Below are 70,093 nucleotides of genomic sequence, written 5' to 3'. Positions count from 1 at the left end.
AAGATTCTGCTGTATATTGCACTGTTACAAACCTAGAGTAACTCCAACCAGTTTTACACCAGTGAAATTGTGATCAGAATCTGGCACCATGAGCGCATTCCTGAACAGGATGCAGCCCCCCAGAAGAGGAGGGGAAATAGAATGCTTTCTGGATGCAGCCTCTAAGACTAGGAGAACCTGAAATGGATGTCAGGGCCCACTAGGAATGGATTCCAGCTGCATCTTACGGGCAATGAAGAAGAGGATCGTTCAGTCATTCAATCCTTGGCTTCTGCTGAGGCAGCCAAGAGAAGAGTCAATTAACATCATTCGTAATAGGGAACACCTGTCTACTAAAAAGAGCCCCTGCCTCCTCACAAATCAAGTTTTTATTTGTATTATAGTAGCACCCTCAGTAGGAGTAGAGAGGTTATTTTACCTCTGCATTCAGCAGTGGTGTGACTGCTGCTGGAATACTGTGTCCAGTTCTGGAGACCACAGTTCGAGAACGGTAATAATTGGAGAGGGGTCAGAGAAGAGCCACGAGAATGATTAAAGGATTCAATAACATGCCTTGTAGTGACAGACTCAGAGAGCTCAATCTATTTCGCTTAACAAAGAGAAGGCTAAGGAGTGTCTTGATGACGGTCTATCAGTATCTACATGGGGAACAAACAGTTAACAATGAGCTCTTCACTCTAGCAGAGAATGGTGTAATATGATCCAATGGCTGGAAGCAGAAGCTAGACAAATTCAGACTGGAAACACTGCAAACATTATTAACAGTGAGAGTAATTAACCATTGGAACAACTTACCAAGGGCTGTAGTGGATTCTCCATCACTGGCAAGTGTTCAATCCGGATTGGCTGTTTGTCTAAAAGATCTGCTCTAGGAATTAGTCTGGGGACTTTCTCTGGCCTGGATTATGTAGGAAGTCAGGCTAGATGATGACAATGGTCCATTCTGGCCTTGAGATCTATGGCGCCCTACTGAGATTGGGACTTCATTGTGCTAGGCCCTATGCAAACACCTAGGAAAAGACAATCTCTGCCCTGAAGTTTTGATCCTCCAAATAGGCAAGACAGACAAAGATATATTATCATCCTCATTTTACCAATGGGGAGCTGAGGCGCTGAGAGATGAAGTGACTTGCCCAAGGAGGTCTATGACACAGCTGGAAATTCAACTTATCTTGCCTGAGCCTGAACCTAGTGCCTTCACCTATAAGACCATCCTTTTCTCCTTTTGCACATGCTATTAAATGTCCATCCTGTGTTGCAATATGGAGCTGTCACAAACTAAGAAGGGCTGGACTTGTCCAGACTTCTAAGGAACACTGAAATGGTGCCAGCGGTGGCACTGGTGATCCCCTCTCACCCTGCTGTTGGAGGGTATCTAAAACTGACGTCCTGATCACTTGCAGTCATTTGGGTTTTAAGAGAGAGAAGGAATCATGGCAGTGTAGGGCTGGCCTGGACCTTGAGAAATCATCACGACTGTGGTCCAGTGATTAGGATTTGGAAGACTCTGGTTCAGTTCCCTGCTCTGCCACAGACTGCCTGTGTCAACTTCTATAAGTCACTTAGCCTCAGATTGCCATCTGTAAAATAGCCCTGCCCTACCGCCCAGGGGTGTTGGGAGGAGAAGTATGTTAAAGGCGGTGAAGCACTTTGACATCTACCGCTGAAAAGCATTTCAAAAGAGCTAGGTATTGTTGTTTGTCTAGACCAGGTGAGCTGGTGGATCATGTTAGCTAACTCAATCTAACTAGTACCTTTACCGGTCTAGTCACGACTAAGGTGGTGCTTTAGCACATGCAAGCTGGTCAAGCTAGGTTGTAGCTCAGTTGTGTAAGATGAGTCTAGCAATAAGATTGGTGCTACAAGGCAGTACTTCTTTAATTGTCCAGTGCTTTCAGATGCTAGGAATAAAGGTGCCAGAGAATTATTAAATTCCCTCTCCACCTTCAGGCAGCTACAGTATTTTTCACTTCCTGGCCTATCTGGCTGCGCAGTATTTCAATGTACTCTTAAGCTGGTGCTGTTTTCCCCCCAGTGATAAGTAAAGGGAGTTCTCTCTATGCATGAACTACCTCATGGGGATGTTGTGAGGCTTGAGTCATTAGTGTCAGATTCTGCCCCCCTTTCTCACTGAGTAGCATCTTACTCCATGAAGAGCTCCACTGAAACCAATGGACCCACATGTGAAGTAAGGGCCTATGCAGTGTGAGTAAGAGGAGCAGAATCCAGCCCACGATATTTGCATGCACCCACCTCTGTGGTGCCCGAGTACTAATACCCGAGATGAAGTGCTTTGCATCCCAACCCAGGAGTGAAAGGCTCAGCAGCCCATTCCACAATGCCCCCAAGCTGTTCCATTTCCCAGACTAGAGTGAGTAACCCTAAGGTGAAAGGCTGTCCCTAAGATTCCATATTTACCATACCCATCCTCAGAGCGTGTGTCTGTGAATGTGTGTGTGTTTTTGAATGCAATGCCTTGATTTGCCATGCCAGGGAAGTATGATTGAATATTTATATGAACCAAGACTGTGTGCGGGTGTGCCTGAGTGACAGCCTGTCTCCTAGACATTTCTCTCATACCGCTCGTGTTGTCTATTCATCGTGCAGAAAGTCAAGTGGGTTTGCAGTCCCCCTGCCGTGACTGGGAAGATCCCTGTTCACCACCCCCTCACCCAAGAAGACACACCCCACACCGGAGATCCAAACCACACAAACAGGCTAAGGGACAGGGAAGAGGTAATCAGCTTCAGGAATCTGCCTGCTCTCACAACCAAGAGCTCAGCTCAGAGAGAGAGAGAGAGAGAGTGTGTGTGTGTGTGTGGTGGTGGTGTTGGAGTGCCCCCTGCTGGTGCTCTCTCTGGACTGCCAGCTCTTTCACAATCCTCCAAACCCTGCACACTCTCTTACACACACACACACACACACACACACACACATGGTTGGTAACTCTCCTGCAGATAGTCTGGCCTCAATTTGCCTCCCCACACCCACCCCTACACCCACACATTGCTACCATTACAGTCACTGCTGGATCAGTTATGCAAATGAGTCCATCATCCGAAATAACAGCATTAATTATTATGAACAAAAGTGCTACAGTGGGTAAATAGAAAGCAGATATGGAGAATCTGCTTGCCTCCTGGCTCCTCACAGTGGGGATTTCTTGGCCTCAGAGGAAAGTGTGGAGCTTAGAGAGACTCAGAGATGGTTCCTGCCAGATGCTGAGCAACCTTGGCTCCTCTTAATTCCAATGCCAACTGAAGGAGCTAAGTATCAGCCAGGATCAGCCCCTGAAGCAGCATTATCAGCTGGCATTTGAAAGGATGCAATCAGGTCAATTCAGTCTACAGTTTAGGATTGGTGAAACCCTAAACATCAGTGGAAATGTTTTCAGGGATTTTCTTTTGTCAATAAACAAACCCAGGTTCAGTGAACACAGTTTGCTTTCCAAAGGATACTGTTTTCCTGCAGTGTCTGCAAGCCAAACAGCAGAGGATCCTGAGCCTAGGAGAACTGGAGAGTGACACTGACCAGGCCTCCAGTCCGGCAAAGTACTTAAGATGGCTCACAAACAGTAGTTTAGTTCACTGGAGTGGGACTACTCACCTGTTTAGAATTCCCCATGTGCTTAATTGCCTTGCAGGAGGGAGGCAGGCACCTAGAATCAGAAGGGAAACTGACTGCTCTGGCTTCATCCTCCCAGCTAAAAGAAATGCAAAAAATAAACAAACAGCAGCAAGGGTGGAAAGTAAATGGGACTTTTTATTCATTTTTAACTAGGGATGGGCCCTAACCAAAACCTCGTGTATAGACACACCTGACAATGAGAAACTGTGGAGTGATCCCCAAGCTTAGCTCACCTCTTGTTTTAGTAACATAAGGTGTTAGGAGTACCACAGGTTCGGAAATCTGCTTGGTAAAAATATGGGAATGCCAGCTTTACAGTGCTCCCTTAAAAAGCAACTTCCCCTGTGGGAAGCCCATCACTTTAACAAGTGACTTCTGGGCTGCTCTTGAGGAAGCAGTCTGTCTTGCTGAGATACTGGTGTTGAATAGCCTGACTGTGCTGTCACACCAGACCCAGCCACTCATCCCTCTTCCTCCTTGGTCCTGCTGCAACATCCTAATGCTGACTACCCTGCGGCTCCAGAAGGCTGAGGAGGGATAGGGTGACCAGATGTCCCGATTTTATAGAGAGAGTCCTGATTTTGGGGTCATTTTCTTATATAGGCTCCTGTTACCCCCCACCCCCATCCCGATTTTTCACACTTGCTGTCTGGTCACCCTAAGGAGGGACTTGTCATCTGCATCACAACATGGACAGGCTCATCTTTAAAGAAAGCAGAATATCAGGCCCCGAAACCATTCCAGGAGGAAGGAAAGCCAGAGAAGAGCCCCCCTCCTTCTGGACTTGTTAGGAAAAGGGACGCGTAGTCTGGATCCCATGCTGAGCTCAGCACTCGTGCTACAATCTGCTGAACACCAGGGAAAGAGTGACTGACAGAGGATGGGGGTTGTAGGGGCTTTTGTAAATACCCCTGGTATGCTGGCAAATGTCCAGAAACACAGGCAAAGTGATTTGTTAGCCCCAATTACAATTTTCTCCAGGAGTCCACATAAAGCCTCAGACCCAATTCTTCTCCTACAGGATACCAGTAACTACTACTGAAGTCAATAAGAGTTACAGGTATCCTGCCAGGGAGTGATCTGGACCCACTCTGGGGTGAATCTGGATTTGTATAGCCTTGGAGGGAATGCCTGAACTGGATTCCTGAACAGCCTGGAATGGACTATGAGAGGAGGAACTGGATAAGAATCTAAACTGGAGCCCTGTGTCCCTCTGGAATGGCCTCTGGGTGCAGAACCCTGGTGAGAGGGGACTCAGAAGGGGATTTCTGTGGCTTCTTGGCTGGAATGGACATTGGGTACAAGTCCCTTGGGTGCTTTTTCACCCCTTCCACTCCTGTAAGTGTCTGTGCGGTTTCCTACCCCATTCCCATGCTACTTGTGTGCAGACACGTACTATCATGCTGTCCAGCGAGGAATAGAGCTGGTGTTAGAACCCTCGGCCAGTGGTTCTCAAACTTTTTTTTTCGCGGCCCACTTGAAAATTGCTGAGGGTCTCGGCAGACCACTTAATGAGCTTTCCAAATGTTGTTTGTACCATTAGCTAACTATTGTAAAGTGCTTTAGATAAAAACGCTATATAAAAAAAATTTTTTTTGTTCTACAAATAAAAGTACACAACTCATATTTATAAATATATATCAGTAGTCTTACCTTTCTAATGTGATGGATGTGCCCTCTCTCCCCCCACCACAGCTGGGAAAGAGGGGGGGTCTCTCCCTCTCTCTCCTGCCGCAGCAGCCCCCAAGCTGGGGCTGGGAAGAAGGGGGGGTGGCTCCCTGGCAGCCCCTGACATGGGGCTGGGAAAAGTGGCCTCTTTCTCTGGCCACTGCAGCCTTGCACATCCCAAATTCTCCTCACCCCCTCTTCTCACCCCACTGCCCCCTCCCACCTATCCCCTATTTCCCCCAAGCCCAACACCTCACCTTACATGTGCGTCTTCTTGAGGGTCCAGGCACTTAATTAATGGAGTCACACCTGCGGGGCTCCACTAATTAGGTAGGTGACCCTTCGTTCTCTCATATGCGGCCACCCAGGTGCGCACTTTAGAGGGAACTATCCACGCACCACCTGAATGGAGCTCGCAGACCACTAGTGGTCCGCGGACCACAGCTTGAGAACCACTGTTCTAGACGAATGCAGTTGATCTAATCTAATCTGCCTATCTATGGATTTTCTATAGCGCCTACCACCAAAGTCTCAGGGTGCCTGTGTCTACTCCCTCCTTGATTCCTTCTTTGTGCTGCTATTGGCCTGTATCATCCACAAGGTGTGACATTAGGCTGACTGGGATGCAATGGCTTGGCCTGCAAAATGGTTAATGCTTCTGCCAAGTATTCCAGGCTTCATCCGCTGTAGGAGGGCCATGCCAGATCAGCCACCACTGGATGTTTGTGCCTGATGATCTCTGTGTGCAGGACTCCAGAGCAAAGAGGCGGCTCTTTGATAAATTCATAGCTCCTTGGAAATGAGCAGCTCAGAAGGGAGGGTGGGGAAAGGAGGAAAGAGGGAAGGGGAACAGATCAGAAGGAGATAAATATGGAAAAAGGAAAGAAGAGAGGCACTGCAAGGGTTAAGGAGAGAAGAGAAAACTGTATATATGGAGAGATGGTGATAGGAAAATAGACAGGAATCAAAAATGAGGGGAGAAGGGAAGAGATGCAGAGAAGAGAAGATAGGGGTGAGGGAAAGAAAAATGCAGAGGCTGACAGAGAGAATGAGATAGTGAAAGACACAGGGAGCAAGAAAGAGAGGGCATTGGAGGGATTGTCTGATGTCAAATCTGATAGAAAAGAGGATTTGTCTGCAAAAAATAACCCAAATCTAAGCCGCAGCTTCAGAGCAGCTGCATATTTAGCTCCATCGACTCTTCATACCGGTTCATAAAGAGGAGCCAAAGGGCTGCACAATGAAAATCGTTGCTGCTTAGGAAGCAAAACAAAGCGAACAGGGATCAGTATGATGGTCCCTTCTGACCTTAAAGTCTATGAGCCCCAGTTAGGCTGAATGAATCTCTAATAATGACACAGGCTGGGAGGGGATCGGCCAGGTGAGTGGGGTTAGCCGGACTTGGATGTGCTGTCCATGGTGCTGAAGGGGTTTGGCTCCTCAGTCTGGACTGGCCAAGAATGTAACTGACCACACTCCCCCTGTACACCCCTCCACTCACACCCCCACACTCTTCACTCAGAGTAAGAGGCACCAGTTAGAGGGTGCAATGCACTGAGAAGAGGCTCACACATCTGTGATGTTGCACTCCATAATGTTTTATGGAAATATGCTTATGAGTGTGAATATAATGTAACTGGAATATGCTTCATGCAAAAAGTCTCGTCAGGTATCATTACAAAGCTTATAATCTACTGAGTGTGATCATCCTATTTGTTTGCATGTATTATTTCTATGTTTGAAGCTAGGAAAATAAGATATAAACTTGTATTACTGATGTGAACCCATTAAGTGGAAACCATTAAGGGTGCTTCAGAATCAATGATATGTAAATGGCTCTGTTTCCTTGCAAACCTTGCTGGGTATGTCTGGGTCAGCCCTGGAAGAATGGAGGCTGGGGTCTCACAGGACACGTGAACATGTCACCAGATACTGGAATCCATCTAAATCATTTAGTAGGAGAGGTGGGGAGCCAGAGAGACAAAGGATTCCTGCCTTGTGCCAAAGCTATAAAAGGGGGCTGCCAGTCATGAGAACACCCCTGCTTTCCACCTAGGATGTCTGCTGGAACTAACAAGGACTGTACCAGGAAAAGGATTGGGCCCAGACTAAGAAGGAATCTAGTCTGTGAAAGAAGCTTATTGGAACATCTCTGAGGGTGAGATTTACCTGTATTCAGTTTCTGAATGAATTAGGCTCAGACTTGCGTGTTTTTGCTTTATTTTGTGTGGTGACTTACTTTCTTCTGTCTGTTATTACTTGAAACCACTTAAATCCTACTCTTTATACTTAATAAAATCACTTTTGTTTATTAATGAACCCAGAGAAAGCGATTAATACCCGGGGGAGCAAACAACTGTGCATCTCTATCAGGGTTATAGAGGGTGGACAGTTTATGGGTTTACCCTGTATAAGCTTTATACAGAGTAAAATGGATTTATTTGGGGTTTGGAGCCCATTGGGAGCTGGGTGTCTGGTTGCTGGAGAGGTAACCTCCTGAGCTGTTTTTGGTTAAAGTCTGCAGCTTTGGGGGCATGGACCAGACCTAGGTCTGTGTTGTAGCAGACTAGCATATCTGGATTAACAAGGCAGGGTTCTGGAGTCCCAAGCTGGCAGAGAAAATGGGCTCAGAGGTAACTTCAGCACATCAGGTGACAGTTCCCAGGGGGGTCTCTATGACCAAACCCACCACACACATATCATCTTGGACAGAGGCAAAGATTGCCTGGGAAGCAAGAGTGAGTCCCATGATGCTTCTAACAGCTTCTGTGTGAGGATCCAGGGGTCTGGAACCCAGGTCTGCTGGCTCCTGGGTGGCTGCCATGTCCACACCACCCCCAACAGCTCTGGTATAGTGGGGAACAGCACTCTGAGAGCCCTGTGGGGTCAAGCACCACTGGATGTCCTGCCCAGAGAGGTCCTAACTGGTAGAGTATCAGAGGGGTAGCCGTGTTAGTCTGGATCTGTATAAGCAGCGAAGAGTCCTGTGGCACCTTATAGACTAACAGATGTTTTGGAGCATGAGCTTTCGTGGGTGAATACCCACTTTGTATTGACATGCATCCAATGAAGTGGGTATTCACCCACGAAAGCTCATGCTCCAAAACATCTGTTAGTCTATAAGATGCCACAGGACTCTTTGCTGCTCTAATTGGTAGAGACTACTATGATCTCTGACTGGCCCAAGCATGCTATTCAATAAACATCTGGAGGTTGGCTGTGCAACTAGGTGAATCCCTGGCTTTCTGCTGCAAATAGACCCTGCTATGGATTCCTGATGCATTGCCTTGCTCCTGATTCCTGGCCCCAACCTTGCTCTTGATACCTGACCTTATGCCTAGTCCTGATTCCCTGCTCCTTGCTCATGCCTCACTCTGCCTCAGTTCCTAGTCCTTGGCTCAGCTCCTTACACCTCACCCTACCTTTGTTCCGCTAACCCTACTTTGACTGATTCACTTGGCTCCAGGCTGGTGTGGTTCATCGACCTCGACTCTGACCTGATGTTATGGCATGGCATGGATATGGCCTGCTGCTTCTGGCCTTGACCCTCTAGACTGAATTCAGGCCATGTTCTTGAGTCCCCTCCAACCCAGGCTCCAGCCTCTACCCACACCCTTGTAGCCAGGGTCCTGACATCCTGATTTATACCTGGAAGGATTCCATTTCACTGCACAGAGAAACAACATAGGATTCAAGGGGTAGGGGAGGACTAGTGGAGAAGACACCCAGGAATGGAAGGACATGAAGAATGAATTCCTTTCCCTTTTTAACACTGGAGCAGGATCTATCTAGAGACACAGTTGGTGGTCCCAATTGGTGAACAGTGTGTCTACAATCTCCCACTGGGGGAGAGGTGTGTATGTGTGTGCTTACACATACATGTGGAGAAGGGAATTTCAGGATGGAATGAATTTGAACACATGGCCCAGATCCTCAAATGTATTTACGTTCCTAACTTCCATTGAAAAAAATGAGAGTTAGGTGCTTTAATATGCTAGAAATTCTTGGCCTTAGCTCGCCTCTTGCACTGGGTAATCAGTGTTGCACTAGGGAGATGTGTGTTTGTGCATTGTGCAGGCACACGGTGGGGCTAGGGCTCTCTGGATGGGAAGAGCATTGCCTCACAGCAATAGATCTGGAAAAAAACCTCCTAAGTGACCTTTTCCCTCACATTCGCACCTCACCAGCCAGTGCATGATTGTTCCTTAGAGTACCAACTGGGGTTCTCACAAGAGGCAGCATCCTGCCAGATGCTGACAAATAGCCAGAGCTGCTGAACACTGAAGTCATTAGGAGATAAGGGCCCTCAGCACCTCCAGGAGTAGCTCTGAATCTTGCAGAATTGGGCCTCAAAGACAGCAGTGTCCATCTGCATCTGGGCAGATATGGTATTGTTGCCTCTTCTTTCGATCCCAGTATCCCCATCATTCCTCTACTGAGCAGCTGCAGATATTGGGGTCTTGCAGATCAGCTTTCCCATGTGGCATTTGGTATACTCAAAGTCTAACTTGGTATATTTACACACATACACCAGTCCTGGAATAGAGGCAGGACAATCCCTTCTTTCAAGGATCTATCCAACATCAATGTCTGGTTCCCAGGGAGTAACTCAGCCTCAAGAATGAACTCTAATCAAAGAGCATGGCAGAGATCTGACTCGCCTGCCAATCTTACAGCTCCCTCTACCCAGAACCTTGTGTAACCCCCAACAACAACACAACAGACCTGCATTTCTGCCAAGACTAAAAATTTGCTCACACACTATGAGGAAAAACAGCTTGGAAAATTGTGTGTAATTGTGCCACCTGGCAACTCTCACCATAACAGTATGTTTTCTAGCTGTGATAAGAGAGGGCTGGTGACGCTCTGGCAGCCACAGGTTCTGTGCTCACCATATCACTATGAAAGCCTGAAAAATGCCTTGCAACAAGAAAGGGAGGGTGGGGTGGGGAGCATGGAAGAGACCCATAAAGAGCTGATGGAGATCATGACTGATAGAGCCCATACGGGTGCCTCTGCCATTGGGTAGGTATCTGAGGCACGCACCATAGTGAGGATTGGCTCAGTCTTTCCCTGGAATTGAATTTACACCCAGATGCTAACTGCCCCAGGGTTTAGTGGGGTTTGGGGCCTGGGTGTTTGGAGCAGCCCATTTCAGATCCAGAGGCCAGTCTTGACTGCTGCTGTGACTCAGAACCAGCTCAACATTCAGAGAGGTTTGGGTGCAAGGCTTCGGCTTGACCCCATCTCCACAATGGATGGAATGGAGCCCAGCAGGGGAATGCAGGCTGGGTAGCAGGCAGTGAGGTCTGTTTGCCTACAGTGTGCTCTCCATAGGGATGTGGAGGCCGTCTAGACCTGGGAAAGCCCCAGAGAACACACTGTCCAGAACAACCCTGTACTAGCCGGGCAGGACAAACTAAATACCCCACTAGGTCTTTCCCATCACTGCTCCCTCTGGTTCGATCTGTGCGGAGCAGCTGCTGCTGGCCGATGCCAGGCTCCATCACAGTCGCTGCTGTTCCCCTCCAGCGGGATTAAGGGTCAGAGAATACTGGCTGTTATTTACCTTTGATTAAAACCAACCCTCCTCCCTCCCGGGCTGGAGAGATCAATGTTGCTGCTATTTACTCTGCTGCCAAGCCTGGCTTTCCATCTCTGCCCTGCGGCACTCACTAAAAGCCAAGGCAGGGCAGGAGCCTTGCGTGGGAGTGACGACGCAGGCCACGCTGTCCCGTTTGTTTCTTTTGCAATTAAGATTTCACGCCAGCTTGACACCGGGGCCAGAATTCCAGAGCTGCCCGTCTCAGTAGCGCACGCTGGGTGAGAGAGCGAGAGACCTTGCAGGGCTGGGGGCTGGCCTGCAGAAGGGACAGAAACTCGCTGCCCTGGCTCCCTGAGTTGGGGGGCAGCAGGGGCTGTTCCTGGACCATACTCTGCATGTTCCCACTTTGCTCCTCTCTCAATTACCCACACTCCCTTCCAGCCTTCCCACCTCACTTGCCTCTGCTCTTCCCAGCTTCCTTCACTGACTCTCATTCACTCTTCCCTGTTGTTCCTGTGCTCTCCCTTCATCCTTTCTTTCATCCTTTCTTTCCTCTCCTCCCCTCTAGCTCATGTTTTCACCCTCCCTCTTTCTGTCTCGCTTATCCCATTTGTCCTCTGCTCCCCCCACCCCCAGTTTGCTTTCATTATCTCCTCCATTTTTCTCATTCCCTCCATTCCCGTGGCTCGGGCTCCCTCTCCCCTAGCCCCAGCTGCTATTCCAGGACAATAGAGCAGATGGCAGGCTGTTTGTTTTATAGGTCCCTTCGGAAACTCAGCTCGGCTCACGAATCTGCCACTATTTCTAAAAACAGACCCCGTATAATGCTGAACAGAGCACTGCAGGGATTGGGAGGGGGGCTCGACTCTCCCCCCATCAGCTGCATAGGGGCATCCTCCCTCTCGCTCCTCTGGCCCACACCAAGCCCCTGGTAAAATAAGTCTATTGCAGTTCCCAAGCGGCTGCAGCAGAGCACAGTCATAAGTGAAATGAGTTTGGCCAGCCTCTGCTGCAGGGATTCCAGTGATAGGAGACTGAGTTTAAGGGCCTCTCCCCGAACATCAGTGTTCCTGGAGACTGTGCTCGCTCCTTCCAAAAAGAAACCGAGCTGCGTTTCACATAGCAACAGGTGGGCAGGACCCCGGCTTTTGATCCCAGGCTCAGCCGTGTGAACTTGGCACAGCGTTTCAGCAATCCGTGACATTGTTCCCCCCTACCTTCCCATCTAGTCCATTTACCTGTAAGCTTTTGGTTGTAGGGATGGTCTCTGGCTTGGGACAAGGCTATACTGCACACTGTTGCTGGCATAGCTATGCTGGTCAGGGGTAATCCCTGACCAATGCAGCTGTGACAGCACAAGCCCCTAGTGTAGACACCGTTTCACCAGCAAAGCTCCATTTTTGCAGCCCTAGCTTATTTTGCTGCTGGGACAGGGGGCCTGGAATAATGAGGCCAGGCCAGGGCCCTGAGGGGGCACCAAATGTCTTCTCTCTCTCAGGTGCTTGGCTGGCTGCTTCTTGCTCACGTGCTCAGGCTCTACCCACACGTGTGGTCGAGAAGGACTCCTCCCCCGCCCCAGGTCCCTTGCAAGTCTTTCGCCTTCCTCTACAGTGTGTGGGTGTAGGTGTCTGATCTGGGTATCTCTCACCCATTTCATCACTGCAGGGACCTCAGGAATTGGTGCACCTCAGTTCCTCTGCCGCTCTCCCTGCAGCACATATCAAGTCTTCTGTGGGCTGTAACACTTTGGTCGAAGTTTGGCTGTTGGGTTCCGTGTGTGGGTGCTGGGGGCGTGCGATACACAGGAGGTCAGACGAGATAATCGGGTGATGTCTTCTAGCTTTAAACTCAATGACGCTAATAAGCTGTATCACCAAAAGTGCAGTTTTGCCCACCCTGGGAGCCCTTTGCTACTGTATCAGACCATCAAAACACTCCTTGTGTAGGTGTGGCCCACGTGCTTGCAAAGTGCTAGCACAATGGGGACTATAGGTGCAAATGCCATACAAACACTAAACACACATCAACTCTAGCATACAACCCAACTGCAAACTGAACAGCCAGCCCGCCTAGCGCTGGGAGCTCGTCAGCTCTTCTGAGCTAATTACGGTTGAGCCAGGTCACTGCTTCACCTCCAAGGACCAGGCAGGTACGGCACAAACTCGGTGCGGGTGGTCTCCTTGGTGAGCCCCGTACAGTCCAGCGTGGAATTATGACCCCTGGGATGGGGAAAGTCCTGGATTTTGGCTGAGACATAAGATCCTAACCCCTCTGTTGGCCATTAAAGAGCCCAGGCATTTTTTGTAAGAATGTTCGCCTCATTCTCCCCATCAAATTCCAACTCAGCTAATTACATTGGCCAGGATCCTCAAAGGGATTTAGGCACCTAATCACCATTACAATCAATCGGAGTTAGGTACCTAAATACCTTTGTAGATCTGGGCCTAAGGGGATTGAGAACTATGGGCCAAGGAGCCTTTCAACGCTTGACACCGGTTCTAATAACTGGCAATATGTCTCCCACTGGAGAAGCAGATCTCCAACAGCAAAAGTATCCCCCCACCCTCCAACCAGTGGCAAGGGGAAGGAGAGGCAGCTCCTGGGTTTCAGTGTTACCCTTCTAGCTGCAGCAGCGCTGGGCTGGCATCGGAGCTGTGGTGATCTATCCCGGAGTGATGTTGTTGTGACTCTCCAGCCTGCACCGCTGGGTGCCAACAAAGTGAGAGGCATGTGTGCTTTGCAGAGCACAGCTATCCCGCCCCAGCCGCACAGCCGCTGCAGAGAATGAGTGTAAAAATGACAGCGCCGGCACAGGGAATGGCTCTCCAGAGCAAGAGAAGCACCTCATCACTTAAGCACCGCCCGACCTGGGTAAGGGATGAAGACTGTTCTTAACTGCAGGATTGGCCTGACTGTCTGGGGGAGACCAGCCTCTCACCCTTTTCCTTCACAGGCTGCATCTCCCGCCCCACACTCACTCATGTGTTCTCGCTCCTTCCCAATGGGACAGATCCTCAGCTGGCATCAATCAGCAGCTACTAAAGTCAATGAGGCGACACTGATTTTCACAAGCAGAAGGTCTGGCCTTATCTTGGTCCCTCATTTTGACTGTCTCCTCTTCCCCTCCCTTACACTCCTATGCCAGCAGCCCCTTGGCCCCGTTTCTTTATCACCCCATCTTACTGGCCTGCCCCACAAATGAATCTGGCGTTGGGTAGGGGAAGGAGAAGGAGAAGGAGAAGGTTGCTCCTGCTGCCCTTCTGAGCACTATCCAATTTCCCCACTCTGACTGTCACTCCCAGACCCTTTCTCAATCTCTCCCTTACCTCTCTGCATAATCCCAAAGGACACTCTGCCCAGGGGCCTTCAGCAGCAGATTCTCTTCTCCCTGCCAGCTCTGGTTGTGATTACACGGGGGTCACAGCGGTCTCTCCCCGCCCCACAGGCCCCTGATCAGTCCCGTCTGCAGCAGATTGCTAACATTTCCAGAAATGGAAAGCAATGGGTGCTGTAATGAGGTGCATTCAGACAAGATGTCTAAATAACTAACTTGGGCTCAGTAAATCCTGGGATGCAATTTAAACATCAGACATAGGCAAATCACCCCATCTTGGGGTCCATAATTAATCACACACATTTTAAACAGTGGAATAAACGAGTTTTTAGCTTTCTTGGATTTCAAGCTAGATCAAATTGCACCAGGCAGAAAATTCAAGTTGTCAAGGGACAGCAGTTAAGAGGGGCCCATCAGCTTAGTCACCGCAGGCCTCTCTGAGTTTATTTTACCTGCTATTGTCACACGTGAGACCCCGGATGATAGTACCTGAAAGAATAAAGGGGAGGAATAAACAGTTGTCACTAGTTTTTCCATCTTGTTTCCTTTGTGTATTCAGTGGTGCTCTGTGCATAGTTAGTTTCACCATTTCCCCTCTTGGAGTGAAATCTTGGTGCCTGTGAAGTCAGAGGCAAAACTCCCATTGCTGTCAGTAGAACCAGGATTTCACCCTTTGTGGATAGTCAGTTAGGCCTTGATCATGTGAATTGTGCCACAAGGAGCCCCCACTCCAGTCAATGGGGTTCTGCTCAGGCAGTTGAAGGCCTGGGGCCTTAGTCAGTTTCACCTCTTTGGGTGAGTTTCTCACAGCAGCAGGTGAGAGATAAACATCTAATAGAGCTGGTCAAAACAGCTGGAGCCTCAAAATGTTGCCACAGAGAACAGTGAAAAAATTCCACAAAAACTTTCCCATTAGATTGTTCCCAATAAAACGGGATTGTAAAACCCTAACTCAGGGACAGGGATAGTTCTTTAACACTGATCACATTTCAAGTTGCCAGTGTCCCCTTAAGCTGGCTTTTTTGTGCTTAAAAAAATGTTCTTGGATCCCTTTGTCTGCTTTGAGGAGCCCTTTTCTTTCTAGTACAGCACCGGAGCAGACTTACCACAGGCCCTTTTGAAGTTCACTTTAACACAACCCCGCTTTCCTCCACATCCTCCTCTTCTCATTAGTTTGCAGGCTCTTCATGAGAGCAGATGTTCTCCACAGAAGCGGTGCTTGCTGGTATGGCGAGGAAATATTCCACCAGTTTTAAGAAGGTTTGGACTCACACACCTGCTGAAGGACTCGAACCTTTCAGGGCCCAATTCTCAGCTGGGGTAAATGGAGCTGGGCCAGTTTACACCGATGAGGCCCTGACCCAGCATTTGCCTCCTATTTCTGCAGCTTGTCTTCCCACAAGACTCAGAGTTTGTTGTTTAGTCGCCCCCTCCCTCACCCCCCCCACTGTGTTGTGCTCTGACTGCCTCTGCACCTGCTGTCACTTCTCCAGAGATGATTGGCTCTTTTAATCTAAGCACTGAATGCATATGAGGTGAGATCTCAAATGGAGGGGGAAGGGAATCCAGGCACTGTAGACTCCTCTCTTGGGCACTAGACTGGCTTAGGCAAGCCAGAAGCTTTTTCCTGTTCTGGTTAACTTGAAGTCCCAAATCACTTCTCTTACCCTAGGGACTTCAAACTTCATCCTTAATCTCAATGGATTGTCACACACGTACTGCTGCAGTGTGAGTGACTTCACTTTCAATGGCTTTGATTCATATGGTTACTGGACTCCCGTCACTGTGCAAGGGAACCATTATACACCCAGGGAGAGATAATTGTTATCAGCAAGCCCTTGTTCCTGGTCATCAGAGAGGAGTTTCCAGATGAAAGAGTGCATTTCTTGTGACAGAAAGCAGGACTTGAGAGCCGTCTGCCTCTTCAGAAGTTGATCACTGACTGGAAGAAATGGTTGGATTGGAAAGTGACAAGAGGCCACTGTATTTCTCTAAAAAAATCAAAGCACGCTTTCAATTCTTGAACCCTCTCTGCCCAGGTGGAAACACCTTTGAAACGTGATTTTTTTAACCCTTCAATATCCTACACAAGGGTCTGCAGTGAAAGCCAGGACAATTGTAGTTCCTTTGCAGGGGGTTGGGCTGACCGGTTTGCAAAATGGTAGACACAGTGGTGCTCTCCATAGGCCTCTACCACACTGACTGCAATAGATGCAGTTGTGTTAAAGATTTCTCTTCCAATCTGTAGGACTCTGCAGAGAGATCACACCGCACTTTCATCTGCATTCTCACAGAACGCCCGAGGTCCCCCTCGTACACCGCTGGCTTTTGAAAAACACCTTCCCCTGAAAAGGCACCCACTTTACATTTCTTTTATTCAGAGCATCCTTTGCCATTGAAAGTGGTTTCTTTGCGTTTTAGCTTTCCCCCAGTCTGCTCTCTGTATGTAAGCAAGGACAAAACGGAACTGCTATTCATTTCCCATCAATTAGGAGTAGAGTGACCAGACAGCAAGTGTGAAAAATTGGGATGGGGGTGAGGGGTAATAGAAGCCTATATAAGAAAAAGACCCCAAAATCAGGACTGTCCCTATAAAATCAGGACATCTGGTCACCCTAATTAGGAAGGACCTTTGGGCAACACACCAAGCCCGGTCCAGGGCAAGAGACATTCCCCCCAACCCCCAGGATCTGGAAACCTTCTGAACAGTCAGCAACCTTGCATGTCCCACCTAAGGGGACCAGATGTCCCAATTTTATAGGGAGAGTCCCAATTTCTGGGTCTTTTTCTTATATAGGCTCCTATTACCCCCCACCCCGTCCCAATTTTTCACACTTGCTGTCTGGTCACCTTAGTCCCACCTCTCCCTCTCACTCCTTCCCCTTTCTGCTGCACTGAACAAGGGGTGAGGAGCAGATGAAGCTGCCCCCTAGTGTCTGGAGGGCTGAAGAGCGGCGGTAATAATTTATTTACCCTTCTGTTTTCACTCCATAGAGAGTTAGGGGTTTTTTGGCACGGCTCTTAAATCCACAATCTCCAATCTGCTCTTGTGTGCTCCTTCACTATCTCCTCCTCCCTCTTCTACTGCATTCTCCCTTTCTCCCACTTCAAATCCTTCTTTAAGTCTATCCTCTCACATCCCCTCCTGGCAGGTAGAGATTGGAGTCTAATCTCAAAGGACAAGCTGGTCATTAGAAAGCTGGATTATCCTGATCCCCAGTGGAGCAGAGAAAAGGGAGAGTGCTCAGGGAGAGACAGAGAGATATCCCCACTTGAATAATGCACAAACCCACACACGCCTCCACATGCCCATCACATGGAAGACTCTTGGAAGAACCCAGCACTCCGGCTCCTGGCCCCCATGCCCTTCCCCGGGCAGTCCCAGTGCAGCACTTCTCTTGGGCTGATCTAGCACGAAGTCATGATCACAATGCCATTTTATTGAAACAAATTATCAAAGACTTGAGTTTCTGACCTGAGCATGTAGCCAAACTATCTAAGCAGAGGCTTAGCAAGGGGGCTGGGGCAGGCGGAGCCCTGGCCAGCAGAGGCTCAACAAACGGGAGGACAGAAAAGGCTCTTGTCCAGCATAAGCTCAGTGAGAAAGGGTTTGGGGGCATAAAGGGAGGAGAGGCTCTGGCTCTGCCCAGCAGAGACTGAAGTGAAGGCCAGCCGTACACTCCATTCACACGGCCACACAGTCAGTATGGCTCAGGATGCATACAGAGATATGCTGAATCCAGGCAGCAGGGGGCACCAGGTCTCCAACTATACCTGCACAGCCAGCAGCTGCGGCCAAAGTCTCGCTGTGTTAATAGAGGCATAAGGTTATCTCACCCACCTTTTCTCTCTAATATCCTGGGACCGACAGGGCTACAATTACACTGCCTACATTACCAGAGGCACATCGTCTTCCCCTCCCACCTATCGTCAGCCCCCACAAGTGTCCCAGAGCCTGTGGACACCGGGGTTGCATTTGAAGTGTCCCACCAACAGTGTCATTCCACATTTTCACCTGAGTGCCTTGCTGTGGATCCTACCTTCTCACCCTGTGCCGTGCTCAGCAAGCACTGACCCACAAAGCTATCGCTAGCTGCAGCATGCGGCCCCAGGGTGGTCACTGCGAAGGAGAGAGGGAGCACCCAGCACTCCCTGAGTGCCCCCCGCCCCACAACATGAACTGAGAGTCGCTGGCCTGAGTGGGACCCTTTGGGTGTGGGAGGTCAGATGGGCCGCGGGCACCAGGAAGTGTCCGGGTAGAGAAGGCAGTGAAGGGATTGGAACCTGCAGGAGAGAGGAGGAAGGTTAGGCGTGTGCTGTCACAGCCGAATGAAGAGGCGTGGGAGGAGCACGTCTCCCTGGTGCCCCATCCCACACCAGATGCTCTCGCTCTGCACTGCAGCTAGTGCTCTACACGTACGCCTCCAGACTCCTAAACTTTACAAGGACGTGAGGACAGTTAGAGGTGAGCCCTGGATCCAGACCCAACCAGCGGCAATGTGGGCCCAGCTTCCACCAGGGCCAAAGCGAATGCCACAAACAATAACAGGGAAGGCAGGATTCCAGCTTCAGCTACACAGCTCTGCCAAAGCACCTCACTCTTGAGCAGCAACCTGCCCCCTCCCCACGCCCTATTCCATCCCTGTTTTCATAGGAGACTCTGGGAGCAGACCAAACAAGCCAGAGACTCGGGGACCCACCTGGAGGGGTCTTCGTGCTGGGAGAAGGGGCCGGCCAGCTCAACAGTGTTGAGTTTCTTCTCGAAGACACCATAGCTGAGGGTGACCTGCAGGGAAAGACCATGAGAAAGGAAAGGGGGAAGTTGGCGGCTCTCAGCTTTTCTGTGCCTGGGCTATAGATGCTCCCATCACCCCCCAAGCCGGGAGCCACTCTACAAGCTTTGTATCCCACACCCAGCTCCCCACTGCTTCTCGCCTCTGTCCAGGCTGATTTACAGGGCCAAGCTGCAGGCTTTCACCCCCTCCTCACCTCCATTTCCTCCACATCTCCAGCCCCCATCTCACCTAAGCCTCTCCCCCTTCCTCCATGACATGCAGGGCTATATCACATGGGCCCCATGGGTGGGCAACAGGCACTTCCTCTGGCTCTGCTGCAGCTCCAGAGGGGAGGGCCCTCCCCCTGCTCTTTGACCGGCAGCAGTTTTACTGGCTAGTTAATTGCCTTTTCATCCTTTGCCCATCATTGCAGAGAGGCATCTAGGGATGCATTTGTCAGGAAAACCTCATTGAAATAATGTGCGGTTGATTCAATCAGAGTCACAATTACCGCCAGACTGACGTGAGTCATCGCCTGCCTGCTCCACTCCTCTCCTCTCACCCCCTCCAAATCTCTTCTCCAACCTCTTCTTTTCTCTTCTCACTCCCCTTCCCCCCTCACCTGCTGCAGGAGCTGGACCCTGGGGATCAGCTGCAGGTTCTCCAGGTGAGAGTGGAAGAGCATGTTGGGGAGCAGACGTCCGCCCAGTTTGCACTCAACAATGTAGCCCACAGTGCAGTCGTCCGGGAGGCGGATGAGCTCCGAGGTGCTCAGGAAGTTACTGCCGCTGTAAGAGAATGGGCTGCATTGATCGGTGGGGAAATACAGACATCTAATGGGATCCCCATCTTGGAGAAGGATGAGAGATCAGGAGCCCCTGACCTCAGAGATTCACGTCACCCTGACCAGGGACAGCTCTAAGTATTTTGCCGCCCCAAGCACGGCAGGCAGGCTGCCTTCGGCGGCTTGCCTGCGGGAGGTCTGCCAAAGCTGCAGGACCAGCGGACCCTCCGCAGCCATGCCGCCGAAGGCAGCCTGCCTGCCGCCCTCACAGCGACCGGCAGAGCGCCCCCAGTGGCTTGCCGCCCCAAGCATGCGCTTGGCGTGCTGGTGCCTGGAGCCGCCCCGACCCTGGCTGTGAAGAGGCAGATGGCTGCCCAGTTCTGTCTGTTTGCACTGCAAGAACTTATAAACAGATACCCACTTATAGGCCAACTCAGCTCAATGTGCATGCAGTACCCAGCACAGGTGGGGCCTCTAGGAGCTACCACAACACAAATACATGCCCTAATCTACCTGCTCTTGCACTCTCACAGCTGGGTAGGCCTGCACTGTGCCCTCTCTCACACACTCCGTGTGCTCACATACACTCACATCACACACACACACCCCCAACTCGTCCATGATCTTCCATGACATTCCCCTGGGTTTCTGATGCTCACATATCTACTGGCTTCACGGCTCACCTGGCCCAAGGTGCCATCTTGATGGCCAGCCTGTGGCTAATGCAGAATCCCGCCCCTCCAGTAGCGAACCAGAAGCGCACGGACCTCTGGGGAGGGAAGAACAGAGAAAGGGAAGGGGCTGACCAATGGGTGTCACAGTTCCTGTACCTGCAGGTCTCAACACCGAAGCATTGGCCATTAGATACACACACAGACCAGCTATAACCCACCTTCTGCACCACAACATGGGGTGGCACAGAGGGGAGCCTGGTTTCACGGCATCAGCTGGTCGAAAATGCCGGACAACTGTGCTACCACCATAGGACCAGAATTCTTCCCTCAGCCCAGTAGCAAGAGAGATGAGGAGTCCAGAGCTGAGGGCCGATTAGTTGAACATAGAGGTGCAATTCTCCCCTCGCTCAGAGAAGGGGTGGTCCCACTGAAGCAAAGGCGTCCTATTGGTAGAGCAGTATGAGATGAATCTCTTAGCAGGTGGGGTTCTCACTGAGGAGCAGCATGGGTGTGACGGCCTCTCTCTCTCTCTCTCCAGGCTGTGCATTGCTCAGACTGAGCCTGCACATGCTGTTGTGGTTGGGTGACACAGGACCAGAAAGGGTTAAACAACTTCCAGGCTAATTGACCCAGATTTAACCATATTAGTAGATAACGTTTCTGGTTTTGTGTGTTTACACAGATATTGCTAGAAGTGAACAATGTAACCAAATGGTTCCTTTGTGCAGGAGGTCAGACTAGATGATCATATTGGTCCCTTCTGACCTACAAGTCTATGAGTCTTATCAGTGTATTCTGTTAATTCAGAGATCAAAAGGAGATATTAACAGTTAAAGGAGCTGTGACTGGAGTGATATCACTGTCTTGATTTCTTTTTGGAGAATATAGCAAACCACCTGCAAATGGTGAGAGATGGGCAATTGCCTTATGTTAATCCATGTAGCTAATTACCAAAGATGTTTAGGAAATAGGAGGTTACTTCAAAGACACTATTGTTCACCCAAGAACTGCATGCAGTCAAGAGACTGCCCAGAAACTGCATAAAGGACTCTTGGGATCTGATGCTTTTTATCTCACATCTGTTTATGCTGCATCAGGGGAAGTTTGAGCCAAAAGATTGAGATCTCCAGTTCCATTCTGGGTCACCCTGATACTGAACATTGGATTGAGCCTATGGACTAATTCTGAAAGAATTCTGCCATTCTAGAGATGACCATCTCTACTATGAACCTGACCTAAGGACTCTATTCATGTCTGTATGTATAATGATCTTTTAACCAGCACTCTCTCTTTTCATTTTTTAATACATTTTAGTTTAGTTAATAAGAATTGGCTGTAAGCGTGTATTTGGGTAAAATCTAAAATATTCATTAACTGGGCGGGCACTGTGTCCAATCCTTTGGGATTGGTAGAATTTTTTCATATGATGAACAAGATTTTCAATAATCCTCAACATATTTGACTCAGCTGTCTGGGTGGGAGCCCAAAGGGTGGGTTGCTTTAAGGGAACTGTGTTCTTGGCTTCTGGGTAACCAATAAGAAATTATAGAAGCTGTTTTGTTGTGAGCTAAGTATTGGAATAACCACTAGTTTGGGAGATTGTCTGCTCCATTCTTTATAGTTTGCCCAAATTGAGCAATCTCAGCATGGCCTCCCTGGGACTCTGGTCACAGGCTGCATGACCAGATTGGGTCCAGTGGAGGCCAGGCCTGGAACCCTCCTCTTTTGGGGGTTTGACAAGACGTATTCAAGAACCATCAGCTCCCTTCAGGATCCCCAGTGAGCCAATCAGCTGCTTGGCCCTGTTGCTGTGGGGCCGGATTTACCGTCTGATTGTTGGGCATTGTTTCGGAGGTGTGGATGGGCCGGTTCAGGCTGGGCTTCCCAATGTAAACGTCCTGGGCTGGAGAGTAGGAAGACAAGAGCTTCAAGAGGGCCTGTGGGTTTAGGTAGTTATCATCATCCAAGTGGCAAAACCAGCTGACAACAGATAGGGAGACAGACAAGAGGAGGTTAGGTCAGGAGGCTGCTGCTGACTCAGCTTCATGTCACGGGCCTTATTGATAGAGGTTGTGTGCAGCTACACGCTGATGGCCTTTAATTAGCACCTCTGCAAACTAAATCTTTCTTCATCCTTTCCCACTGGAACTCCACTCACAGCCCCTTCTGAGTCACACAAGCAGCCACTGGTTGGCAGTGACAGCTTCCCATCCCTACCAGCCTGCAGTGGGAAGTTCCCTCCCACGCTCCTGCACACAGGTGTGAAGGCCACCCCTGTGTGCTCACCTCAGGCCACTGGCCAAGAATGCATCGAACTCGGCTGCCATCTTGCAGGAGAGGGCTGGGTGGCTATGCTCTGTGGAGCAGTTTGTGAATATCACATGGTCACCTGCGGGAAAAAGAGACAAAGCTCCTGGTCACTGCACTCTCACCCAACCCCACCTGCCTGGCCTGGAACAGGAGAACCCTCCGGCCAGAGAGAGCAGCAATCAATCACTGTGTTAATTCAGTCTTGGCCTTCTTACATTCACACCCTGCTTGCCAATGGGGTCCCCACATCTCTCCGGCCTGTTCCCACCCAACCCTTCTCTCTGGGTTCTATCTTCCTATTCATGCAGCACTTTGCTTCACAACCCATACGCTGCTCCCCTAATGGAACATCAGCCTTGCCCTGGAGGGGACCCCGTCCCTTCTGCTGGGCTGAAAGGGGAAACACTTGTCTCTGTGGGTTTTCGATCCCGGATTTCTCCCCACACAAGCAAGACACCAGCAGGAATGAGCTCACTCCTCACTGATGGGTGGCGCTTAGTCTGCACCATGCAAGTGATCTGTCGAGGCGCTTGTAGCACTGTGGCATGTGGGTGCCTCACAAGCAATAATGACCTTCTCAGGAAGTCAGGCTAGAGATGTAGCATTCCCTTCTGGCTGTAGACTCTCTGACAACAGCACTGTGATACAAGGAAGTACCGTCCTCCCCATCCTGCAGATGGGGAACTGGAGCAGCCAAAGGGGAAGTGGCTTGACCACCGGAAGCCTGTTGCAGAGGCAGGAACTGAACGGAGCTCTTCCAAGGCCCAGCCCAATGGCTTTAACAACAGGACCCTCCCACCCACCGATGTCTGGGATGGAAGATAGCAGTGCCCGACCCCCGCGTTACCACCCAGCTGTTCTTCAGGACAGCTGGAATGCCCGCAGCTTCTCCTGGCACATGCTATGCCAGTTTCCTGTCTCCCTCCTTTCAAAAGGCAAGCCCATCCTCCCAGTTTTTCAGAAGGAAACTAAGATTAGCTGAGCCTCGTCCCGGAGTGTATCAGCATCACTCCTGCTGGGGGCTCTGCGGGGTTCATCCTATCACACAGATCCAGCAGGTCACCCTGTTGTGCGTGGGAGGAGGAGAACCAGCCCTCACTCAGAGCCTGATCCAAAGCTCACTGGAGTTGGGGCAGTGGAGCTGCGTGATAGGAAAAGCTGGGTTACCCATTCTCTTCTGCAGGGCTTCGTCTTCTTCGTCAGTAAAGACGTAGGTCTGAGAAAACAGGAGAGAGAGGAGAGGATGAGGTTACTCCGAGGCCCGGTGCTGGCTCCATTTCTGGCCTCCCAAGCTGTGACGAAACCTCCCGTCTCCCCATTCCGGCCTGTGCCTTTGACATCCTGCAGCTGCCTCCCGCTAGGCCGAGGGAGGTGGGAGATGCTGCCCCAGCTCATTGCTCAACCACCTCTCCTGCTTCTCTTGCAGGGGTGGTGGGTGGATAAATAATCCTCTTAGAGCCCTGTGCCCTGCTTGCAAAAGGCAGGCACGGATCCTACAGCCCCCTCCTCCTCCAGCCGACACCAGCTGCAGGCCAGAGAGAGATTTCCCCTTGGTTCAGGGGACTGAAGGGTAGGGGCTCAAATCCTGGGCCCTCCTCTGCAAGAGGCAAGGGGAGCTGGGAAATCTGGAGGTCAGCTCCCCCCCCACCCCGGCTGGGACCCCCTCCTGTGTTTACACTGGGAAGGTTCCCTGACAGCCAGGGAACCCATGAGTCCTGGGGTCAGAGTCCCAGCAGCTCCACTGAAGTCAGTGGGGCTATGCTGATTGACACCAGCTGAGGACCTGGCCCCTGGAGTCTTGTTTTCTTCAGGAAGACCCCCAGTAGCTGGCCAGTGCAGAAGAGAAGCCTGTTCTGAGGGCTTCATTACAATATGCACCCTTGTTACCTGCAGAGTCTGGGGACCTGGTCTTGAGCAAACTCCCTCCTCCCCGCAATGGCCCTGCCACCTGGTGAACGGAGAACTCGGGCAGCAAGCCGGGGGAGGGGAGGCCCAGCTTTGGGGTCTGAACAATGTCAAGCAGCAGACGAAAGCAGCAGCTTTGTGGTCAAAGGAAACATAGGTTAAGAGCGGAACATCTTTTTGTGTGTATAACAGTTATAGCCCCCTGCTGCTTCTCAGCCCCTGCCCCCTCGGGTCCATCCACCCCCCAGCCCCCAGCCACCATTCTATGACACATCCCCCCGCCCCAGGGGCACAGGGGATCACAGCCAGCTGAGAAAAGCTCCCTTCATGCGGAAAATGTGCTTTCAAGGAACTAAAGGGGCTGAAAGAAAGAGACACAAGCCTTAAACAATCTCCCCACCAGCTGCCTGCAGGCTGGTTAAACACAGTGCCTGGGCTGGAGGCTGGCAGGAGGAGGGGGAGAGTACAGGGGCATTCAGACGGGCACCAGAGCAAATGGCTCTGGCACTGGGACAAGGAAGCCCACACCACACGCCCTAGCTATGAGCCCGGGTGCCACATCCCAGCTATTGGGCAAGGCGCAGGAGGGCGAAGGGGTCAGAACGCCAAAAGGGGGAAGCCAGGCTATGAACATTGGAACAGGCAAGCCTGGGGGAAGGGATGTGAAGAGGTTGTGCTGATGGGCAGCTGGCACCGGCCGATCCACCGGAGCGATAGGCTCCGAAGCAAGAGGGCATGGTGGGTGGTGCCAAGACTCCCGGAGGGGAGAGACGCTGGTGCAGGGGAGGGGCATCCCCGCCAAGGGCAGTGAGGAAAGCTGCCTCCAGTTCAGCACAGGTGAGGGAGCACTGTTTGGCGAGGCAGTGGGGGGCCACACATCTGTGGGGTGAAGGTAAGGGCGAGATCACTCTCCATCCCACCCCCAGCTCTGCTGTGCCTTTCCAACAGGATCTGGAGAAGCCACTCCAGAGGTGGCAGAGTTCTTCCCGCACTATGCAACCCACCCTCCTCATGCCCATTCATGCAGGTCTCTAGTTAGCAGGGACCCTGTCCTGCCTCCCAACCCCTTGCCCTCCACTTGTGTCTGAAAGGTGACTGCAGCAGCAGAGCTAGTCTGCCATCTGACAGCTCCCTCCCCGCCCCCCATGCCTGGTGGAGTTGCTGGAGAGAAGGCCTGCCCCATCTCCCTTAGCGGAGGGCTGGGGCAGGAGAGAGCTGAGAGGGCCTCCATTAGAAACCTGGCAGAGGGCGTTTGCTCCAGCCTGGAGGTCCATCTCTCTAGGAGATGCCAGCCTCCGTTATCCACATTGAAGGTGTCTGGAGGGGGTTTGCTGGATCAGGGCCGCCCAGAAGGGGAGGCAAGTGGGGCAATTTGCCCCAGACCCCGGGCCCCGCAGGAGCCCCCATGAGAGTTTTTCAGGGCCCCTGGAGCGGGATCCTTCACTCGCTCCGGAGGCCCCGGAGCTTCTTCCACTCCCGGTCTTTGCTGGTGGGGGGTCCTTCCGCTCTGGGGCGGAAGGACCCCCTGCCACCGAATTAGCGCCAAAGCAGGGCCCCCCACTGCTGAAGATCCCAGGCCCCCAGAATCCTCTGGGTGGCCCTGTGCTGGAGCCTCAAACCACATCTCCCTTACCTTTGCCCCCGCAGGGAACATCCTACCACTTCCAGACAGGGCCAACTTGGTGCCTCTTTTACCAGCTCAGCCAGAGGGAGGGCTAAGGTTCCCTTTGGGTTCTTTGGCCAGCTGCTGTGGCTGTCTGGGTTCGCACATCCCGCCTGTTGCCATGGTATCTCAGCACCTACAGCCTGCCCAAGAGGCTTGGGGCCTGCTTTGGCAGACATCAAGGTCAGGCGCAACAAAGCTAGAGTTCAACAGCGCAAGGCAGCCCCCCACTCTCAAAGCCCCTGTCTAACACATGGAGCTTGCAGTGGCCTTTGCCACTCTTGCTGCAGTGGAGTGGGCTCAGAAAGGCGGAGGGGCCTGGATGTGAGTCTATCCTTCGGTTCTGAGGAGAAGCAGACAGGCGTGGGGAAACTCCAACTGGAACCCAAGTGCAAAGGGAAAGGCTGGAGCCCTTGCTGCCAGACAGCCTCGTCTGGCAAGCTCCCCTTGGAGCATATATGCCCATGGCTGGAGAATAAGGACCAGGCTTTGGGCCTGCACAGCCCATGCTGCCAGTGTATTCATTAGCAGCATTGCAGTAGTGTGTCAGGACTCCCACCTAGGCTCCAGCATGCTGGGCACTGTGCAGACAGACACAAGGACAGTCCCACCCGAGAGAGTTCACACTCCAGGGTTTAGACACCATGCAGCAGGTGAATAACCTGACAGATAGGAGTGAGGAAACAGCCCGGGATCCAGGGGAACTGGAAATGTCAGGGCCAGCATCAGTGTCCACCCTTACGAGATTAAATTTAGCCCTTCTCCTGACAGAGCCAGCCCTGAAAACACAAACCCATCACCGGAGTGAAAGCTTGTCACATATTAGCCCTCAAAACAGCAGCAAAGTCCAGCGCACAGGGGCACTGGGCTGGGACTCAGGATACTTGGGCTGTGCTCTGCTATTCCCAGCTCTGCCACTGACCTCCTGGATAAGCTTGGGGAAATCACTTCCCTGCTCTGTGCCTCAGTTTCTCCTCCCATCCTTTGTCTGGTTTGTCTGTTTAGGCTATCAGCTCTTTGGGACAGGAAATGTGTGTGTACAGCATCTAGCGCAATGAGGCCTGATCTTGGCTGGGGTCCCTAGGCTCTGCAGATACTAATAATAAGGATCACAGCTTATCCCAACTCCTGCAAAGCCACCCAGATCTGGCCTTTGGGACCCCATGGAGCAAGGCTGGGCCATTTGGGAGGACGCCAAGCAGATTCTCAGCTCAATGCCAGTACCATCTAATGTGGCACTGATAACACAGACAGCTGCTGCAAGCGCCCGCCTGTACAGGAGGAGGCTCTGCGGCTTAGCAGCCCACATGTCCCCAGGCCACAAGACGGGGAAGCTCAGTTAGCATGAGCAGCAGCTTGGTTTAGTGGAGTAACTGCAAGACTGAGAGCGAGTGATCCCTGCAGGTTAGTCCTAGTTCTGATACCAACTCCCTCTGTGCTGGTAGCCATGTCCCGGCCCTTTCTGCCTTCGTTTCCCCACCCTCTGGGCTAAGGATACTTGCCTCCTTCATCAGCGTGGGTGTCACAGGAATGAATGAAGGCTGCAGAGTGCTAGCTGGGGGCTCCATTTCCCCAGAGTGCATACAAAAGCCTTCATAGGATGGGGCTTGGTTCAGTGGGACACCTGGCCCTTGCAAATCGGACAGGCTGCTATTGTTGTGCAAAACTTTCCTGGGGGTAGAAAATTTCAAAAGCAAAGTATGTTTGGTTTTGCAACATTTCTGTTTAGTTTCCAATGAAAACTGAAAGCTTTTCTGCTACAGTTTTTCCTTTCACTCCCCTCTCCCTTCCACCACCACCTTTTTCACTGGCATGCTAAAAGGAGGTCGGGGGGGCATAGGGAGGGGGAAAAAGAGGAAAAACTAAAGGTCTTCAGTACAAAAAATCCAACAAACGGCTCTTTTTGAAAACATCTTTTGAAAATTCCTCCCCTTCACCCTGGCCCCTTTTTTCCAGCCAACTCTACTCGCGAAGCTTTCCTACATGTTGGCAACTGTAGCAGACCTCAGCACCAGCAGTGGCACTCCCCTTCTGCAGCAGGACCCGGGGGGTTGGGCACATATTTCATAGAATCACAGAGTCACAGAAATGTAGGGCTGGAAGAGACCTTGAGAGGTCATCGAGTCCGGCCCCCTGCGCCGAGGCAGGACTAAGTAAACCTAAAGGATCCCTAACAGGTGTTTGTCCAATCTGTTCTTAACAACTTCCAGTGACGGGGATTCCACAACCTCCCTTGGAAGCCTGTTCCAGCGCTTAACTACCCTTATAGTCAGCAGCTTTTTCCTAATATCTAACCTAAATCTCCCTTGCTGCAGATTAAATCCATTAATTCTTGTCCTACCCTCAGTGGACCTGGAGAACAATTGACCACCATCCGCTTTATAACAGCCCTTAATATATTGGAGACTTATCAGGTCCCTCTTCAGTTTTCTTTTCTCTAAACTTTTTTTAACCTTTCCTCATAGGTCAGGTTTTCAAAACCTTTTAACATTTTTCTTGCTTTCCTCTGGACTCTCTCCAATTTGTCCACATTTTTCCTAAAGTGTGACACCCAGAGTCCTCACCGGTGCCGACTACAAAAGGACAATTACCTCATAAGTCTGACATACAGCACCTCTGTTAATACACCCCAGAATATTAGCCTTTTTTGCAACCGCATCATATTGTTGACTTATATTCAGTTGTGATACAGTGTAACCCCCAGATCCTTCTCTGCAGTACAACTGCCTAGCAAGTTATTACCCATTTTGTAGTTGTGCATTTGATTTTTCCTTCCTAAGTGAGGTACTTTATACTTGTCTTTTATTGAATTTCCTCTTCTTGAATTCAGACCAATTCTTCAATTTGTCCAGGTCCTTTTGAATTCGAATCCTGCCCTCCAAAGTGCTTGCAGCCCCTCCCAGCTTGGTGGCATCTGCAAGTTTTATAGATTTCTCAAACACACACACACACAGAAAGGTTCAGGTAATTTGGGGTGCTCCAGAGAATCTTCTCACTCCTCCTTCCCCTTAATTCTTGGCGTGGCCAGAATGGACATGCATTGGTTATGTCTGGGGTAGGAAAAATTGTTTTGCAAGCCCACTCAGAAACACCAAGGCCGGCTATAATCATGGTGCCCATGTGCCAGAGCTCAGCCCACATCATAGCACGATATGCCAAGAAGTATGGTATCCTCTAAGAGCCATTAGAAGGTAGGAGATAGAGCACTCAGGGCTTGGAGAAGCACGTCTAAAAGGGGAAGTATGATATTTCAGATGCTAACGCACACAGAGGAAGTGGGTTCAAAATAGGACATGGCTTCCTCTGACAAACCGCAGCTGACTAGGTAGTGGAAAGCACCAGACAGTTACAGCTCAGCGTGTGGAAGGGAAAACCGCCCTTACCCAGAACACCCTATTCTGTCTCAGGTGCTCTGTACCCCCACAACCTAGCCTCCTCATTTAGGCCCCGATTCTGCAGCTGGCTGTGCATGGGCAGACCTGTGAGCTCCCACTGACTTCTGTGGGGTTCTGTGTGAAGCCACTTGCAGGATAGGCGCCTGCACTTGCAGCACCACAGGGGAAAAGGGGACCCCAAAGCAGGGAAGCAGCAGTCAGAGAGCCCTCCCAGCACCCCTTCAATGATTGTGAGATTAGCAATGGGGCGGCCACTAGGCACTGATTTAGCAATGGAGTTGGTACCATGGCCTCTACCGACTGACCTGTTTAAACATAGCCCAAGTGCCTGGAGTCTACAATGAGTTTCACCAGACTTTCCCCATTACGGAGGGAGATCCCAGATAGCAAACAGTGTTGCCCCGCAGCCATTATTAAGTCCGTTCTGGATAACCAGTGTGCACTGAGCTAATGCACCCCAAACCAGCTCTCTCACCAGGCTGTGAAACTCTCAAGACTCTGCTGGGTGAAGGAGAAAGAGCTATCCAGGTGCCAGCTCCAGCACACAGAAACAAGGGCCACACGTACAGAGGGAGGCCGAGAAATCGTCACCAGAGCGCGGGTGGATGGATTTGGTGCTCCAGCAAGCGAGAGACTGACTGCAGTGAGACAGACATGGGGGTGCAGGCACTGTGCATCCACCCACATGCAGCTCCACTGCACCCCTCCTTCTATTCCAGCCCTAGGCCCCACACACTCAAACTCGGCTACATGGCACCTCTGTGCCCTTTGCTGGGCTAACCCTGGGTTCTCCCCACCCCTCAGCCAGGGCCAGGGCCAGGGCCGGCTCTAGCCATTTCGCTGCCCCAAGCACGGCAGCACGCCGCAGGGGGTGCTCTGCCGTTCGCCAGTCCCATGGCTCCAGTGGACCTCCCGCAGGCATGCCTGCAGATGCTCCACCGGAGCCGCAGGACCAGCAGACCCTCCGCAGGCACGCCTGCGGGACATCCACCGGAGCCCCCTGCTGCCTTCCCGGCAACCAGCAGAGCACCCCCCGCGGCATGCCGCCCCAAGCATGGGCTTGGCGCGCTGGGGCCTGGAGCCGGCCCTGGCCAGGGCACTGCATCTCGTTCTCAAGCACCCGTGGCCACTTCAGGCCCAGGCAGTCCTTCCTGGGCAGACACTGCCTAAACCAGATATGGTTTTGTAAGGTGTACAAATGGTGTGAGACAGGAGGAAGCAGCTAGTCTGAAACCACACAAACTCATTCCACTTGTGAGCAAAGATCAGCAGTTTGAATCAGGCCTCTGAGGGTGAAAGAGCAGTGCACTCAGCCCTGCCATGCCTCACACATATTTTAACCCCAGCAGCTGTCACCTATGTGCAGCTTTGCATCCCTAGTGTAGCTGGATTTAAATGAGGGTGAACTGCCCCACTGAGGCTACGCTTAGGTGAGGCTGACGGTCCCTGTCAAATATCACTCCTTTGCCCAACCCTGTGCAACCAGCCAGGATAAACTCCTGTCTCTCTCTACAGGGCTTTCCCCTGAGCCTGAAGCTGGTTCAGTCCCAGTTAATACAGCCCTCTGTCCAACCAGGGTGAGGTGTCCCTGTCTCTCTGCACAGTGGAACAGACGATGTTGGAGGCGCACTGAATGGGACAGTTAATCTTACCCCCCTGCAGCATGACCTTTCTTCAGTATGAGTCTCTGGGTCCTTATTCCTCCCCACAGGCATTAGATTTCTCCTGTCCCCTACACGCCCACCAAGGAGGCCTGTTACTATAATGAACCCCTCCATCCCCACCTCTATACACACCTGCTCTTTTGCCTTGGATATCCAAGTGTCCAGCAGCAGCTCCAGCCTGGTCCAGTGGAACCTCTTGGTTGTCTTCACAGCAATGAAAACCTCTCCAAGCTCCAGGCCTCTCCACACACTAGAGTCCACCTTGGAAGGGCCTGGTGGCTCTTTCAGCTCCTGTCTCCTGCTATTATCTCCCAGCACATCCGCTGGGGACATTTTAGCCTGGTGCTCCAGGATATCCGATGTCCCATCACCAACCCTTTGGTGGCGGACCACCTCTTGAGTGCCACGATACCTCATGGAGAGGAAAGCCATGGTGACAAGGAGCAGAGCAGCTCCAGAGAGACAGCGGAGAAGATGCCGACGCATCACTGTCAACTTCCAACGCCACGGCAAGAAGCCCAGCAGGCAGAGGGAGCTTCTTCCTCCACACCCTAGGGTCTGTGAGCCCCATGCTGGCCTCATGCCTCCCAAAGGGGAGGACAGGCAAGCTGAGGCCCAACTAGGACATGGCCATGGAAAGTGATGGGAGGGGAGCAGAAAGTGGCAGTGAAATTCTTAGAGAGCCAAACACCAAGGCTGAAAGGGACAATTGCCCCTGGGAATGGGGGCAGCCTCCAGGAAAGAGACACAGGGACGAGAAAGACCTGATTTTCCAGCTGGTAGGACAGGCGACACGTGAAGGCCAGCAAATTACACAGCCAGAGCTGAACTAACCCAGACCCCAGGCTCTTTGCTGAGAGGCTGAGGATCCTAGGCGGGGGCCTAGTCAGGGTGAAAAGTCAAGGGTCCAGGAGGACAGTCCATTCCATGCAAGGGGTTGAGGGTCCCAGGTTTCGAGGAAGTGTGATGGGGGAATATCCAGGTGAGTGACTCTGGTTTCCAGTTTGATGGAGGTAAGGAGGCTGACTCAGCATCAAAGGATGCATCAGAACAGGTCCCAGGCTAGAGGCTGATGCAGGCAAGAGGCTAGGGATAGCCAGGTCCGGGGAACAAGCAAGCGAGCTGCCTTCCACCTGCTCTGTCTGTTCAGCTCTCGCTGACTCCCTCTAGCTACAGGCACCAGGCTCCGCCCACCCCTTCCTTGGGCACAGGGTAGGCGGGGCCCGTCAGCCTGTGGGGAATCCTGGCTATCTGTCGCCTCTGCTCACAGCTGCTGCCTTGTGGGCTGCTCCTTGTGTCAGGCCAGAGAAAAGAGCTCATGCTCATGCTAGCTGGGGGCTCACATTCCCCAGAGTGTGCACAAAAGGCTTCATAGGATGGGGCCTGAAGGAGGAAGTCTCCAGGGACCCGACTCTCATGTCATCAACCTGAGGGGAACATGCTTCTGCCCCCGCCCCCAACTCTCAGGGAGCCTCTCAAAACTGAGCCAGGCTGTCAGGAGGACAGGGGGGGATTCACCCCACACTGCGGCCGCTTCGCAGTGGCATTGGGGGCCCCAGCAGGCACAGAGCCAGCATAACACCCCTGCAAAAGGTGATGTGCTGGCAGGGCTGGGGGACGGCTGAGAAGGAGAGGCAGCACGGCCAGGAGTTCTAATGCCCTTGAAACTTAGACTGGCTCTTAGAATGACCCAGAGGAGCCATTGCAGACGGCATGCAAGCTGGGACAGCCACTGGAGAATCAGGGGGTACATTGCCTCCCCAGTCAGTCTCTGTGTCAGGCTCAGCACCAATGCAGAGAAGATTCCCCCACCCCCGTCCAAGGGGCTTTCCCAACCCCTCTTCCCCACTGCCAGGGCAGCTCCAGGTCCAGTCTCAGGTTCTGTAGGGCCCTATGCAAAGTGACACAAAGCAGCTAGAATGCCAGCTTAACTGGCTCACTGCCACTCCTTGCCCTGTTGCAAGGGGGATGGATAAGGCATCCCTACACTCCAGCGATCCCAGCTGTTGGACCTTCCCCTTGGGCCCATGGATAGTTGGGCATAACTTAGAGCAACCTCAAGGTTTCCAGCCATTTGAGCTCTCCCATTTCACATCTCTCAGCTGCAGCTGGGGATCTAGCCCTTAGCTTAGTTATGTTGCTCACCATGCCATCTAACCCTGCTCAGAGCAGATCACCTCCACAGAGTGCTTAGGTCAGTGGTCAGCCATGTACATTACAGCTGCTAATGTTAACTCCCGTGGCGCTGAGTCAGCGAGAGAAATGGCAGGGAAGTTTTGCTAGTGGAGGACTTGGAAATCCACCCCCAACCCTTGACTGCACACGCACTCAGATGCACGCTCCAGCAGCTCCCCTCCCCTGAGGGCAGGTAGAACAGTTTTTCTAAATGACTCTTTACATTAGGACTGTACAAGGCTTTTACGGCTGGTAATTGGTGCCCACGGCTGCTAATGACATGCCACCTGTTCCTTAACCCATGACTCATTCCTCTACATCAAGCAGCATTACATCTCGGGGCAGGGAATTCGGGCACCCCCCCAGGGAGGAGTGATACAGTGCAGAATGGAACTGAAGCCAGGGAACATTACTGGGTTAATTTTTACCTTGGATTCCCCTCTTCCCCCTCCATCACATCTAGAACCAGCTGGAGCTGGGCTTGTGGAATGAATCAGCGTAGGCCAATGTGACCTCTGAAACAAACCAGGAGGGAATGGAATGACTCCTGGAAGAAGCCTGGGAAAGAGAGGGCAATGCTGTCTAGTGGTTAGAGCAGTGTTGGGGGGGGGGGTCAGGATCTCCAATGTGCTATTCCGAGCTCTGCCAGACTTGCCTTGTGACCTTATAGAAGTCATCCGTGCCTCCATTTCCCTGTCTTTAAAATGGGGATAATGCCTACATCTATGGGGTCCTTTCTCATCCACACCTGCTGCCACATATCCAGGTGACAGCAGTGGCCCCGCTGACAATTTATGTTGTGCAACTAACAAGAGCATCTCCAAAGCTCTAGTGTCTCCCTAGCTCCCGTAGAAGGCTCCCCAATGGCTGTATTTGTAGAACCCTTTGAACAGCAGCACATTCTGTCACGGATTGGTGGGGGCACAGCCACGGCATTCAGAGGTGCACCCTTCCAATTAGCCAACCTGGGGATTACTGCAGTGCACACTCCATGGTGCCTTGCCTGTTGACGCCTCAGGAGCCTCAGCGGGGGCAGAAGATCCTGAATCACTGTCAGGAATTTCCCTACATCCCGTGCCCCCCACATTCCCCTATCTGCCCCCCCAGTAGTCAACTAGCTATAGGCAGTGTTGCCAAATTAGTCGTTTTCCACCCCACGCCCATGTAAATTTGAACATCTCCTGTAATTTCAATTCCTGGGGGAAACACGGTGTGGCTCGCAGACAGTCCCAGTGTTCCAGAAGCTGCACTGGCTGCCTGTTAGCACCTGGGTGCAGTGGAAGGTGTCGGTTTTGACCTCTAAATCTCTCAGCAGCCTGGGTCCTGTGGTGCTGTCACAACTGCACTCAATGGCGGTACTTGAGCGACTGTCTCCCTTGTTTCAGCAGGAGGGGGTTGCTAGCAGGGCAGTCTCCAGGAGGGGTCACCCTTGGGCTGTTCCAACAGAGGTCATTTTGCAAGAGGCACACTGGTGGCAACAGTGACGTCCCTGGGATGGGTGGGGTGAGGGGGTGGAGGGGGCACGCATCTGGATGAGGGTGAAGTCTCTGGCTAATTCTTGGGCTACATTCTGTACTGCTGTAGGGCCACTCCAGGAGGTTCCTCAAGGTTTTTGTGGCTGTAGGTAAAGACTGATGTAAGAACAAATTACCTCATCCTAGGGGAGCTGTGAGGATCAGCGGGTTCATCTTTGCCCAGAGCTGGAAAACCACATAGCACTAGCTCAGGGCTAAGCATCATTACGGGGACACAAAGGGGACTTTGGCATTGTCTAGCCCATCCTCTGCCTGGACCCATTTCCCACATCCTGCAAAAGCAACAAGCGTTCAGCCTCTGCTGATCTCTGCCCCTCCCAGCCAGGACTGGCGCTTTCATTTAGGCGACTTAGGCAGTCACCTAGGGCGCCAGCATTACGGGGGGGCGGCCTTTTGCTGGGGGGGGCGGCAGGCGGCTCCAGTGGAGCTGCCGCAGTCGTGCCTGCTGGTCTCGTGGCTCCGGTGGACCTCCCACAAGCATTTCTGCGGACAGTCTGCTGGTCCCACGGCTCGGGTGGACCTGCCACAGGCATGCCTGCAGCAGCTCCACTGGACCCTCCGCAGGAATGCCTGCGGCAGCTCCACCAAAGCCGCGAGACCTGCACGGCACGGCGAAATGGCCCGGCGCCTAGGGCACCAGAAACCCTGGCGCCTGTCCTGCTCCCAGCCCACGCTGTCCCAGTCCTGGGGACACGCAGACCTGCACCCAGGGCTCTCCTCTCTTCATGCTGCTCCCCATCACCCCGAGCATGGGGTTGTGCAGGGGGGCCCCAGCCCTGCCTGGCCCACACTTTTCTCCAGCTTTCTGTCTGCCTGCACATACCAGCTCCAGTGCTGTCCGCCCTCCCTTTCAACATCTGCAAGTCCCCCGGCACTCCCCAAGCATCCAGCCTCTCCCAAGTGCTGAAGGACTCCGCAGTTCGGCCAGCAACTGCTCTGCAAAGCAGCCCTGCCACCGATGGGGGGAGGGCTCTCCAAGCTAACCGAGTGACTGAGAGCGCTATCGCTCCCGCAGGGGGTGCTTCTAACACCAGACATACTCCCAGGAGTGTGCTGCACAGCCACCACCTCCTGACCCCCTCCACTCCTCTCCTTCCTTCCCTTCATGTCTGTCTCTTCCCCACTCTGCTTCTCTGTTCTTCCTTTTCCCTCAGCATGTGAGAGGAGAGGGCAGGATGGGAGGGAGGAGCTGGATTTTGGGCACAGCTGGCGCCAGCTCCAGAGGCAGAGTGGTGGGGTGAGCACAGCCTCTGTTCGAAGGGTGAGGCAAGCCCCAGCCTTCCAGCAGTCCCCTCTCCTATTGTTCCCCTGGAGAAGGACCCAGATGGCGGAGGCCCCAGATTCCCAGAGGTAACCAGAGCTACAGGGACAAAGGCTCTGGGAGAACCGGGCAAGTGCCCTCAGTGTTCCCTTGACTTTCCCAGAGAGGGACCAGCTGCCTGAGTGCGTGCTAGAGAGAGCTGGGAAGGCTGTGCAGGGGAGAGAGCAAGTTAGGAGATGTATGAGGTAGGGATAGGAGAGAAATCCCCTGGCACCCCAGGCCAGCTGTTAATGCAAGCAGCAGCCCCAACTCCATTCCCATTATAAATGGTATTTAATTCTCTTTTATATACAGGTTTCCAATTAAAAAGGTCCATTAATAATTTATACACCATAACGATTACAATTACCACCCACTACGGATGCCTGACCAACCCCACGTAGTGTCACTCTGCCTGTGGCAGGGCATGTGTACCACCTCCGCTTCCATCAGGACATCAGCTGAGGTAGACAGGATGCCATAGAGAGCCATCATGGGGAAGGGGAGAAGGAGAAGGCACACACACACACACACACACACACACACACACACTTCCCCTCTTGTCTGATTCTCCAAATGACTGGGCCATACACAGGGTCTGGGTGCCAACAGCACTTCTGGGGGAGCAGCAGCTACCAGCTGTGAGGAGATTCTGAAGAAAATCCCTCCACTAAACCTGGACATGAAGGGAAAGGAGTCCAACTCTGCATGTTACCCCCATCCTGTCCAGTCTCTAAGCAGCCTGAAGTGGACCCAACTCCCTGACACATGAGAGGCCACCTTGTCCTTCCAGACCTCCACCGATGGCAAGACATCCCCCTGCATCTGATCAGGGAGAAGTGGCATGCTGTTTCAGAAACAGTTTGGGGATAAAGGAAAGAAGCCAAGTGTGCTCCAGGCACAGCCCTTGGGAAAGGAAGCTAGCGCCCCACTCCCTCATAAGGAGCCTCCCAACATGAAAACACGGCCCCAGCTCTGCCAGGTGTGGGATCACAGCTCGCCATCCTCAACCCACACGACCTTGTTCTGCTCCTGGAAGATGCAGAGCCGCACTACTTTCACCAGCTCCTCAGCATGGCACCAGGACTGGGCATCCACACAGGCCCATGAGCAGGGCAGAGCGTGGAGAGACTGTTCAGCGCTCTGGCAAAGCTTCACCACATCAGAGTCACGCTGGCCTGGCTTCCGCAGTAAGCTCCTGACAGAGAAAGGGAAACAGCCATAAACATCACCCACCCGGAGAGCTATGGTACCCCAGTGTACCACAGCCAGCGCTCCTGCCCCTTCCCTCCAGTGACTCGCCCCCACCCAGGCAGCACTCCCACCAGTGGCAGAATACTCTGGCCCCACCCCCTGCTCCTCCTCTCCCCTTGGGGCCCAACCACCTGCTCCTCCTCTGCCCACTTCACCTCTTCCCCCAAAGCCCCCAACCACCCGCCACTCCACCCCTGCGTCTGGTGCACCCTCACCCGCCATTTGAGGAGCAAGCAACAGGCAGGGGACGCCTTGAGGGAGGGGGCAGAGAGGAGTGAACAGCGGACAGAGGGATGTCAGGGGAGGAGGCTGACTGACCGAGCAGGAGCGGGGCCTGAGACGGAGTGGGAGTGGAATGTAGGCAGGGCCTCAGGGAGAGGTGGTCCAGTTGGCGAGGGGGTTTCAGGGCAGAGCCACGGTCCGGGTGCTGGTGGCGTAGGGTTGCCGGGAGTCTCCCGGAATCAGGCACTGTCTCCCGGAGACTACTGGAGCCAATCTGGGAGATTTTAAGCTGCTAAAAGTCCAGTGGTGCAGCAGGGCTAAGGCAGGCTCCCTGCCTGCCCTGACCCCACTCCACTCCCGGAAGCAGCCGTTACATCCCTGCGGCCCCTGGGTTGGGGGCAGGAGGTCTCTACACGCTGCCCCTGCCCCCGGCGCTGACTCTGCAGCTCCCATTGGCCAGGAACTGCGGCGAATGGGAGCTGCGGGTGGCGATGCCTGCAGGCAGAGGCAGTGCATGGAGCCCCCCAAAGGTGCTGACTTCCCCTCTGCCCTGTGGGTGCCTCACTCCCTGCTTCTCTTCTTCCCCCTGAGGCCCGCTCCCTGGCCAGAAGCCGAAGCCCAGTGAGCAGATTGCCCCCCATCCCCAGCAGGTGGAGTCACTGGTCCGAGCCCCTCTCCTCCCCTCCCCACGCTCAGATCTAGCCTGAGCCCTGCCACTCCCCCTCCTCCTGAGCCCCTTTTTGGCAAAACTGGGCATTTGTCCCATTTGCAGTTGGCAAGAGCAAATGGGACAAATTCCCAGTATTGACAAAAAGTCAGGAAGTTTGCGGCAGGGCTTAAAAAAAAAAAAAAAAAAAAGAGGACTGTCCTGGCCAAAATGGGATTTATGGTTACCCAAGGCTGTAATAAGAACCACCCAGGGAGCTGTGCAAGCCCCAGAACCCCCACTCACCCTGGGTGGGATGCCCGAAAGCAGCCCCCAGCCTGTGTCCCTGCCCTCCTGGGCATGCTGCCCAGGGAAGATGGAGAATCCAGGACTCCCCAAACTGGCACAACTTCTGGCCAGGCAAGGGAGTGAGACTTGGAGGAAGGGGAGGAGCAGGGGGCGAGGCCCCAAGGCAGTGGGTGGGCAGAAGGTTCTTTGCGCCCAGGGCCCCAATAAATCTTAATCTGCCTCTGGCTCCCGGCCCCTCCCCCCAGAGACTCCTCCGCCCCCAGGCAGCATGCCCACCCCCTTCCCTTTGCTCTCTCTCTTTGAGCATGGGCCAGAGCCACTCTTTTACCATGGTATGACCTCTGCTAGTCCTCTGAAGGGCTTTCTGTACCTGAGTCCCCTGACGTTCTTCTCGGTGACCTCCACGTGGATAATGATAGGGTATATTTCACTTTTAATTAGATCCCTCACCCTCTGGAGGCCCAGCTCCAGCAGGCAGTGTTTATTCTGCAAGGAAATTGCATAGATTTACTGATTTAAATGGAAAAGAAATAACCCAAAGTCCCTGACAGTTACATTAAATCAAGCCCCATACTGTGAGATATCATTGCTTTTCCAGTAGTAATTCCATTACATGTGGATTTACAGTTAGACTCAAGAGGGAATCAGAGAATTAAAGAGCAGGGTCATTTGATACACAAGAGGCTGTGTGTCCAGCCTGGCCAGGGGCCCTCCTAGCTCCTCCGTCCCCTCATGCATTTGCAACGTGCATCTTGGGCCTACCAGGGCTTCTTCCACAGAGCCCATGTTCTCCTCATTCCGCCCTCTCTTGGAGAATGTGAGGAGGTGCTGGGATGGAGCAAACCTCACTGATTAATTAGTGTTTAGCATAATTAGCGTTAACACCTGTTGCTCCCCCTTTGAGTGGGGCCTGATGTGGACTCCATAAAGGGACCAGACCCAATGCTTGATGGGGCCCCGGAGTCTGATGGAGGAAGCTAGTAGCTGGAGAACTCCTTTGAAGGTTCCCAGCATCCAAGTCATTGACTCCTTTCCTTCCCCCTACTCTCCTCCCCATTCAGTGGTTTCTTCCCTTCCTCCTTCTCTCCCATTCAATAATCCCATCCTCTTCCTAGTACCCCATCCCCACGACCACCCAGTAGGCAGTGTCCAGAACTGCTGCTCTCTGCTCAGCACCTTGCTGATGCACTCTTGGATGGTGTGGATCCTCCTGCTCTCCCTCTGGTGCTGGAGGGAACCTGGATCCACGCAGTTCTCCTGAGAAGGGGTAGCAGCTGGCTCGTCATTAGCCAGGGTCTCTGCAGAGGGAGGCAGAGTGAGTTGGCTGTGACAGATATGGCAATTTTGTGCAGTATCCTAGACAAGCCTTACTGAATTACATTAAACCTCATTGAATTAGGTTTCAGTATCCTAGGAATTCATTGTGTTAAAAATGCAGCTGTTTACCAGTTATTATGTGGTTGTATTTAATGCCTCTAGGACACATGACTCATGTAAGCTCTGGGAAGTGTTATGAGCATCACAAGACTCCTTGAAACAATATGCCGGACAAACCAAGTGAGATCCCTGGAAAATACTTGGGAGGAGGGGATGGCAACTTCTCACCTCCAAACCCAGCCTTTTAAAGGTGCACCCTGAGAAGAAAGCCACTGTGCGCTGATGATCTGTTACATAAGGACAAGATCAGTGGCCCAAACTGGACACGAGAGTGACTCACAGATCCACAGGGGGGGACCTTGTTCTGAACTAACAGCTGTTATGAACTTGTGAACACAGGGGGAAAACCCTTGGTGGGATCTGAAAGGCTGCTTACCAGCCAGAGCCCTTGTAAGCTTATTAGTAGGCCCATAGGTTCTTTTCTTGTTTTTAATATTTTCTCTGTAATGCTCTTACTTTAAGAATAAGTGTGCTTGCTTAGAAAGCGCTGTGTGGTAACTTAACTGTGGATAATCACACTGTGTATAGCCTCTGAGGAAGGAAGGCAAAGCTGGCTTGCTGAGGCACTCTGCCTTGCTGCGGATATCACAGTGTAGGCAGGGAGCTGTGCAGCATGGAAAAAATCCTGGTCAGAAGAGAGAGAGAGCTGCGGGTCTCTGCCCAAGAGAGGTGACAGCAGAAGAGCCAGGAACCTGCGAGTGGGTGGACCACAAGGGGAAATACAGGCGCAGTTGCCTGAGTTGTGGCATTGGCTATGTGGAGGGACGATGCCTGTTAGACCCACCTTCACCCTGGGCAGGGGCAGTCCATGGGTGAGGAGCAGGCTAGCTAGAAGGGGAGCTTGTATCCTCACCATGGTTGATGTCCACAGCCCTTGTAAGTGGCTTTCATAGGCCCTCCAATGCCACAGTGTGGTGTGAGAGTGGGGTCCAAAGGGTGCAGGACAGGTCACTCGCAGGACGGCACATAAGCTGCACAAGTCACACAGCTCGTGAGTGGAGCTAGGCAGAATGTTTTCTTTCAAAATTTTCCTTTGCAATGGAAAATGGAGATTTTAACCCTCCACCTCAATTTTTTTTTTTTTTAATTTTCCAGTTTGGACATTTCTGAAGGGAAACACCAATGAAAAGGGGTGGCGGTGGTGGGGGAGTAGTTCCCATAGAAATTTCTTGCGGGAAAAGAAAATAGCTTCCCAACCAGCCGTGCTAATCAGTAAAACAACAAAAACGAGAGGGAGAGACGTCCTTACAGGAGCAAGAGCGAGCGCACGGCGCTGTGGCTGGTTACAGTGGTCACCTGGAGGCAAGCGAGGAAGAGACAGAGCTAGCAGAGCTGGAGTCCTTCAGGCCAAAGACAGGGGGCTCCCTGGGAAGGCTATGAACAATCTGCAGGAACCTGTTACAGCGACCACCATCCAACCAAAGGAAGATGCTCCAACCAGACCAAGAGACTGGCTGGATCCCTGGTGGCACAGAAAAGCTCGGGAAGGAAGCTGGCCCTTCAGCAGGCCGAAGACAATTGCAGACAAGATTATGATGGGAGGCATCAGGTGTTTCGGAGAGGCCCAAGGAAAATGGGACACTAGCTGGTTAGAAATGGCTGAAAGATGGGGCAGACGGAACAGCTGCCAGGAAGGAAGAGCCAGAGATCATTGCGTTGGCTGCTGAGGAGGATATTGAGGCCTCTTTCCCCATCCCTGAAAAACCTGGAAGTGCACATCTCAGATCTCCTGGGTTCTTAGACAGCTCCCACACCTGACTGGAGAGGGCCTCCCATGGGCATGGATATCACCAACTCTAGAGATAGGAATGACCTATAATAGGTACTGGAACTAGGGGTGGGGGATACTGCTGCATCCCCAGGCTTGAAGTGGTTTCCATCATATCCAGGGTTTACAGTTTGGTTCAATAGCTCTCAGCACCTCCACTATACAAATTGTTCCAGCGCCCCTGCAACCTATCAAGACCCTCTCAGGAGCGGCGCCAGGGTTTTTGGCACCCTAGGTGCAGGGCCGGCTCGCTGGTCCCGCAGCTCCGGTGGACCTCCCGCAGGCATTCCAGCGGACCGTCTGCAGGAACGCCTGTGAGAGGTCCACCGGAGCAGTCTGCCGCCCTCCCAAATCCTGGTGCCCTAGGTGACCGCCTAGGTCGCCTAAATGGAAGCACTGGCCCTGGACCCTCTCCCTGGTAAGTGGCTGCAGATTAGCAGGAGGAAAAAGGCAATCTTCCCCCCAAAAAGGGCCGAGTGATTAGCACAGGGACTGGGACTCAGCAGAGCTGGGGTCTGTTCCAGGGGGAGGGGTGACTCCACCACACACTCCCTATGGGATTCTGGGTAAGTCACCTGATTGCTCCTGCTCACCAGCTGGGCACAGGTGAAAGTCCAGGCGCGAGGTAGGCAGGTCCAACAGGTTCCTGATGAGCCTGGGGGCTATGCAGTCAGGGGAGAGCACCACCGGGCGAGGGGCCTCCACCACCAGGGGACGCACAAGGCTGTAGGGCTTTGGGCTCCTGTCTGGGTCTGGAAGACAGATAAGTGAGTAAACAAGAGCTAAGAGCTGTCAGCAGCACAGAGATCGTTCCTGTCTCCCCACGTCATGCCCATTCCTCCCATGTGCACCCCCGCCCCAATACATACAGCCACCCAACCCCCTACTACACCCACTGCCAGACCCACCTGTCATCCCAAAGCCACCACCCCCGCCACACCCACACCCCGCTGCATCCACTGCCAGACCCACACCCACCCGCCAGTCACCCCAACCCCACTGCTTCCGCCAAACTCCTCCCAATCTCAGCCTGGTAGGCCATGAAGCTGCCCCAGCCCCACTTTCTGAGCACTGTGCAGGGTCAGGGCAGGGACACACACAGGGCACTCCTCTCTCTCAAGGGGCTGCACAAACCCACTGCCCCCTGCAGCCCTCCAAGTCCCACAAGGAACCTCCTGGCCAGGCTGTCTGACCTCAACCTATGATAGTGAAGATGGAGTCGTAGGGGAGGGTAGAGGGTGTTCCCAGCTCTGCCAGGCAAACAGCCACAGAGGGGTCACATCAGGGACATCCCAGGTACTATTCATAGGGATTGACTTTGTCCCCAAGGGAGCCTCTTCCCCTGAGGGGCTGTACCAAAGAAGGGCACAGACAGAGCAGCAGCTCACCTGGGCAGGGGTCCAGCAGCAGCTGCGGAGGAGGCTCCCCGGGCGATTTGGATTTCACCAGCCGCAGCTGGCCCAGGGTCCGTTTCTTCAGCTGAGGAGAACGGGGGAGAGACCAGGGACACAGAACTCTTCACTCCACTGCTCTCCACTGGCACAGAAAGGGCTCACATTGGAAGGCAGATGGGCAGGGGGAGGCACGGAGGCCCAGACCGCAGGAGGTTCAGGGGCTCCGTTTAGAGGAGTATGCAAAGATCAGAGCAGCATTTCAGGCCTCCCCCTCACAACCACCTTTCCATGCTCGCTCACCGACATGAAGCACCACCCTCATCCCACACAGCAGAGCACTGCCTGCTGAGCATTCCCCCAGGCAGGCTGAGACCCACAGAGCACCCAGGCCCAGAGGCAGCTCCAGGCACCAGCACGCCAAGCGCGTGCCTGGGGCGGCAAGCGACTGGGGGTGCTCTGCCAGTCGCTGCGAGGGCGGCAGGCAGGTTGCCTGTGGAGGGTCCACTGGTCCCGCGGCTTCGGCAGACCTCCCGCAGGCTGCCACCAAATCCGTGGGACTGGGGACCTCCCACAGGCAAGCCCTCAAAGGCAGCCTGCCTGCCGTGCTTGGGGCGGCAAAATACCTAGAGCCGCCCCTGCCCAGGCCTGGCCCCTGCAGCAGACCCAGGCCCCAGGGAAGCAAGAGACTGAGACTCCAGCTCTTCCAGACCCAGCACTGCAGACCTGCTCTTTATGCCCAGCCCAGGGAGCGAACACTGGTACTTCCATGCTCCAGCCATGGGAGAGTAGATGGTATGGCCTTGACTGCTCTTCTCATTCCCACAGCACGCAGGGGGCTTGGACAGCCTCCAGCAAGGTGTTCTCCTCTCCCCTTTGTTCACCCCACAGCATGTTTCAGTGAAGGTGAGAATCCAGGCACAGGGCACACTTGGTCAAATGAGCATGTAACGCCATGCTGGGATTGACCCTAGGCCTTCTGGAGCACAAGCATCAACCACTACTACTAGAACCAACAGCCCCAGCTCTGCCAGCCAAGCCTGCAACAGGCTCATCCACCTCTATATGCAGGGCCGGCTCCAGGCACCAGCCCAGCAAGCAGCTGCTTGGGCTGGCCAACTGAAAGGGGTGCTGTCATAAACAGATAGCTAAGGGTTAATGTTTCTTTTACCTGTAAAGGGTTAACAAAGGGAACCAAACACCTGACCAGAGGACCAATCAGGAAACCAATTTTCTATATATATTATGTATATGGTGTGTGTTCTTTGTCGCATGTCTCCTCCTCGCTCTGAAGAGGATCTCTCTACCTTCAGGCTTTCTAATCTTCTGTTTCCCATTTGTAAAACAGGTATAAGACAATGGTAGTTTTATATTGTTTTTTTATTTACATGTGTGTAAGTTGCTGGAATGTTTTAATTGTATTTCTTTTTGGATAAGGCTTTTATTCATTTTCTTTTAAGCCATTACCCTGTATATTGTCACCTTGATACAGAGACCATTTTTATGTCTTTTTCTCTTTTTATATAAGCTTTTTTAAAACTTGTTGGATTTCTTTTCTAGTTGAGCTCAAGGATAGAATCTCTGTGCCAGAATTACTGTCTCTCTCAGGGAAAGATGGAGGGGAAAAGAAGGAGGGGGGAAAGGTGAATTGTCCCTCTGTTTTGTATATTCAAGGAGTTTAAGACAGTATCTTCCAGGGTAACCCAGCGAGGGAAGCCTGGGAGAGGTAAAGCGGGGAAGAGTGGGTTATTTCCCTTTATGTTGAGACTCAGGCGATCTGAGTCTTGGGTCCCCCAGGGAAGGTTTTGGGGAGACCAACGTGAGAACAAACACTGGAATTTTTGGCTGGTGGCAGCGCTATCAGATCTAAGCTGGTAAATAAGCTTAGAGGAATTTATGCTAGTACCTCACATTTGAACTCTAAGGTTCAGATTGAGGAATTATACTATGACAGGTGCCATGTCTGGCTCTTTGGCGGCGGGTCCCTCACTCTCTCGTGGAGCAAAGGACCAGCTGCCGAAGACCGAAGCGGTGACAGTAGAGCTGATTGCAATCGCAGCTTTTTTTCCCCCCACAGCTTAGGACAGCAAAAACCCTAGAGCCGGCCCTGCCTATATGTCCCCATCTAGCAGTGGACATGACACAGAGCGCCACACTGAGTGAGTGCTGATTACAGGTATTGCAGTCCCCCCCACCCCCGCCACACACACAAACACACACACTTTCCACCACTTTCTCCTCCAGCTTACATTACTCCTGCAGCCCCTCTGCTGCCCTGGCACTTGGCCTTTCTCCTGTACCTTCAAAAGTTGGTGAGCCCTGGGAGGAGAGAGATTACCATCAGGTAGTTACAGAATCTGAAGGGAGCATACCCCGCTGAACCCACAAAGCTCTGTTAGAACATCAGTGGGAAGGGATATACTCTATCACTCCTTCTCCTGGGGGTGCCTACATGCCACAGTAAGGGGCGCTGTGATATGACCTTAAGAAGCTAGACAGCCTGTACTACAGAACTGCTGGGAACCCAAAGGCAAAAAAGGGGGGAAGACAAATGTTCCTTCCCCACTCCCAAGACCCTAAAGAGAGGACTTCCCTACCAAGGACTGCAGCCCCCTATGCTCGCATTACCTGCTGTAATTAGGCACTGTTCCCTTATCCAGGTCCCGCAGTGTCAGGGGGTCAACGCGGGCACAGTACCACTCCAACCGCCCCCGGTGCATGGTGTCAGTGACATGCAGGATCTCCCGACGCTTGAAGCACAGGGAGCAGGGGTCAGACTGCTCCAGGAAGGTCAAATTGGTACGCACATAGAAGGAGTCTCCAGTCACTTTCTTCCCTTTTTCTAGGGCCTCCTTGAGAGGCTGGTACCCTGGCACAAGAGAGACAGAATGAGATTCACCACAGCCCATGCCTTTCTCCAAGGGACACAGGTAGGAGTGAAGTGGGCAGTCATTGCTGGAACTTCTGGGCCTCTTGTACAGCTGCGCTACATGAACTGATATTCACAGCCACATGGGTCTTGGTGTGAAAGACAAAGCCTGGAACTGAACAAACATGGCAATTCTCCTCTGAGGCGGGGGGGGGAGGGGGAGAGTGTCTTATGGTAGGAAGGAACAGAGCCCAGGACTCGGGTTGCTCTGGGCTGAATGGACAAGGAGGTTGAATTCCCCATCTCACCCTGGAAGGGAAGCGGAACTTTTGCCCCACTGACAACCATCATTACACCCAAGACAAGCGGCAGCCACAGGAATTTACCTTGCATGTCAGGCAAGAAGATGAGACCAGCTGGGTCATCCCAGTGTAGCAGGCTCAGGTAAGCTACCTCCCGTGTGCAGTTTTCCAGAGACAACACCTGCCCATTCGGCAAAGTCCCCCTCAGCTGCCAAGGAAAGAAGGATAGGAGGGAGAGGAGACACAGAACAGCTTGTACCATTAGATGATAGGCCTTCCTTCTCCACTTCCCAGCTCCCTCCGCGCAGCGCTCCAGTAGAGTTAAAGGACAATTGAGAGCTTTGGAAGGGACTGAAATCGTCATGATCCAGGGCTTAGCCCAGCCTCTATCCAGAGGGAGACCATCCCTGACAGCAGGATACCCTACAGCTGCCTACTACAGAATTTCTTGCACCTTCCTCTAAAGCCTCTGCTGCTGGCCTAGATGGCTCACGCCGCTCCCCAATGCTCTTCATACTGTGGCTCCTCTCTGACTGTCAAACCTTATAGCCCCATGCAGCCCATGGTGCTTTGGGCTCTGATGTTCATACAGCCATAGAGTTTAAGGCCAGAAGGGATGACCAGAGCATCCTGTCTGACCTTCTGTGTATCATAGGCCACCAGCACCACCCACCCTGTTCTCCAACTAAGCAGCACCAGGTGCTGTTAATACTCAGATGGGAGACCACTCAGGTACTGGACATTCAAAAGGAGGTGTTCTTCCCTCCTAGTCAGTATCCCAGCATGAAGCCATGTTGCTGGAGGTGCGTGTCAAAGGTTGTAAAAAAGAGTGTTTTTTCTAAGAGCAGGGCTGTTCATTCAAGTGGCCTGGCCAAACTGCAAGTCAGGTAATTATATTCTCCCGACATAAATACCCCAAGGCACTTCCACTGGAGCAGTTCTTCTCCACATAACTTCCTACAAAATGTGAGAGTTGTCACTGAGGCAAAATGGCTGCACGGGGGAGTGAGCCAGCCTTGGAAGTGCTTTGGGACCTGCAGGATGGCAGACACTAGGGAAATACATGGTGGTATTACGGTCCCAGTATTGCCACTGCCCCGACTGGAAGGAACCCGACAGCCACTCATTTCAGAAAGATTCAGTATCCGAACAGACTTGTATTGATATGCTCACTACCATTATATTATTCAAGCACTCGTTTCTGTTTACCGCATAGGCAGGGATTGGCTTCTGGTGAACAAGGGAGACAAAGCAGGGACTCAAGCGGTGCAGAGACCCAGTTGTTTATGTTGTGGTGGTAGCTGACTTGTTTAATAAATGTCTGCTGTTTAAGATGGACTGTGGTTCCACAGAACGTGACAAATCTCCAGACTCACCTCTAGGAGCTGGCAGCCCTCGCGCAGTCCTGTACTCTCAGCTTCTGAACCTGGCTTCACCCACTGGACATAAATCCCTGTTCTGTTCCCCCCCAGGATGGAGATGTCCCCTCCAAGCCCCCTGTGCTGGGGCACTGGGTTGGTCAGGTGATCCATGCTATACAGCTGCACCACCAGGGATCTGGTGAGGGAGAAAACAACAATGGGAAATTCAAGCCTATTGTCTTTGCAAGGAACCGTGTCCCTCCTCTCATCCCATCAGAAAGCGGCCCTTCCAGATACGGCCACGGTCCCATCTGGGAAAGCCCAGAAATGACAGAACGGGGAGACCACCCCGAGACAGGGAGTGGGATCCCCCATTGCCTCAGTGTTCAGGAGATGAAATCCTTCACCTTCCCCAGCACTGAGCCTAACCCAAGAATGAGTCAATGAAAGGAAAGCACCACCTGATGAGCTCCTTCTGGTCAGAGATGGTGGACAAGCAGATCTCCGACTTCATCCTGGTGCATGCACTGCTGGAAGGGGAGGAGAGACCAGGCGATGAAACAGTAGTGCTCACACTCCCTAGAAAAGAGAGAGAGAGAGTAGAGAGCAAGTCACCACTGATGATTGCATAGACACAGAATCCTGCAGGAGTCCAGCTCAGGGTCTGTCCTACCTACAGGGTGTTTGGAGTGAGACAGGTAAATTGTGGATGGAAGGAGGTTTAGAAACTGCACTGAGCTCCTGGGCCAGGACTCTGAGTACAGGCAACTACCCCCACCCCCTTTCCGCCACAGGCCAGGGGTTGACAGCAGAATCCAGGTAGCCTGTAACCACCCAGCTGGGGAGACAGCACTACAGACCGTGCCACAAATCCAGCCAGCCCCGAGATATACAGTGGGACATGCTCTTGAGAGTTACAGCCCGTCACCAAGAACCGATAACAACCCGAAGCTGAAGCATTTATCTCTTCCCATTCCTACCCCTCTGACTCTGAATCGAATTCTCCATCAATAAAACCCTCTATAAATTACATATACCAGACCAGAATATCCTAAAAGCTCCGCAAGAGACAGGCGGGTCCTCCAGACTGCTACTGTGGCTGAAAGGGGAAGCATGGGGCAATGGTGCCCCCCAGTGGGCACACAGCCTTGCAGCTCACTTCATTGATGGATGGCACTGGCGCCAGCTCCCTGTCCCCTCTCTCCATTGTCTCTCCCCTCCCGTAGTTCCCAGGAAAGTTCTTCTGTAAAAGTCATGATTGCGGATACCTGTGATGTCCTCCATGCTGCCAAAAGACCCACAGGACAGGCTGGAAGGGAGAGGGAAACACAAATAGGAATTACCAGGCAACAGTGTTTCTAACAGCAGCATCATGATGTGCACCTGCTATTCCCGCATGGCTCCCCACAGCAGCTCCCCTACAGCCTGTGCTCTGCACCATTTCCCCAGCAGCACCTGCCCACTGCCAGCATTCCCTCATCCTTCCAAACGGGCACCATCCCACACTGCAGCCAGGGCTGCAACCCCATTTCTCCCAGCAGCTTGGGCTTCCTTAGTGGTACCTTCCCACCCCACAGCCACTGCGGCCTGCTCTCCCTGTAGCCGGCATGGCTCACCCCTCCACTCCCTACCCCCAAGCAGCCAGGGCGGCCCACCCTCTGCTCTCCCCCAACCCCATGCAGCCAGGGCGGCCCGCCACTCCTCTCCCCCGCCACCCCACACAGTCAAGGCAACCCACCCCTCCGCCACCCCACACAGCCAGCGCGGCCCGCCCCTCCGCTCTCCCCCCACCTCACACAGCCAGAGCGGCACGGTCTCCCTGTAGCCAGCACAGCCCACCCCTCTGCTCTCACCTCCGACCCCACACAACTAGCGTGGCCCGTCTCTCTGCTCTCCCCTCACCCCACACAGCCAGCGTGGCCCACTCATCCGCCCTCTGCCCTGACATGGCTAGCATGGCCCACCCCACACAGCCAGCGCTGCATGACCCTCCACGCCACACAGCCAGCGCGGCCCGCCCTTGTGCTCTCCCCTAACCCCACACAGCCAGCACAGCCTGCCCCTCCGCCCTCTACGCCCACATGGTGGCCAGTATGGCCTGCCCCCTGCTCCTGCCCCACATAGCCAGTGCTGCACGACCCTCTGCCCCACATAGCCAGTACAGCCTCTCCACTCCGCTCTTCCCCACACACATGGCCAGCTTCTTCGCTCCCCTCATGTGCAGCCAGCGCTGCCAACACCCTTCCTCTCAGAGACATCCTCTCCATGAGCAGTCAGCATTCTTACACCCTTGAATGTTGGTGCTTCTCTCCCAAGCAGCTGTGCTCCTGTTTCCCTCCCTCCCAGCCAGCACTCCTGTACCCTGCAATGAGTCTCAAATTTCTGGCAGCCAAGGGCCTGTTTCCTAGTCTGTGACGTATGTGCTCCGGCACATACTTTCCCAGTTCATAGTTTACAGGATGGCAGTACCTCAGTGCTCCCTTCAGCCATCACTTCCGCCCCTGCCTGTACAGCATCCCTTGCTCCCAGAAGCTGGGACTGAAGTCGCTGCTATGTCCCCTCAACCAGGGCCCCGGCCTGTGGCAGCGCCTGCTGGGGAGGCTGGAACCAAAGCGACCTGTAAGGGATTTCAGTGAGGTACGGAAGGGCCAGGACTCCATATGTTACCTTTTGAAGGGCACGGATCCATCTTCCCTCTGCCGTCGGAGGATGGAGCCAGCACAGGGCGGGAAGGGGAAGGTGGAAAGGCGGTTAATGTCCTTCTCACTCTCTGGAGTCACCTCCTGAACAGGAGCAAGAGAGACACCATCTTGCACCACACCCACCATTCAGAGCAGCCCTCAGTCCAGTTCCAGGGGCACCCCTAACCCGCTCCTCTTTGGGTGGGTCGCCTTCAGATCCCAGCCAGAGCTGCTGGCACCATATTCCTGTTTAGGGTGACCAGATGTCCCAATTTTTTATAGGGGCAGTCCCAATTTTGGGATCTTTTTCTTATATAGGGTCCTATTATCCCCCACGCCCATCCTGATTTTTCACATTTGCTGTTGGTCACCCTATTCCTGTTCAGTGCCCATTTCTTCTCCACCCCTGCCCTGTTCCTGGGGGCTCTGCCAGGCCTTGCCACCCCAACAGATGGGGGAAGGGTCTCAGCAAACATGAGACAAAATGCTGCACCTCACTAAGTCCCCATCCCTTTGCAATCTGTCCAACAAGTGGCATGGTCCCAGTCGAGGCCGTGGGTAGGTCTGACGGAGGGGAAATATAAAAGAAATACCTGTCAGGTCCTCATATTCATCCTCCACTGTAACACAGAAGGGATGAGCTGTAAAGGCAACGGGCACAAGCAGAGCAAGGACTCTGTGTAATTAACCCATGGAACTTGCCACTGCAGGATATTGCCAAGGATTAGGAGTTTCTAAGGATCGGGGTGAAATCCTGGCCCCATTAAAGTCAATGGGAGTTTTACCATTGAGTTCAATGAAGCCTAGTTTGCTCCTGTAGCTTTTGTGTGTGACTGAAAATCACATCCACAGTGATACTAACTAGGGAACCAGGTACAAGGGCTACTGATTGCTGTGTCCAAGAGTAGTGAGCACTTACGGGCACTGGTGGGTTGGGGGGGGGCGCTAGTCTACTCCCCAGGAATGAGCCCCCTCTGAACCAGGGCCGCCCGGGGCAGGGGAAAGTGGGGCAATTTGCCCCGGGCCCCCACGAGAATATAATATTGCAACCTTTTTTTTTTTTTTTTTTTTTTTACAGAAAGGGCCCCCAAAATTGCTTTACCCCAGGCCCCCTGAATCCTCTGGCTGGCCCTGCTCTGAACACTACACTGGGAGCTCCTGGGTTCTGCTCCCAGCTTTGATACTGACCCACTAGGTGACCTCGGGCAAGCCCCCGCCCCTCTGTGCCTGCCAACACAGACCTGCTCTGCAGAGGGGCTGCAGGTTTTAGGCTAAGGCTCCCTGCTCTTACCATGCTGTGGTGTGTGGAGTCCCCTGGAAAGGTGATGGCAGGGACACCCAGCATGTCCATGACTCCATTCCCCAGTGGGTAGGGGTTATCGCTCAGGCTCCAGATGCTGCTTAAGTTGGAGCAGAGGGGGTAGGAGGAGGTGCCCACCTGAGAGAGAAGGAAGGGACCCAATGAGAAGGTCATTGGTTCCCTCTATGCCCAGAACCTCTGGAGACCCCTCAGCTCCTCCCTTCTTCTCTTCCCATTCCCTTTCCACTCAGGGTCTCCTCCCCAGCCTCCCCTCTCTCAGGGTCCTTTCCTTCTATGTCCCCACCCGCTCCTTGTCACTCACCACCATGCCCACATCCCGGTTGCCTTGGCATTGCTGCAGCTGTGCCTCCAGAGTGCTCTCCACACCCTCCACCTGGCTGAATTTGCTCCGAAGGTCATCTCTCTCCTCCTCCAGGGCCCGAACCCGTTTGCGGTACTGGTCCTTCTCGACTAGGCTCTGGGAGTACTGCAGCTGCACCCTATCTCGGTTCTGGATAGCCTGCAGGGAGAGAGTCAGATCCCCAGGCCAGAAAGGATCATTGTGATGCTCTAGTCTGCCCTCCTGTATAACACAGACCACAGAACCTTCCCCAGAATAATTCCCAGAGCGGATCTTTTAAAAAAGCAGCAAATCCTGACTGAAAAATTGCCAGCAATGGAGAGAGCACTAAGGGTGAGAAGGGAAGAGGTGACTATAGGCCTCAGGCATGCAGAGTTAGTGTCCTCCCAGTGGAGGATGGAGAGGACTCTGGGGGATCAGGAGTGGAGATTCGGCCACTCTCCTACTGGGGAAGGGGACTCTGGATGGGAGGACAATTCACCTGATCCCTCTCCTTCTCGATCTCCTCCAGCTGAGACAGCACTGTGTTCATCCGGTGTTTGTACAGCTCACAATCTTTCTGCAGAGTCTGGTGCTTCAGCTGCAGGTTCTCCACTTCCTGCAGGTACTGGAGACAGGAATCAGAGTGTCACTCCTACCAGGGGGCAAATATCCCCACTCCAGAAGGCCTCGCTCTTCAGCTGTACGGGGGGAGAGGGGGAATACCTTATCCCTTAGTTCCTCAGCCCTCTGCAGCTCGTTCTGCATGGAGTGGAGCTTCTGGCACAACTCCTGCCGTTCATCCTGTGCTTCCTTCCAGTCATGCTCCAGAATGTCTAGGAGGATCCGCTGGGAGCCCGGCACCTGGGCCTCATTTGCTGCCTAGAAGATGAGAGAGCAGAGTAGCCTAACCACAGGCACCAAGGGATGCTCCCAGCTAGGAGAAGCCTCAGACTCATCTGCTAAGGGGACTGACAGTTGAGTGTTGTTATGGCCACCTTTATTACAGCAGCACCCAGCTGAGATCAGGGCCCTCTTGTGCTAAGTGCCACCCTGAAGAGTTCACGCTCCGAACAGACAAGGGAATGGTTATTGTGGGAAACTGAGGCACAGAGAGATCAGGTGACTTGCCTCCAGTCACACACAGAATCTGTGGCAAAGCCAGGAAATGAACCCAGATCTCCTGAGTCCCAGTCCAATGCCATAACAACAAGCCTGTCCCCTCAGTACCTAGCGCAGGAGCAGCAGAAGGTCCCTGAAAGTGGGGGGGACCCCACCAGTGCCTGAACTGTGGCCCCGCCCCTTCCCCCTGAAGCTTCACTCTCACACTGCCCCTTCCTCAAGACCCTGCCCTCACACCACCCATTCCCCTGAGGCCCTGGTCCCATGCTGCCTCTTCCCCTGACCATCCCACCCACCACTCGCTCCTCTCCTCCTCTCGCCCACAGTCACTTGCCCTTATGGCTAGTAAAAAATGGGGAGGCCATGGCCCTCTGGCCCGCCCTATTCAGGTTCCTCTGACTTAGCATAAAGGTCCTGTTACCTCACCTCAGGTGTGAATCTGCAAACCTGGACTACTAAGGATCCTCCAAGCACCAAACCAGAGACAGGGACCCAGAGAATCTGAGGGTTCGATTTTAGACAGGGCCCTTGCTGATGTTCAGAATTCAGCAAGGGTTTAGTTTGCTATTCCAGTATGCCCTTGGGTGTTGGTCCTTCTATCCCATTGTCCTGGGGGCTGTTACTCTGTCATGCTTGGTGCCAGGTTTCCTTTCTAGTCTGGTGTCTCTGGCTATAGCCTCTGCTTATTGTTAGACTCTGTAAATAAATCTAAGCTTTGTATCGGTTTTCCCCACCGTGGAAACAGCTGTACTGAAAACACTCCCAAGTGGAGGAGAGCAGAGTCTAGGCTGACTGCCTTCAGCACTGCTCAGTCCCAGAGAGGGACACACTCCTTCCATGTAGTCTCTACTCAGTAACCCTATTCATCCCTCATCATCTTCCCTCCTTCCACCCCACTCCCTCAGACCCTCTCCAAATGCATCTCCCAGAGCTCCTCCGGCTCCTCCTTAACAACGTGACCTGACAGGGGGCTCAGCACCACCTCAGTTTCTTCCATCCCTACCTGAAACATGGGGGTGGGCCTCAGCCCCATCCCCTCTCTCACTCCAGAGCCCTTCCATGTTAGGGTGAGACTATGTCCATGCAGGACATAGCTCTCAGCCCCACTGGCAGTCCAGCCATGGAGGAGTCAGGGTCACCCAGCCTTCTCTCAATGGCAGATTAGGTGGTTGTAGGGCCCTGGGCCAGAGCAAGTGGCGGCCCCTCCCTACCCCTTCTGCCTGCAGTCCTACTCCCCCAATCCATCTTCTCTTCCTCCTGCCCTCCGGTGCCCCCACTCCCCGGCAGGAGCATAGGGCAGAGTGTGGCAGGGCATGGGGGCACCCATTTTGTCAGGGGCCCCACTGGCCCAGTGGCTAATCCACCAATGCTTTTCTCCCTTTGTCCACGCTGGTACCTGCAGCATGCTCTGCAGCTCCTGGAGTGAGGCCATCAGCCTCTGGTTCTCGGCCTGCAGCTCAGGCACTGTGTCAGGCTGACCCCGTTCCTCTGCCTCTCGCTGGGGCCCTGCGGACACATGTTTCCTCAGCAGCCTGCACTCCTCCTCCAGGCTGCTAACTTTACATTTCAGCTGGTCCACCTGGGGCAGGGAGAACAAAGACAGCCTCATGCCCACTGCCTCTGCCTTAGGTGTCATGGGGCGAAGCAGGGAGGCTGGCACACAGGGAGAGGGTTTGGGAGTAATGAGAGCAAAGGCTGAGACAACACAGTGGGGAAAGCCTTGCACAGCTAAAGGGTGTGGGGGGGATCTCTTCTGATTTAGCTCTCAAAAGGGGCTGGTGGGCAAGAGAGTAGGCTAGGTCTGTACGAAACTGTGAGCCCCAGTTTAAGTGACTGCCACTTTGAATTGTAATGGTCATATTGTCTTGCAACCTCCATTGTGCATTAGAGCATCCATTTGGTAGTAGGTCCTTGGCACCAACTGGAATGACTCTGTGAAGCTAAAACAGAGCAATCCAGCCCCATCAGCTTTCATTGTCTCTCAATGACCGGCAAGCCCCTGGAGCAATGACCTCCTCGCACAGCAGTTGGACTGGCGAGGAGGAGCTGGAATTTCCCAGCTAGAGCACATGGCTGGGAGAACTGCAGTTTCTTCTGCTGGCCACCTGACCAAAAAGAGAATAGAGGCTATATTTCAGAAAGGGGGTTCACTGAGCAAGGCCCCATCCATTATCAGAAGACCAGGTTAAGGAGGCAGGAAGGGCTGACTAGTTGAATGATGCTGACTAAACCCAGGACTCAGACAGGGTGAGATCAGAGTTGCATGGCTGTGTTCTGAACTATTTGAGTTCAGCTGAGCATGCTTTGTTAAAGAGTAAAGGCTCTGTGGCTAAGAAATTCCCATGCTAAGCCTGTGTTCCTACCTTTCTTTTGTCATCTCTGAAGGGGTTAATCAAGAAACCAGAGCTTTCATAGTCTGGTGGGCTCTAGGGAAATGTATCTAAGCAAGGGGCGGGGAGCTCAGGAGGGTGGAGCACTGGTTCTGGAGTCTAGGCAGCTGAACTGCAGGATCCTACTGCCCAGGAAAGGTGTCAGACAAGGGGTCTGCACCCAGGAGCATGACAGAAGGTATGTCTACACTACAGTAGAAGACCTGTGCCTGGCCCAAGTCAGCTGAATTGGGCTTGCTGGATTGGGGCTGTGGAGCTATAAAACTGCAGTGTTCACATTTGGGCTTGGGCTGGAACCTGGATTTGGAGATCTCACAAGGTGGAGAGGATCCCAGAGCCCAGGCTTCAGCCTAAACCTGAATATCTACTGCAATTTTAGAGCCTCGCAGCCCAGCCAGGCCAGCCATGGTCGTTTTATTGCAGTGTAGACACACCCTGAGAGACCCAGACCTAGGAACTGTGACCAGTCACTACCCAGGCCCAGGGAGTTTAGCAGCACATGGGATCCAGCGGTTGGGTCCACTCATCACATCTTGGTGTCCATCCAGAGAAGGGGGCTGGGCCAGACTGTGACCGTGGGTCTCACCCTACTCTCTGATGGGTATTTGTCCATATTACCAAACCCACAAACAATCCAGCTGCCTGTGCTCAGAAGAGGCCTAGGATTGCTATAGCAGAGGGATGCTGGTCAAAAAAGAGTGAGGAACATGGGAAAGAGCTGTGTGGGGATCCCAGGACTGAAAGAGCAGAGTGTGAGCAGGGCTAAAGTGACATGAGGGCCATGGGCAGGGCTATGTATGGGGGCCCAGCACCTAAACAGCCTGGGGGGCGGGCAGCACCACAGGGAGGGGCATCGGCAGGGCTGTGTGGGAGCCTGGCACTGGAATGACCCAAGGAACAGGTGTTACCAAGGACAGGGTTATAAATAGGTGAACTCAAGGTGCAGCCGTCCTATCTGAGACAGAGGAAGTGGGTGTGTAATTGCTGGAGGTGAAAGCATGGTAACCAGGGCATATGTCATGATTTCCTTCTCCCTGGAGTCATCTGATGGGAGAGGAAGTGTAGGGTGAACTCTGTGCCCGGCGCCTCAGTAACCACACCCAGTACCAAGCAGTCCAGAGCACCTTGCACAGATGAACCCAGAGCCTAGTGCACACACACAGCAAGACACCCATGCTCCCTGCTACAGAGAAATGGATATGGACGTTATGTAAGTGGAGAGAATAAATATAACACCAACCCACACAGAGCAACACCCAGAGGACACACAGTACACACACAGCAATATGCAGTACACCACAACAAGCATACACAGCAGAGATTACACGTACAGACACGCTGACAGAGCAATGTCTGATACACATACATACTAAAACACACCATCACATACCAATATGCAACTGAACACACACATTTTCAGTGAAACACTAATACCCACAACAACACATTAAATACACAACCTCAGCCACTAGCACACATACACTCATTCATTTCCCCACTCCCCAACACTCATCCTGCCTGCAGTACCAACACAGAACGTACACACTCGCCCTTCCACACACACCCCGAGACGAACACCCATCACACCCTAGTCTGCAGCCTAATCCATGCCCATGCTCCGTAATAAGCACTCCTCTCACCCACTAACCGCCAAGTGCCCACTCTCCCACCCTGCCATACCACCAGCTGCAGGTCCCGGCTCCGCAGCACGGCCAGGTTTTTCTCCTCACACAGCTGTGCATAGCGCATGGCCAGCATGTAGTTCTCATCCTTCAGCCGCAGCAGCTCCATGCTGTTGGATTCCCACTCCTCCCGCAGCCTCTGGCATCGCTCCTGCATCTTCAGCAGCTCCTGCAGCTTCTGCCTCAGCCGGGTCTGCTCCTCCTCCAGGGCCTGGTTCTTCACCTTTAACTGGTGCTCTCTCACCAGGTGCTCTTTCCTTTGTGCCCTCACCTTCTTCACCTCCAACATGAGGAACTGGGTCAGACCCTCAGGGCCCTCCTCATCTGGAAGAGAGAAAGGCAAAACATTCCTGGGTGCTGAGAGAGGGACAACTAACACCCTGTCTTAGATCTGGAACACAGACTTCTCAGTCACTCTGTACCCCCAAACCAGGGTTCAGGGTGCCGCAGTTCCTGGTACACACAGGGCTTTTCCCAAGCCAGGGTACAGAGTGCGTGGTTCCTCACATACCCTGGGCTCTCCCCGACACGGGGTTCAGGGTGCCCTGGTCCCTCACATACACAGGGATCTCTTCGACCCAGGATTCAGAGCCCCGGGATCCTCACATAAGCAGGGTTCTCCCTGACTGGGGGCTCAGGGTGCCCGGGATCCTCACACACACAGGGCTCTCCCCAGGCCAGGGTTCAGGGTGCTTGGGTTCCTCACACACAGGTTTCTCTAAGCCACTGCACAGCTAGGGAGGGAGAAGCGGGCTGCATCTCTACCTAGGATCATAGAGCAGCGCTGTGCTGGCTCCTTCCCTGTCAACTGGGTAAAGTGCTCTGGGTAATAAAATTCCAGGGATTCTAGGAAGGCTTCGTAGCCTCGCTTTCCTCGACATCGAAGGATATCCATCAAGTGTCCTAAAAGAGACAGAGCAACACAGGAGTAAGGCACTGCTAAACCCATGAGCAACCAGGTGTAATGACATCACTGCACCAAGGAGCGAATTCACCAGCTTCTCCCACTTTTAAGATCAGGACAGTAGGGAACAGGGTGGGACCACTGGCTATAGGGGCAGTCACTGGAGGGAATGAAACGGGGCAGAACCGCTGGCTATGGGGGCAGTCGCTGGAGGGAATGAACCGAGAGCACTGGCTGGGGGCGGGGGAGTTGCTGTAGAGAACAAGTTGGGAGCGCTGGCTGTGGGGGAGTCGTAGGAGGGAACGGGGTGGGAGTGCTGGTTGGGGGGGGTCACTTTAGGGAAAGGTGCAGGAGTGCTGGCTGTGGGGCAGGAGAGAGTCACTGTAGGCATCGGAACAAGAGCGCTGGTTGTGGGGGGCTCACTGGAGGGAACGAGGTGGGAGCACTGGCTGCAGGGGGCTCGCTGTGAGGAACAGGGAGGAAGCATTGGTTGTGGGGGGTTGCAGGGCAGGGGAGTTGCTGTAGGGAATGCGGTGTGAGCACTGGCCATGGGAGGAATCTCTGGAGGGAATGGGGCAGGAGTGCTGTCTGGAGAGGGGAGGGCATCACTGTGTGGAATGGGGCAGGAGCGCTGGCTGTGGAGGGAGTCACTGTAGGGAATGGGGCAGGAGCGCTGGCTGTTGGGGGGCTTGCTGGAGATAATGAGGCAGGAGTGCTGGCTGTGGGGGGAGAGTCACTGTAGGGAACAGGGCGGGAGCGCTGGCTGTAGGGGGGGAGGTCGCTGTAGGCATCAGTCAGAACAAGAGTGCTGGCTGTGGGAGGAGGTCACTGGAAGGAACAGGGCCAGAGCGCTGGCTGTGGGGGCAGTCGCTGGAGGGAAGAGGGCCGGAGCGCTGGCTGTGGGGTGGGTTAGTGACTGTAGGAAGCAGTGATGGTGGGTCTCACCACTGAATGGCAGAGGTGTCTTGGGCAAAGAAGGGCTCCACACAGCAATCTGTCGCAGCGGGTTTCTCCTACCTGTGCGATTGCTTTTGCATGGGAACCTGCATGAGCTCAGCACCTCCTCCTCATCCTGCTCGTCTATCACACGGCACTGGCGCAGGTAGGAGGTCAGCTTTGCTGGGTTCAAGGATCGGGTCAGCTGGTGCCGCGCACTCTCAATCTTCTCCCACAACACCTCCTCCTCCTCCTCCTGTGAGGGGCTGTCAGCCTGTCTTGGTGCATTCTCAGGGCCTGGAAGGGGGAAGAAGTTGTGTTGTGACAGTGGGGAGTCATGGACATGGAGTGGCACTAGGGATCAGCTCTTCAGGCCCAGATGGCAGATCAATCATCTTAAATACCAGAACTGTCCAGAAGGATCAAAAAGTGATCACCCACCTGGGGCATCAAAAATGGAGGGTGAAGGAGAGGCCACCCAAGACAATATGCCACCTTAGGCAAAGTTCACCACCTCCTCTACGGATCCCAAGGCGAGAATGGAATCATCCTTTGCTAAACTGGGGGCTAAATGATAGCAAACAGCACAGCAAGGGTGTCAGTTTGAGAATTCAGTAGGAGTTAATCCAGCAAGAACAAAGCTAATTATCTCTAGCCTGTTGCACTTGGGATAATTAGAAGACAAATCACCTGCAGTCTTCCTATCAGCTAGAAGGCCCTGGGGGGGAATGTTGTTGCAACTAATGTTCTATTCTGCACCTGTGATTCATTTATTTGTCTGGAGACAGAACTGTGCAGAAGGGGAATTTAACAGCAGACCCTGAAGGGTGTGCTGGCTCCTAAACTGGTTTGCGGAGCTGGCGCTGGGCATAAGCAAACTAAGCAATTGCTTATGACCCTGAGCAGCTCGTGGGTACCTCCTATTCCCATTTTATTATAAGAACTTGCCTGATTTTGTATTGGGGTGGGGGGACTCAAAAATATTGCTGCTTAGGGCCCCCAATGGGCAAGCACTGGCACTGCTGGTTTGGCTGCTGGGTCGAACTCCGCTTCCTGGGAATTGATCTGAGAGTTTGAATTACCCACTCACTAAGGAAATCCAAGTGGGGGCCCTGCGACTGTTCAATATGCAACCAGTTTCCTGACAAGCAGTCACAGGAGTAAGACTGAGGCTAGTTCTGGAGGCTGAATTCCCTTTCCCCGCGTCCTCCATAACCCCCTCCAGGCAGGGCTGAGCTGAACTGCTTCAGGTGGCAGGGGAGGGCAGCGTGGTGTCTATAAAAACATTATCTAGTCTGAGCGAACAGAGAGACTGAATTTCCTTCTCCTGTCTCCCATCGCCCCCCACACACACACACACACAAAACCAGCAGACCTGGGAGAGGAAGGTCTTCCCCACTGCACAAATAGCGAAGAGCAGCTCCATAGGCAGAGGCGAGGTGCCTTCAGGGCAGGGCTGTGATGATGCCTGAAATAAACTCCATGAATCACAGAAAGCAGCCAGCCAACAGTCATTAAATCATCTAGCACACACACACACACCCCACACACACACACCCCTGCCAATGCATGTTTGTCCTGGCATAGGTCCATTTGCTAGTGGTTTGTACAGTCTGCCTTTAAAAGTCCTAAATGAGGAAGATTTCACACACACACACACACACCCTCCCCCTGCACACACACTCAATTGGATTAGTACAAGAACACCACACACTAACATCTCCCTTCGCCTGCCACTTGCCCATGGCCATCAGGGCTCTTTTACCTATCATGCCAAAAGGACACTGCCAGAGCCAACCGCTGGATCAAACTTCTGCTCCCGTAAATTCCCCTCTGCCTTCCCAATCTGAGCAGCAAGAGTCCCTGTGTCTCAGTAGTCTCCTTTCCAAGTGCCTAATCTGGGCTGGGAATGGAGTATGGGTGGGATCTGGGACTCATACTCCTGCTCTGGTTGGCTGACGCTAATTTGTGTCACACAGCAAGAATCTAGTCTGGATTGTATTCCCCCAGGCAGGTTTCTGATTGTATCGAAATCCCAGCAGGTGTGTCCCAGGCCCTTCCCCGCCCCTTCTCTTTCACAGTCTCTGATCGCATAGTGTGCAAAACAACAAACTAGTGTCTAGTCACAGCCTATCCCCCTCCCAACTTTACAAACTGATACAATGTTAATACAAGACAAACTCGCCCCTCATCCAAATAAAAGGGACCTCGACCCCCTACCAGACAGCTGCTTGTGCCCAGCCCTGGTAGGAAGACAGTATGCCCTGGAGGTCGACAAGCATGGGCCTGTAAGGGGATTTGCAGAGTCCAGAGTCCCAGCACTGAAAATTGCTGGCTCCCTCCTGTTTGAGCCAGGGGGGCTGTTCACATCAGTCCCTCAGCTGATGGCCGATGCCACAGTGCCAGCTAAGGAGAGCAATCACTCAAATAGCAGGGTTCCAAACCACTGGAGCCAGCTGCTTCTCACCTCTCTCTGCTTCCTGCCTTTCTTTCCTTCTCCCTCTCTCTCTTACCACCCCCACCACACACCTGGCATGACCAAGCAACAGTGGCAAGGCAGATTTCCTCCAGGAATGCAAGAAGGCCTGAGCAAAAACAAGTGCTGACACCCCTGCTTCCTGCCCAGGAATGCGAGCTGTGAATTCCTTTCTGAGAGAAGAATCTGGCCAGGTGGGCGGAGAGTGGGGTGTAAACCTGACCTCTGGGCTGGAGAGAGAGCACTTCCAGCTCAGGGCTCCCTTTTCTCCAGAGCCAGGCAGCTGCACGGTCACTGACCTGCCCTCCCTCCACAAAGCCTCTTGGTGATCTTCACCTCGCCAGCCACCCCAACGACTCTCTGGCAGGATGTGGGTTGCTTTGTTGCATGCCCGTACCTCCTGTCCTGGCACTTACGTCACTTGACATTCCTTTTCAAGTCTGGGTGCTCAAGCTTTACGGTGGCAAACACCGTGCAGGCAGCTTCCCAGGAGCCTGTGGGCTGCACCTGATCTGCACATCCAGTAGCATTCCCTTGAGAGAGAGAGAGACTGAGACAGTGTTCGGTGTCAGGTTGCAGAAGCAGCTGCTATCAGCTCTGTCCAGACCCTGGGGTCACTGGGAGATGGAAAGTGGCTGTATTTTAAAACTCAGTAGGTTGCATCAGAAGCCTGGTCTACCAAGGGAGTGGCTGAATCCAGGCATCTCTCGGATGCTTCCGATGGTCAATGAGTTACAGGCACTCAGTGGGTGGTGAGCAAACTGCTTTCTCAGAATCATTAACCACATCCGGGCAAACACCCATCGTCTCTAAAAGGTGCTAGCCAAAGGGTGCCCGGGGCCAGTCACTGAAGATATTGCTGTCATATCTAACAAAAGCAGCCTTTTTCTTGTCCTGGGGAATCTCTAAAAAATGAGGAGTACTTGTGGCACCTCAGAGACTAACAAATTTATTTGGGCATAAGCTTTTGTGGGCTAAAACCCACTTCATCAGATGCATAGAATGTAAAATACAGTAGGAGGATAAATATCTATGTAAGCAGAGTCAGGATGAGCTCTACCCTGACATCTGGTGGAAAAAATTTCAGAGAGTGTATTTGCATAGGCACGCTTACCCCATCCCAGACTGCCGAGCTGTGGGACTGCTTTGTGACAGAAATGACTCAACCTCAGTTGGGTGGTACTTGCTAGACAAGGGACATGGGTTCCAAAACCCAGTGAATTGAGAAAGGCTAGGGACAGGTATTTGTGCCTGGTGGTGCAGTCTCCTTGTGGAGCCAGAAGCACCAATTTCACCCCCTCCTCTCTCTACTGTGGAATGTCAGAATTGATTTTTTTTCCCCCCTTAAGAATCTGTATACAGGTTGCTGAGCTGAACTCACTTTGGCCTAATGGTGCACTAGCACTGGGGCTCCCCTTTTAAGAGCTGAAATCACAAAAGAGCAGAAATTACTGAGCTGAGAGCACTGAGTACTGTGCTAACTAGTGGGGGAGCCTGAAGCTATACTGTGGAACAGAGCAGCTGGTGGAGTGGACGGCTGGAGCGGATCACGGGACAGCTGTTGGATAGCACTGGCAGGGAGTTGGAGTAGCTGTTGGCGACAGGTGGTAGTGCCACAGAGCAAGCAGAGCGTGAGCAGTTGCTAGGGACAACTGGCAGGCAGCTACTACGGGGACACGCTGGTGGAGTAGAAGAGTTTGTGAGGACGGGCTGGAGGAGCAGAATGGATGTGGCCTGGTAAGCAGAGCAGTTCGTGGAGAAGGTTGGAAGCAGAATCCCACGGAGAGGGCAGGGCATTTGGCCCGGACCACGTAAGATGCCCCTTCTACCCCCAGGCTGGGGAGGGACCTCTACAGATGACTCTGAACTTTGTGGGCTGCACTGACCCAGGACAGAGACTTTTGGATTGGTGGGATAATGGGATTTTGGGGGTTGCTGGACTCAAGAAGCCCAGGGGAAAAGGCACATCGCAATTTCCTGGGTGGTCTTTCGGGCAGGTTTGGTCCTAGGAACTCTAGTTGAGTGTTTTCCCAATTAGTGCTTTGTTGTTTATCTAAGTAATTAAACTTTTTCTGCTACACTCGAGATCTGTGCTTGCGAGAGGGGAAACGTTGCTCTTTGAGGCACCCAGGGGATGTGTGTAAGATTTTCCCATGGTCACTGGGTGGGGGCTCGAGCTGGTTTGGCATTGTGTTATTGAAACAGAACCCCTGGATACTGAACCCGGCCCTTGTTGCTGCCAAATTCAGAGGGGCAGAAGGGTTACATCTATATATATCTATAGAGATATACACACACAAGGAGAACAGGAAAAAATGGATGTTGCCATACCAACTGTAATGAGACTAATCAAGCACCGATAGAGCTGTGGATGGGGTAATGCCCTGCACTGCTATATAAGGGCTTGTCACCGCCTTGAAATTAGGTGCTGGTTGACCTCCCTGTGATTCCTAGTCCTGGTCACTGGTACCACACAGTCTGACAGTGGAGGACAACAGGGTGAGGGCTTGTGGCCCTAGGGATGCTATGTAGGAAGAGGGCTGGGTTCAATCCCTCCTGGTGCCACCCTTCTAGGACTGATGCTTTTTTGCATCTGTCTGGCAGCCCCACTGGTCATTGGTTTCTTCCCCCTTGTCTTCCCTCCTCCTCTTTTCATTCAAACCTAAGGGTCAGAGCCTTGAATCTGGCCAAGCTGCAGGAAGTTCAGGACCCAGGGGGGATAGCAAAGGTGACTTAAAGCCACCGTTATTTACGCTCCCCTGATCCCTGAGCTAGCTAGGGACCAAGTCAGCCAGCCATGTAACTTGGAGCAGCCTCAGGGCTGCTTTACATCTTTCCAGCTGCAATGGCCCCAGGGGCTGTTGTGCCAAGTGCAGCTCTGCAGAGCATAAAATGTTCCTGCCATTCAAGTGTGAAGATTAGGAGGGCATAGGGGACATTGCCCCCCCCCAAAAAAAACCTGTATACATTGATAGTGGTGGGGCACAACTTAAAGGGTCAGCTGCCCCCCAAACAGCACATCACACACACCTCCGGGCAGACCCCTCCCTGACCCTCCATCTCCTCCCAGAAAGCAGCAGCCCCTCCCCACAGCACCCAGCTGTTGCTCCTGCCTCTCCCTGTGGGGAAGGGGGCGCAGCTCACACAGCCAGCTCACAGCTCGCCTCACCTCTGTGGTCACTTGACTGGCTCGGCTCTGCCAGCTGCCATGCAGGGATGGGGCCTGGCAGCACCATGTGACCAAGCCCGGGACCGGCTCTGACTCAACAGGAAACCCACACACAGGAGTGGAGCAGCTCCAGCCCTACCCGGAGCCCCTCGAGGCTGGTTTCCAGCTGAGGATTCCAAGATGCCTCTTCCCCGGCTGGTGTCTCCTGCACATTAGCCACCCCGTGGCCCTAGTTAAATGCCCCCAGCCCTGCCCCCCCAAATATAGAAGTCAAACTATGCCTATTTTGCCATTCCCCCTCTCACCACCAACACACCCTTGCACCAGGAGGAGCCAGAAGCAAGTGACACAGAGGGTGGGGGTCCCCGAACTGGTGCAAAGGGAATCCCTAACTGCCCTGTGTCGTAAGCCTCTGTCCCAAATCTGGACCTTAGCGTCCAAAATCTGGGTGCTTAGCATGAACCTCCAAGCTTAATTACCAGCTTGGATCTTATCTCGCTGCCACCATCCAAAATTTCCAGGGTTTTGGCCCGGCGCTCTGGGTCTCCCAAACCTTCCTGGGAGAGACCCGCAAGACCCAGAAGCTCTGAGTCTTACCGGCAAGGGAAATACTCCATTTCCCTTCCCCCTCCCTCTCTCACCCAGACTTTCCCTCTTTGGGCTATTGAGAGCATTGATGCCAATCTCCTTACATCACACCTACCAAGAATGCCTGTCCCCCTCTCCAAAGAGACAAACTCAAACACAGGAAACAGATGATTTTTCTCTCTTTCCCCCTCCCACAAATTCCCTGGTGCTGCCGAGCTTACCCTCGTAGAATCTAAACAAAGGAGAATTCCTCCCTTGTTCCTTACCTACCAGAGAGAAAACCGTCAAACAAGTCTTACAAAGAAACTTTATATAAAAAGAAAAAGAAAGAAAAAGACATAAGAATATAAACTCTGCATCAAGATGACAAATACAGGGCTATTGCTTATAAGAAATAGGAATAACAGTCTGATTCAAAAAAGATATTCAATTTGAAACATTCAGCAAGTTCCACTATTAAAGTAACCAAAACAACATAAAGCCTATTATTGTTTTTTTCAAACTGTTTACCTTTTAAAAACAAAATGTTCCAGAAACAGAAGATAAGCCGATAGAGAAGAAGCTTCTATAGCTGAGAGACAAACAAAAGACCCAGAGTCCAAAAATTCCCTCCCTGACTTTGAAAAATCCAGTTTCCTGATTGGTCCTCTGGTCAGGTGTTTGGTTCCCTTTGTTAACCCTTTACAGGTAAAAGAAACATTAACCCTTAGCTATCTGTTTATGACACCCTGCAACTACAGCTTTCTGCTTCCCTTGTTCTGCTGGAGCAGGGAAATGGAATGGACCGAGGACTAGTGATCTAGCCCATAATAGGGAGGAAATATGCTATTTTTCCACAGAGGCACAAAGTAGGAGAAAAGGTGCAAGGGAACCTTGGCTCCTCTTTCATGAGATCAGAAGGCCCCACACAGGCTGTTCCCATGGATGGAGTGGCAAAGGAGGAGGTGCATCCTCCATGCAGTGCCCTGCAAAGAGTGAGTGGGAGCAAGGCCAGAGAAGCTGCAGCTATCTGGATCCTCTTCCAAGGAAGAGGGTGTGAGGCCTCCCCCAGCATTTAGGCTGTAGCAGCAGCTGTTGGGTTTGACTCTGGTTCTCTGTCTTGCCGAGGGAAGCATTCCTCTGTTTGTCGCCATGCAGCTCCCCAGCTCGGCTATGTAGGCTGGTCTTGGGAAGAGAGGGCTTAGCCGCTAGCAAACAAGCCCTTTCTTTGCCTTTGGTGCTGCATTATTTTCAAGGTCAAGCACATCGCAGACCTGAGGATGAGATAAAACAATTAAGTCAAATGCTCCTTTTGTAAGACTTGATTTATTGCGCATGTTCTTAAATATTCCTCTGCTCACCAGACTTGGCAGCAATGTCTGCCCTCCGTGCTGCTGGAAATGCTGAGAGTCCTGATTTATTTCTCATGCTGTAAAAGAACACAATATTTGCACTGCAGCCACCAAGCTCTGGTAATGCAGGAAGAGTTAACTTGTCTCTAACTCATTCTCACTCAGTGGGGTCAAACATCAGTCTTCCCAGAGACAGTCACCGCCTGGCTACTGCACTGTTAGGTGGGAGAACTTAACCTGTAATCTCCAGTCAGCATTCAATGCTGGTGTCACTCCGCTGCCTCAAGTCAGAGGAATCAATTTGCCAGTGGCACATGAACAATCAGAAGCAAGTACCAGCAGTGCTGGCTGCTCTGAACTGAGACTGACTTATGCAAAGACAGTTCTTGCTGCTAATTACTCTGCTGGAACCAGCCAGAGTCAGCCTCTCTCTCTCTGTTTAATGAAAAGATTTTCTGAGGGGGATGTCATGGACCTCAGGCAGCCATTTACACCGCACAATGTGCGTGTCAGACACTACCATTCCAAACTGATTAGTCCAAGTGACGAAAGGTCCCAATAAAATCAGGACTGTCCCAATATTTAACCCATTGTCCCGCATCCTGGTCAATGTATGATCAGGACGCCATTTGTCTCGATACTCAGGTAAGGAGGTGAGCAGGAGGGAAGCACTGATCCCTTGGGTGCTCCAGGGCTGGAGCACCCATGGGGAAAAATTGCAGCCAAGCTCCCCCCTCCTTGCCTCCTTCTCCCCCTCTCCAGCTCGTCACATCCCCGCTCCTCCCCCACTCCAGTGAGTCCCGCTGCCTAACAGCTGTTTGACTGCGTTTAGCGCTTTCCAGGAGGGAGGGGGGAGGAATGGGTACACAGCGCGTAGAGGGGAGGAGGCTGAGAAGAGGCAGGGCAGGGGCAGGGAATTGGGAGAAGGAGGTGGAATGGGGGCAGGGCAAGGGCAGTCCAGGGGCGGGAAGAGGCAGGGGATGGACAAGCACCCACCTGGAAGAGGGGAAAGTAGGCGCCCTACAGGTGAGTGGTGCCGTACGGGTGGGTGGCTTCACTGTCTGCCTGGGACTTAACTATCTAGAGTAGTTTTGTATCATCTGCAAATTTTGCCACCTCACTGTTTACCCCTTTTTCCAGATCATTTATGAATTATGTTAAATAGGACTGGGCCCAGTACAGATCCCTGGGGGACACCACTATTTACCTCTCTCCATTCTGACACTTTCCATTGTAAGACCCGATTTTCAATTGCTCATAACTAAGGCTACGGTTTTTTCACTGAGGTTGTGGAAGTGACGGAATCCGTGACTTCCTGTACCCACTGTGGATTCAGTCCTGTTAGGCCGGAAGCGGCAGGGTCTCCCTGCCGCCTGCTGCAGCAGGGTGACCCTGCAGCTCCCGATGGCTGCAGGCCCCCCAGAGTTCCCAGCCGCCACAGGCAATGCTACAGATGGTGGGCCCACCGCTCACAGTGCTCGGCCACCACAGGCAACAGAGGCTACAGCTCTCGTCCACAACAGGGTCCTTCATAGCTCCTGCTGACACAGATGGCGAGTTACCCTGAGCTCCAAGCCAAGGAACTCTGGAACTCCAACCCCCCACATGTGGGGGGAGCAGCCCCTGCAGCTGCCCAACCTCTCCAGGCAGTGTGGGACCCCGTAGCTGGGCTCCCCATTTTGTCAGGGATGTTTTTAGTAAAAGTCAGAGACAGGTCACAAGGTTCTGTGACCGACTTTTAATAAAATTATCCATGACAAAAGCTTAGCCTTACTCATAACTTTACCAAACTTTAACCATTTGGGGTGAAAATTTTCCACACTGGGGTGTATGCATTCAGCCAAATTTTCTGGGAAAGTTTCAGCCAAAACAGTCCAGCCATTTCCAAAATGAAGTCAGGGGGAAAGACATTGTTTTGCCATATTAAAAAAAAAATTCTTACATCCATTTGGATGAGAAGCTCTAGCCCCTCCATGCTTTGGAACAAAAACTTGAAATTTACCGAAGAGTTGTTCTGGTATGTGAGATGCGCCTTTCATTGTCCCTATGAAAACTCTGCCACGTTTGGCCAATTTATCAGCATCTGAAAAATCTCAGTTCGCACATGCTCAGTAGACACTTCAGTTTTACCAGCTAAACTCTCTGAGGATTCCATCCTCACGGAGTGTGCTCCATTGCCTCACAGCTTTCCCATGACCAGTGAACTGCACATGAGCCATCCACACAGGGCAATGGAGCATGCTCCATCCACTCATATCTCCTACATGTGACAGAATTGCACAGGCACAGGCACAATCATCACAGAGCAACTAAGCAATGTTCCATCCATCCTGGGGCTGAGCAGGACTTTTCTTGAAAGAACTCCTCCTAGCTGCCAGGGACTGCTGTGGTAGAACTGAAAGCAGAGAGACTATCTCCCCTATGCACTCAGTGCTCCCAGGCAGTACGGAAGGGAAGAAGTAGAGGGTGGTCAGGTTGGCAGGAGGGAAGGGTTAGAAGCAGGACCCTAGAAGGGCAGAAGGGGGAGGGAAAGGAGAAGGAACTGGGGGAACAAATTGGGGGTTGCAGAAGAGGAGAAGACGGGGCAGAAGCTGGGGAGAAGGAGATAGGAGCTGAAGGGGACAGGGAGAGGTGGCGGGGGGAAGGTCTGTAACCACTAGAGAAAACTTCACTACAAAACCTGGAATAGAACCTAGCATTCCCAAATCTCAGGATTCTCTGCTGTCCAGCAAACATCTGTGAAAACAACTGGCAAAGTGTTTGTCTCCACGCTCACAGGCACCGACTTTCTCATTTCCCCAGGGATGCTTGACCCCCATTCTACTCCACTCCTTCCCCCAGAGCCCCACCCCACCCCGCCTCTTCCTGCCCCATTCTGCCCCCTCCCCGAAGCAGGCCCCACCCTCACTCCACCTCTTTCTGCCGCTGCTCCTCCCCCTTCCCAGACAGTGCCTTCTGCCTGCTGCCGAACAGCAGATCAGCAGCAAGTGGGAGGCGCTGGGGGCAGAGGAGGAGCTGATGAGTGGTGCCCGCAGTGGGTGGTGAGTTGTCACCTACGTCCTGCTCTTCTAGTGGTAGGTCCATGTAGAAGATAACAGCTGTCCACCGCTACTAGTTACTCCATTAGCTCACGTGGAAGAAGACTGTGCTGTGGATCTAAAGAACTCACCCCCGCAGATGACCTGTGTGCAGCGTCAGTATGGTTCCATGTCCTGAAATTTTTTGCTTTTAAATTTTTGTAAGATTTTGTTACAAAATTAG

At 52.8% G+C, this 70,093-nt stretch overlaps 2 protein-coding genes across 2 annotated transcripts; both read right to left on the bottom strand.

The window, feature by feature from the left end:
- Positions 1-17,595: 17,595 nt before the first annotated feature.
- On the bottom strand, positions 17,596-32,484 carry MFNG (MFNG O-fucosylpeptide 3-beta-N-acetylglucosaminyltransferase). The gene is made up of 8 exons (XM_032779171.2): positions 31,477-32,484; positions 23,885-23,933; positions 22,694-22,796; positions 22,234-22,387; positions 20,417-20,502; positions 19,572-19,737; positions 18,875-18,960; positions 17,596-18,458 (listed from the first exon to the last, which is right to left on the bottom strand). Exons 1-8 carry the CDS (start codon positions 31,924-31,926, stop codon positions 18,398-18,400), a joined length of 1,155 nt encoding a protein of 384 aa, XP_032635062.1. The 5' UTR covers positions 31,927-32,484; the 3' UTR covers positions 17,596-18,397.
- A 4,474-nt stretch (positions 32,485-36,958) lies between these two features.
- On the bottom strand, positions 36,959-64,980 carry CARD10 (caspase recruitment domain family member 10). Its single transcript, XM_075063819.1, has 22 exons — positions 64,914-64,980; positions 59,350-59,622; positions 58,194-58,331; positions 57,427-57,752; positions 54,753-54,935; positions 53,783-53,857; positions 52,961-53,116; positions 52,737-52,862; positions 52,217-52,414; positions 51,886-52,032; positions 50,581-50,696; positions 49,182-49,222; positions 48,375-48,492; positions 47,929-48,109; positions 46,637-46,760; positions 46,010-46,250; positions 45,631-45,700; positions 43,379-43,469; positions 42,566-42,742; positions 39,962-40,083; positions 39,156-39,271; positions 36,959-37,552 (listed from the first exon to the last, which is right to left on the bottom strand). Exons 1-22 carry the CDS (start codon positions 64,978-64,980, stop codon positions 37,345-37,347), a joined length of 3,294 nt encoding a protein of 1,097 aa, XP_074919920.1. The 3' UTR covers positions 36,959-37,344.
- Positions 64,981-70,093: the final 5,113 nt, after the last annotated feature.

This window comes from Chelonoidis abingdonii, chromosome 1, assembly GCF_003597395.2.
Source record: "Chelonoidis abingdonii isolate Lonesome George chromosome 1, CheloAbing_2.0, whole genome shotgun sequence".
NCBI lineage: Eukaryota > Metazoa > Chordata > Testudines > Testudinidae > Chelonoidis > Chelonoidis abingdonii.
This window is presented reverse-complemented; position numbering and strand designations above follow the sequence as displayed.

Coding starts and splice junctions, on each gene's coding strand:
- MFNG (XM_032779171.2), bottom strand. CDS start 31,926: ATGAGGCCAGCATGGGGCTCACAGACCCTAGGGTGTGGAGGAAGAAGC. Junction 22,388..22,693: donor TTCTTGGCCAGTGGCCTGAG/GTGAGCACACAG, acceptor ATCTGTTGTCAG/CTGGTTTTGCCACTTGGATG. Junction 20,503..22,233: donor CAATGCCCAACAATCAGACG/GTAAATCCGGCC, acceptor TTCCCTCCCCAG/AGGTCCGTGCGCTTCTGGTT.
- CARD10 (XM_075063819.1), bottom strand. CDS start 64,980: ATGGTGCTGCCAGGCCCCATCCCTGCATGGCAGCTGGCAGAGCCGAGC. Junction 58,332..59,349: donor ATGCAAAAGCAATCGCACAG/GTAGGAGAAACC, acceptor TGTCTCTTTTAG/GACACTTGATGGATATCCTT. Junction 52,863..52,960: donor CTGAGGAACTAAGGGATAAG/GTATTCCCCCTC, acceptor TCCTGTCTCCAG/TACCTGCAGGAAGTGGAGAA.